Source organism: Gordionus sp. m RMFG-2023, chromosome 3 (assembly GCF_954871325.1).
Source record: "Gordionus sp. m RMFG-2023 chromosome 3, tfGorSpeb1-WG-v2, whole genome shotgun sequence".
In the NCBI taxonomy this organism is placed as follows: domain Eukaryota; kingdom Metazoa; phylum Nematomorpha; class Gordioida; order Chordodea; family Parachordodidae; genus Gordionus; species Gordionus sp. m RMFG-2023.
This window is the reverse complement of record NC_088777.1, coordinates 47,608,130-47,679,968: the sequence shown is the minus strand read 5'-3', so window position 1 is coordinate 47,679,968 and position 71,839 is coordinate 47,608,130. Positions and strand designations below refer to the sequence as shown.

Here is a 71,839-nt window from a genome sequence, read left to right as displayed (position 1 = left end):
TTGGTATGAGACTATTCTTGTTTTAACCCCCTTGCCCCATCAAACCAACCCCTCAACATCATCGTACAGAAGGAACAGCTTAAAACTTCGAAATACACAAAAATTACTAATGACCATCGTTTCATTCCGATCATTTTTACCACACTGGTTACCTTCGGCCAACTTGTCTTAGCTTTTTCAAAAATTTAGGATATCAAATCAGCAATCACTCAGAAGAACCTCAAGAGAGATTTTTTCTTCGACAAAGGCTTGCCATAGCAATCCTTAAAGCCAATTACATTAGCTTCAATGATGGTAGTCTAGCTAGCCAAATAGCTATCCTAGAGCCTTTCTACTTTCTATTTTTTTTCCTCGCTGTATCTCATCCTCGGGTCTTCATTGTATTTTTCTTAAAATTTTTCATACATATTCCTTTTGACCTATTTTAATATAAACTTTATTTATACGTTCATATATTCATTATCTGTTATTATATAATTTTATTTTATTTTTTTAAATGAATAATTTGTACGTATACGATTATAATAAATATATTTTTTAATAATTTTATTTTAAACTAGTAGAAAGCCCGTTAAAAATGACGGTGAATGAGATTTTTATTCATTTTTTACGATAGATGTCATGCCAAGTTCAAGCTCGCAATATTAGGAAGCATCCAAGATCTTATAATTTTAAAAAGGTTTGTCAAGCTCAGCTCAACCCCTAATAATTTGTAAAAGATATTCCCAAGTCATATTTTTAATCTTATGAATGGAATATATGTGTTGTCAATAAAAGTATAATTTTATGTTAAAAATTTTTTTTTATAACTTATTTATTTATTGTTTAGCAAACTTTTATTACAAGAAAAATATTTATTATTTATTTTAAGAATAAAATAATATAATTCAACAACCTTTGTTACCTTCTTATAACAGTTATTAATAAAAAGTAAATAAACATATATATTTAATAATTAAAATTAATATTTTATTTAATCCATTAATAGATCATTTAAATCTTTTAATGGAAATATTTATTTAAAATAAGAAAACATAATTGCAAAAATTTCTATCCGCAAGGTAGCGTTTTAAATGATGTTATAATTTATTATAATAAAATAATATCACGAGCAAATTTTTAAAAAATTAAACATTATATAGTAATTATAATATATATTTTCAAATCAAAATTTTGATATAATTAATAAAAATTTAAATGGTAAAGTAATTTATACTTACACACTAGTAATATAATTAAAATTATAGATAAATATTAAAATACTGGTGGAAAATATATATATTTACTGTCAAATCTACTTAAATACTTAAAAAATATTTACTAAAAATTTTATTTCAGACTATGAAACTAATATTATTTACTAAAAATTTTATTTCGGACTATGAAACTAATATTATTTACATTCGTAAAATTATTAAAATATTGAGAATTTTGTTATTATACTGAATACATATTTTTTTTAAAATATTTGTATTTTCGAATAGTAGGACTCTAATGAAAAATCGATTATAAAAAAATTTATGCATTCAAAAATAAATACATAAAACTAAATTTTAAATTTTTCTATAAAATTCTTGGCTAAAATAAAAATGTGATAATAATTTTCTGACTTAAGTTATTCAATGGTCATCCATATCTTAGTAAACTATCGTTTTAGCAGTTAGACGCATTTCTTCGGTGCTTAAAATAAGTAAGTGACAAATAAAATAAGGAAAAATTATCTGAATATTAGTTATAATAAAATTAGAACCTAATACAGAAAGGAATGGGGTAAAAAAGTTAAGATATAAAATTTTAGGAATAAATAAAAGATATAAAAAGACAAAGTAGTTATTTTTATTACTCTGTTAAGCCAGAATAGATTAGGTGTACGTCATAGTACAAATAAGCCTACAATTTAAGGAAATTAAGGTTAAGGTAAAAATAAAGAAATTATCTTTATTATAATAGTTCACCCAGAACAAAATGTAGGCATACGTCATAGTACAGATAAGCCTACAATAGGAATTAAGGTAAAGGAAGAAAAATAGGATGAATTATTTTATTTGGTTCTGGTTAAATAATTTTTATAAACATGCGTCAGAGCACATATATGCCTACATTACTATAAATGTTCTAGTAAAATAATAGAATAGGTGCACATAGATAAACCTAAATTAAATGGAGATAAATGGAACACGGAAATTCCAATATAAAGGAAATAATAAAGATTTATTAACTAAATTTTAGGAACAACTTGGAAATATGAGAAAAAGTTAAGAGGAATGATAACTTTATAAGGAATGAATTTTCTTATATAAAATTAATAATAAAGTTAAAGAAGAAATAAGAATCAGAATAACGGATTTTGATAGAATTCTGTCAATTAGGGAATAATGGTTTTAATTTGAGAATTAACGTAAAGTGGTTATAGAGGAAGGATACATATGGAAGAATATATACATACCATGGGGTAAATAATTATGTAGTAAAGAAAAGTTAAATATTAAAGTATTGAAATGAAAATAAGGTATAGAAAGGAGGATAATAGTGTTGGGGAATATATTAGAAAGGATTTAAATGTTTGGGACCATAATATCTTGGAATGGTTATTTGGGAAGCCTTTGGAGTAATTATTAGTGTTTTTGTAGGAAGGTATTGAAGAATCAATAGGTATGGCCAGGCATGAGTACTAAGGTAGATGATAGACTTAGGTCAAATAGCCCTAATAGCAAGAAATAGAAGCTATATTTTTTTCTTATTTATTCACATTTTCCGAGTCGATAAAAATTATGAAGACCGAAGTCGACAAAAAGTTACGAAGATATATTAACGAAGTTAAATAATTAATAATTTCTCACTCGTTATGTGAACATTTTGTTATCCATTATAATAATATATTAAACTATAAATAAAATGTTTTTATTTATATAAATCAAATTTATCCAAAATCTAAAAATTATCTAAATAGAATAAAATATAAGGAAAGAAAAGTAGTCCATTAATTTATAATATGTATAGAACGGATATATTATATAGAAAATATAAACTCTCATAATAGAAAATCTTAAAATAATAAATAAATTTCCGTTAGATAGCGTTATAGATTTATATTTAGTTTTTATTTATGAATTAATTATAGGTGCATAATTTGTTGCTATGGATAAATATATTTGGTATAAATTTATATAATCATAAAATAAAATAAAAATTAAAGTTCTCATTATTATTTTTTTAGTTATTGATGCCCATTCTCAATTTAGTCATATTTTTTTAGATTTTTGAGTTTTTAAAAAATATATTATTTATTTAACTCATTTTGTGTAAACTAACTTATATAAACATAAAATGAAAAAAAAATTGAAGTTTACTTCACTATTTTTGGAGTTATCATATGTCAATTCTTAATTATTTTTTTTTTAGATTTTTGGGTCATAAAAAATATATTATTTTTTTGACTTATTTTAATTAAACTAACTAATAAAACATAAAACGAAAAAAATTTGAAGTTTCTAATGGCAAAAAATAATAATAAAATCTTTAAATCAATTAGAAATAGAAATATTCCACAAATCTTATTAAATATAATTTTATAAAGAAAAGAATTAAGATCAATAGAAACTCATTATAAATTTTCATAAAAAGAAACCCGCGTTACTGAATATTCAAAAAAGTAACGGGTTACTCGTACTTAAAAAATTAAATATTTTGATCAGAAAAAAATTTAAATATCGGGTGAATTATTACGGATAGTATATATTCATCTTTATAGTTGTGTTTGAATCTATTAAAAATAAAAGATAATCAAAATATAAAATGCAAGCAATATTTGATCTTATGCCTGCCAGGATTGAATTAACAAGCGACTTACAAAACTTGAAATTATTTAAAGCCATTTTTTAAAGTTTTAATATTATAATAGTTATCATGGGAGTGAGATCTCCCAAATGCATTTTTTCTTTGCCTTCTAAAATGAAAGAGTTGTAGCTATCGGTTTCATAACCTATAAAATCATATATATACATATCATATTTCTTAATTAACACTAACCATATAATATTCATACACGAACGACTTGTCGTTATTTGAAAATCTCTGTAATTCAGATTACCCACTGGGGTAAAAAATATGAAAGATTTTGGAATAAATAATCAATTTAATTAAAAAAATTGGTGAAAAATCGGTCTTTGAGGATGATAGAGGACCTGGACTGGCCAAGAATTCAATATATTGTTTAAAAAATTTCGAATTTTTGGCCCATATATTTACAAAAATAATTAAATTTTAAAGAAAAACAAATTAAAAATCATAATATTTTAGAGTTACATGAGCCTCAATCAAATACTAACGATATGGTAATTCTTCATCGTTACTATAGTGCATAAAGAAATTGTGAAAAAAATAAGAGAAGTATTTATTTGGTTAATATGTCATCATCAGTTAACCAATTACAAGATATTTCTATTGCAGAATAGTAAGGTAAAATATAACTTATTGCATGGCAATAAGATAATATCTCAATCTATATATTCCAATACACCGCGTTGTGTTTACAAAGCACTTATTAATAAAGTAAATCACCAAACACCTAGTAATATCTACCAAGTCGTGATATAATAAGTCCCCGAAATGCAAAACAAATAGCTAATATTCAATATAATTTTTTAAGTAAAAATGAATCAGGATACTTGTCTAATTTTGCTGATCAAACTCTTGATATTTTAAAAAATATGTTTAAATACCCATTGGTACAAAAGGTTGATAACAGCCCCGATAAAGTAATATCTCTTATGATATATACTTTCCTCATGATAGGTAACATTAAATATTTAAGCTCAAATAATAATCCTAGCATTAGATAAAACTTATAATTTAGGAGAATTGTTTGTCACATGCACAGCTTTTAAACACAAATGCATGGAAACTCACCGTTTACACAACACCCAATTTCTTAGGACCTATATTCTACACGGTAATTAGGATTACCAAACATTCAATATTATTATTTTTCCCCACCTTGAATCAATTTTTTTTTTATAAATAGTATGCCTATTTGGAAGTGTTGGGAATGGTATCTGCCTTGAGTAGAAATTTTATAAAACATCTTTTATGTACTAAACATATTAAAGAAAATTTAATACATTTTTTTTAACTAATAAAGAAGGAGTGGAAATAAAAATTAGAAAGATAACATAAGACAATTCTGTTGAAAATATAATGGAAATCTAATTACCTCAACATGTGGTCAATTAGCTATAGTGAAACCTTTAGGATCAATAAAACCTAATCAAGCCAAAAGATCCAAATATATATTTTTAACAGTCAGAGTTGTTAAACGCTATTTTTAAAAGTAGCGCGCTACCGTAATAGCTATTTGTCAAAAAAAGTAGCGCGCTACCGCTTTCGCTATTTGTGAAAAAAAGTAGCGCGCTATTAGCTACTTTTTTTCAAAAGTAGCTTTAGCTACTTTTAAGCTACTTTTTATAAAAAAAAATTTAGAAACAAATGAAATAAATTTTTTTTATTTTTTTTTGCTTATAATGTAAATGTATAATAAATAATATATAAAAATCAACATTTATAAATATAAAAATATAGTTAGTTTAGATTATAAATAAATAAGCAATATAAATAAATATTTATTTTAATTTGTTGCATTTTAATAATAATATCATTTCAATATTATCATCCCCAAGTCTAGAACGACGATCAGAAAGTATAAGCTTTGCTTTACTAAATAATCTCTCGACACTAGCACTTGAGGGCAAGGGGGTATTAAATTTTATATATAAATTTTTAATATATTAAAAATTATCAAAAATATTCATTTCAATATTTTTTGATTGAAAAAAAAGATCAATTGGATTTTCTATTAAATCATCTTTAATTTCAAAAAAATTATTTGAGGATGTCTTCGTGGTAGATACTCGGCAATCTATATTTGTTGGAGTAAGATTATTCAGATTAGCCTTAGCCATTAGCCTATCGCGTTGATGTTTTTATCCATATACTCCTAATATAAGCTATATTTAAAACAACACAGAAAATAACCTGCAAATTCTAATAAATCATTTGATTTAATTTTTTTTCTTATTTGCACATTTTTAACTTCAATTAAATATACTACTCTCCCTTCCCTGTTTAAGCTATTAAAGGGCAAAAATTAATATTATTAATCCCTGGTTATTATGATTAATTCATCAATAAATATTTTATTAATTATTGCAAATATTCATTCTTATATGTGTATGCTATGTTCTTCACAAATAAATAATAAAAACTGTATTTTATAAACTATTCTAATTTAATTGGTAATGATAATTTAAAAGTATCTTGTATTTAAGTTACTCTAATTTAGTAAAAGATACAAGAATCTTTTATCTTGTATCTTTTTGATTATTTGAAAAAGATACTAGTATCGTATCTAAGATTCATTTTTTTAAAAGAATCTGTATCTGTATCTAGATTCTTTTTCTGGAGGACCTACCCAACTCTGTCAATAACCATATCTTATTAAATGTTAGATTAGCTAAATGACACTTTACAATAAAAATTAATGAAATAATCCACCTCTGTTGTATATTTTATTAATTAATTTCACTAATTTTATTTATAATTTGATATAAATTATGATAATCATAATATTACTAAAATATGTGTGTATTTAGTTAATAAAAATTCTGTAAATAATGTGAAATATTAAAATACTAAATATTTTATAGATTAAATAATAACCATTCCATTCTGATAAAAATCATAACTTAAAATAAATATTATAAATAAATTTGTGATATAACCTAAATGCCTTCAGGTAGTTAGACCCATTATCAGTAACCATCTTGCAAACTTTATTATGAATCCTAAAAGACTTGTGGATGTCAATAATTTTATTTGCAAGTACGTCATATGTCTGGCATCCTATAATCCTTTTAAGGGCTAAGGCTACAGATCTTCTTTTTAAAGTCCTAGGGTCTAACCAATGGCCTGTGATTCCCAAATAAGCTCTAAAAATATTTAATCAGATCAATTTATAAATATAAATAAGTTTTTACCTTCTGTTATGTGTCCAACTATCTGCCGTGGTACATACATAAGATATATCTGATAACTCTACTATTAGAGCATCTTTCATCACTTTGAAGTTGTCGGCTATTTTATTCATAAGTGTCTGGCGACATAAAACTGTTGTGCCAGGGGATAAAGTTTTAATCATCAGAGTAAATGATGGATTATCAACCAAAGACACTGGCTGAACTGTGTCAATAATAAAATCAACAATAACTTTATCAGCCAATTTTTGTGAAATATTGGCATGTTTATTATCAGTTAATTTGGTTTGGATAGTATTTGTCTTTTTGAATGAAGATTCTCTTATACCAAAATTTTTTATATGTTTCTCTATTTCCTTATAGCAATTGGCGTGAACAGTCTAATAAAATAAATAATATTATAATGTAAAAATAACAATTTACCTTTAGGTGTTTCTTCAGGTTATAGCTACTCGATTTATTTGATGATATATTTTTTTTACATTTTAAGCACATGAATTTGAATCCAGATTTTGTTTTAATATTTATTTTAAAAAATTTTTTCAAATTTAGGGAATGGAAAAACGTTATTAGAGCTATTAAGTACATTTTCTTCCATTGAATCTTCCATATCTGAATCACTTTCAAGGATTTGGATATCCATGGACGATGCCATTTTAGATTATTAACACAGATTGAAAATATAAATTAAAAATTGAAAACATATTTAAATTTCAAAATTAAATAATAAATTATAAAAATTATAATTAATTATGATATTATATTTAAATTTTCATGTTTATACTTACATTCATTATATTTTTAAAAGTAGCGAAGTAGCGCGCTACTTAGCTACTTTTAAAAAAGTAGCGCGCTAAAAAATTAAATAATTTTAAAAAAGTAGCGGCTATTAGCTATAGCTACCAAAAAAGATAGCGCGCTACTTTAACAACTCTGTTAACAGTTATCGATCCTCCTGGCTTTCACAAATAATAATTCACATTTTTAAGATTAATAATTACAAAAAAGAAACTTCTTATCTTTTTATGAAACTTTATAATGAGTTTTCTTAATTCTTTTTATAAAATCACAATTAATAAGCTTTGTGGAATATTGCTCTAATTGGTTTAAACATTTTAATTATTTATTTTCATATCTTTATTTAACATTTATGACGAACGTCTTTTTATTAATTTATTTTACATGAATAAAAAATTTAATATAATTTTAAAAGTCTAAATAAAATTGACTAGACTGAGAATCGTGGATAGATAATATTTATTTTTATTTTATAGCTTAATTATATTTTAAAAATTTAAATAAAATGTTTTTATTTTATAAATCAAATTTTACGAAATTAAAATTATCCAAATAAATTAAATAGAATATGGAAGAAAAACTAGTCCATATATTTTTCATATGTATAGAACATTTATATTACATAAAAAAATATAACAACCATAATAAGACTTTAAAATTACAAATATATTTCCGTTAGATGGCGTAAATCTAGTTTTCAATTAAAAATGATATGAATTATAGAAGAATAATTCTTTGCTCTGGATTAATTTATTTGGTGAAAACTTATATAATCAAAAAATATAAAAATATGAAGTTTCCGCCATTATAACTGGAGTTATACTGTCCATTCTCAGTTTAGTCATTTTTTTTAGACTTCAAAATATATATTATATTTTTGACTCATTTAAAATAAATGCAATAATTTATAATTGTTATTGAATCGAAAAACTAGTTTACTTCAATTAAAATTTTGGGGCCCTTAAAAAAGGGCCGTTGTCATCTCAGCCTAGCTCTGATGCCTGGATGAAATATCTAATGCCTTTGTTTGATAATTAGGGCCTAACCCACGTATGACTCTTTCAAAGTCTTTTCTATCATTATATGTAAAGGAGTTTTTTTTTCCAATCACATTTTGTTTATACTACATGATTTATATCTTCACAATTATTGTTGTTGTAGGGTGATAAAATTATTTTATTTTATAAAGGTAAATATAATATATTATAATTATCTATTAAATGATATCTAAATATTTCACAAATTTTGTATAATTTTTATTTAAGCAAAATTTATATTATATACATTTTTTTTAAAGATTTCATCGGTTAATGAAAATATTATAGCATCTTTATTGAAAATAATATTTATTATTATGTTTCAAATTTTTATTCCAAACTCCTTCTTTATTAGTTCAAAAATGTATTAAATTTTCTTTAATTTGTTTTGTACATAAAAGATGTGTTGAATTTAAAAAATTTCTACTTAAGGCCGATACCATTCCCAATACTTCCAAAAATTAGGTATGATATTTTTTTAAAATTGATTCAAGGCGGGAAAAAATAATATTGAATGTTTGGTAATCCTAATTACGGTGTTAAAATATGGGTCCTAAGAAAATTGGGTTATCGTTTAATACGTGAGGTAAATGCATTTATTTAAAAACGGTGCATATGATAAACAATTCTCCTAAATTATATGTTTTATTACTTATGTATAATGCTAGGACTATTATTTGAGCATATATATTTGATGTTATCTAAATCATGAGGGGAGTATATAAAATAAGAGATATTACTTTATCGAGGCTGATATCAACCATTTGTATCAATGGGTTATTATACATGTTTTTTAAATATCAAGAACTTGAACAGCAAAATTAGACAAGTATCTTAATTCATTTTTATTTAGAAGATTATATTTAATATTAACTATTAGTTTTACATCTCGAGAGCTTATTACATCACGTGATATTACTAGGTGTTTGGTAGGCATTTTACTTTATTAAGAATTGTTGCGTGAAAATATAGATTGAGATATTATCTTATTGCCATGCGCTATTTTACCATGATACTCACCTATATATTCGGCAATAAAAATATCTTGTAGTTGATTAGCTTATGATGAAATATTAACCAAATATGAAATCCTTCCCTTATATTTTTCACAATTTCTTAACGTACTATGCAACGACGTAAAATATTATGATTTTTAATTTGTTTTTTTTTTAAAAATTAATTATTTTTGTTAATATATGGGCCAAAAAGAAATGCTGTTTAAAATCAAATTTGTAATAAAAAAATTTGTCAATTTATTTGAGTATGATTTATTTTATTATAAAACTTAATTCTCGAATACAAATAGTAGATTTTATTATTCGTACGAATTCAAATAGTAAATTATATGAATAATGCACTATTCGATTCAAATTCGTTTTTGAATAGGCCTAAAAATACCCATTGGTACAAAAGGTTGATAACATCCCCGATAAAGTAATATCTCTTATTATATAACTTCCCTCATGATAGGTAACATTAAATATTTAAGCTCAAATGATAATCCTAGCATTAGATAAAACTTATTATTTAGGAGAATTGTTTTGTCACCTGCACCTTTTTTAAACACAAATGCATGGAAACTCACTGTTTACACACCTAATTTTCTTAGGGCCTATATTTTTACACGGTAATTAGTTACCAAACATTCAATATTATTTTTTCCCACCTTAAATCAATTTTCAAAAAGGATCGTATGCCTAATTTTTGGAAGTGACGAATCGCCCGTTGACACGAATGGAAGTCACAATTTACATTGTCGCTCCTGCAATAGACGATTCATCAGACACAGTCAATGTAATTCAATCATCCAACATGTCTTGAAATCAGCCCAAATCCCATCCATACTAGATTACAGGGTCTTTTTAGATCTGATGGCAAACGACCTGACGTGATCACTCAAATATGAAGGAGAGGTCAATTATTCGTATGAGCTATTCCTGTATTAACCACCTTGCCCCATCAAACCAACCCCTCAACATCATCGTGCAGAAGGAACAGCTTAAAACTTCGAAATAAACTGAAATTACTAATGATTATCGTTTCATTCCGATCATTTCTATCACACTTGCCACCTTCGGCCAACTTGCCTTAGCTTTTTCAAAAATTTAAGATGTCAAATCAGTAATCACTCAGAAGAACCTCGAGAGGGATTTTTTCTTCGACAAAGGCTTGCCATAGCAATCCTTAAAGCCTATTACATTAGCTTCAATGGTAGTCTAACTAGCCAAAGAGCTATCCTAGACCCTTTCTACTTCCTATTTCTTTTCCTCGCTGTATCTCATCCTCGGTCTTCATTGTATTTTTCTTAAAATTTTTCATACATATTCCTTTTGACCTATTTTAATATTAACTTTATTTATACGTTCATATATTCATTATCTGTTATTATATAATTTTATTTTATTTTTTTAAATGAATAATTTGTACGTGTACGATTATAAATAAATATATCTTTTTATAATTTTATTTTAAACTAGTAGAAAGCCCGTCAAAAATGACGGGGAATGAGATTTTTATTCATTTTTTACGATAGATGTCATGCCAAGTTCAAACTCACAATATTAGGAAGCATCCAAGATCTTATAATTTTAAAAAGGTTTGTCAAGCCCAGTTCAACCCTTAATAATTTGTAAAAGATATTCCCAAGTCATATTTTTAATCTTATGAATGGAATACAACATGTGTTGTCAATAAAAGTATAATTTTATTTAAAAAATTTTTTTTTATATGTTAACTTATTTATTTATTGTTTAGCAAACTTTTATTACAAGAAAAATATTTATTATTTATTTTAAGAATAAAATAATATAATTCAACAACCTTTGCTTCTTATAACAGTTATTAATAAAAAGTAAATAAACATATATATTTAATATTTAATAATTTAAATTAATATTTTATTTAATCCATTAATAGATCATTTAAATCTTTTAATGGAAATATTTATTTAAAATAAGGAAACAGGATTGCATAAATTTCAATCCGCAAGGTAGCGTTTTAAATGATGTTATAATTTATTATAATAAAATAATATCACGAGCAAATTTTTAAAAAATTAAACATTATATAGTAATTATAATATATATTTTCAAATCAAAAATCTTAAAATTTTGATATAATTAATAAAAATTTAAATGGTAAAGTAATATATATTTACACATTAGTAATATAATTAAAATTATAGATAAATATTAAAATACTGGTGGAAAATATATATATTTACTGTCAAATCTACTTAAATACTTAAAAAATATTTACTAAAAATTTTATTTCAGACTATGAAACTAATATTATTTACATTCGTAAAATTATTAAAATATTGAGAATTTTGTTATTATACTGAATACATATTTTTTTTAAAATACTTGTATTTTCGAATAGTAGGACTCTAATGAAAAATCGATTATAAAAAAATTTATGCATTCAAAAATAAATACATAAAACTAAATTGTAAATTTTTCTATAAAATTCTTGGCTAAAATAAAAATGTGATAATAATTTTCGGACTTGGGTTATTCAATGGTCATCCATATCTTAGTGAACTTTCGTTTTATCTGTTAGACGCATTTCTTCGGTGCTGAAAATAAGTAAGTGACAAATAAAATAAGGAAAAATTATCTGAATATTAGTAATAATAAAATTAGAACCTAATACAGAAAGGAATGGGGTAAAGAAGTTAAGATATAAAATTTTAGGAATTAATAAAAGATATAAAAAGACAAAGAAGTTATTTTTATTACATCTGTTGAGCCAGAATAGATTAGGTGTACGTCATAGTACAAATAAGCCTACAATTTAAGGAAATTAAGGTTAAGGTATAAATAAAGAAATTATCTTTATTATAATTGTTCATCCAGAACAAAATATTACAGATAAGCCTACAATAGGAATTAAGGTAAAGGAAGAAAAATAGGATTTTATTTGGTTCTGGTTAAATAATTTTTATAAACATGCGTCAGAGCACATATATGCCTACATTACTATAAATGTTCTAGTAAAATAATAGAATAGGTGCACATAGATAAACCTAAATTAAATGGAGATAAATGGAACACGGAAATTCCAATATAAAGGAAATAATAAAGATTTATTAACTAAATTTTAGGAACAACTTGGAAATATGAGAAAAAGTTAAGAGGAATGATAACTTTATTAGGAATGAATTTTCTTATATAAAATTCAATAATAAAGTTAAAGAAGAAATAAGAATCAGAATAACGGATTTTGATAGAATTCTCAAAATTAGGGAATAATGGTTTTAATTTGAGAATTAACGTAAAGTGGTTATAGAGGAAGGATACATATGGAAGGCTAATATATACCATGGGTAAATAATTATGTATTAATGAAAAGTTAAATATTAAAGTATTGAAATGAAAATAAGGTATAGAACGGAGGATAATAGTGTTGGGGAGTATATTAGAAAGGATTTAAATGTTTGGGAAAATAATATCTTGGAATGGTTATTTGGGAAGCCTTTGGAGTAATTATTATTTTTTTTTGTAGGAAGGTATTGAAGAATCAATAGGTATGGCCAGGCATGAGTACTAATGTAGATGATAGACTTAGGTCAAATAACCCTAATGGCAAGAAATAAAAGCTATATTTCTTTCTTTATACACATTTTCCGAGTCGATAAAAATTATGAAGACCGAAGTCGACAAAAAGTTACGAAGATATATTAACGAAGTTAAATAATTCGTTATTTGAACATTTTGTTATGCATTTATATAAAAATATAAATAAAATGTTTTTATTTATATAAATCAAATTTATCCAAAATCTAAAAATTATCTAAATAGAATAAAATAGAATAAGGAAAGAAAAGTAGTCCATTAATTTATAATATGTATAGAACGGATATATTATATAGAAAATATAAACTCTCATAATAGAAAATCTTAAAATAATAAATAAATTTCCGTTAGATAGCGTTATAGATTTATATTTAGTTTTTATTTATGAATTAATTATAGGCGCATAATTTGTTGCTATGGATAAATATATTTGGTATAAATTTATATAATCATAAAATAAAATAAAAATTAAAGTTCTCATTATTATTTTTTTAGTTATTGATGCCCATTCTCAATTTAGTCATATTTTTTTAGATTTTTGAGTTTTTAAAAAATATATTATTTATTTAACTCATTTTGTGTAAACTAACTTATATAAACATAAAATGAAAAAAAAATTGAAGTTTACTTCACTATTTTTGGAGTTATCATATGTCAATTCTTAATTATTTTTTTTTTAGATTTTTGGGTCATAAAAAATATATTATTTTTTTGACTTATTTTAATTAAACTAACTAATAAAACATAAAACGAAAAAAATTTGAAGTTTCTAATGGCAAAAAATAATAATAAAATCTTTAAATCAATTAGAAATAGAAATATTCCACAAATCTTATTAAATATAATTTTATAAAGAAAAGAATTAAGATCAATAGAAACTCATTATAAATTTTCATAAAAAGAAACCCGCGTTACTGAATATTCAAAAAAGTAACGGGTTACTCGTACTTAAAAAATTAAATATTTTGATCAGAAAAAAATTTAAATATCGGGTGAATTATTACGGATAGTATATATTCATCTTTATAATTGTGTTTGAATCTATTAAAAATAAAAGATAATCAAAATATAAAATGCAAGCAATATTTGACTATGCTTGCCAGGATTGAATTAACAAGCGACTTACAAAACTTAAAATTATTTAAAGCCATTTTTTAAAGTTTTAATATTATAATAGTTATCATGGGAGTGAGATCTCCCAAATGCATTTTTTCTTTGCCTTCTAAAATGAAAGAGTTGTAGCTATCGGTTTCATAACCTATAAAATCATATATATACATATCATATTTCTTAATTAACACTAACCATATAATATTCATACACGAACGACTTGTCGTTATTTGAAAATCTCTGTAATTCAGATTACCCACTGGGGTAAAAAATATGAAAGATTTTGGAATAAATAATCAATTTAATTAAAAAAATTGGTGAAAAATCGGTCTTTGAGGATGATAGAGGACCTGGACTGGCCAAGAATTCAATATATTGTTTAAAAAATTTCGAATTTTTGGCCCATATATTTACAAAAATAATTAAATTTTAAAGAAAAACAAATTAAAAATCATAATATTTTAGAGTTACATGAGCCTCAATCAAATACTAACGATATGGTAATTCTTCATCGTTACTATAGTGCATAAAGAAATTGTGAAAAAAATAAGAGAAGTATTTATTTGGATAATATGTCATCATCAGTTAACCAATTACAAGATATTTCTATTGCAGAATAGTAAGGTAAAATATAACTTATTGCATGGCAATAAGATAATATCTCAATCTATATATTCCAATACACCGCGTTGTGTTTACAAAGCACTTATTAATAAAGTAAATCACCAAACACCTAGTAATATCTACCAAGTCGTGATATAATAAGTCCCCGAAATGCAAAACAAATAGCTAATATTCAATATAATTTTTTAAGTAAAGATGAATCAGGATACTTGTCTAATTTTGCTGATCAAGCTCTTGATATTTTAAAAAATATGTATAAATACCCATTGGTACAAAAGGTTGATAACAGCCCCGATAAAGTAATATCTCTTATGATATATACTTCCCTCGTGATAGGTAACATTAAATATTTAAGCTCAAATAATAATCCTAGCATTAGATAAAACTTATAATTTAGGAGAATTGTTTGTCACATGCACAGCTTTTAAACACAAATGCATGGAAACTCACCGTTTACACGGTCACCCAATTTTCTTAGGACCTATATTCTTACACGGTAATTAGGATTACCAAACATTCAATATTATTTTTTTTTCCCACCTTGAATCAATTTTTTTTTAAATCGTATGCCTATTTGGAAGTGTTGGGAATGGTATCTGCCTTGAGTAGAAATTTTATAAAACATCTTTTATGTACTAAACATATTAAAGAAAATTTAATACATTTTTTTTAACTAATAAAGAAGGAGTGGAAATAAAAATTAGAAAGATAACATAAGGCAATTCTGTTAATGGAAATCTAATTACCCTGGTCAATTAGCTATAGTTAGACATGTGCGCCGATAGCATTTTCGGCAGCGGCGTTTCTTTTTTAAAATGATCGGCTGGCGGCGGCAAATCGATTTAGACGCCGCCACAAAAATTGGCGGCGGCGCGGCGGCGTCAAATATTTTTCTAACTTAAATTAAATTTATAAATTCATTGGAAAGACTTTTAAAATAAAATTTATACTTTATTATGTTTATAACTATAATTTAATGATTTCATTAAGTTATAATTATCATGAATAAATATTATTTTATTAAGATTTAAAGGACATAATAATGATCTTTTAGAGTTCAGAGTGAGCCCAATAGAAAATGCACGCTCGCTGGGTGTGCTCGTAGCTGGAACGCACAGGACCTTTCTAGCTAATATTGAAAGTTAAGAAGATCCAATGCTCTTACCTTCCAAAAATCTAAGGCATCTTTTATCTCCAAATTATAAGGCGAAAATAATGAATAACACTCTTTTTCTAAACTAGTTAAATAGTCTTGTTGTTCCAGGTTATTGTTTTGAATAGATGAATGTTTCGTAGCCAATGACTTAAGATAATCGAGTTTTGAAGCAACTTCCGTCGTTTCAGATTCGTTTAATTCGTCCGTGTAAGGTCGTAGAGAGGTATCGTGTTGATATAAAAATTCAACCGGAGTAATATTTTTTTCCTTTAAATATTCATTTACTATGTTTATAGATTGATAACGAGGATCCAAAAGTGCTCCTAACACCTAAGTAAAAAAATAAAAGAAAGAGAAATAATATATAAAAAATAATTTATGTATTTTAAAATACTACCTGAAGATCGATTATTGGAAATCTATGATCAAATTTAGTAAGCATATTTTGTTTAAGGGATGCTATGGGAGGACTATCATATTCTTTTACAATTAAATGATTTTTAATTTCACTACGAAATAATAAGGCTAAATTTATAGTAACTCCTTTTTGTACAGATCATATGATTTTTTATTTTCACTATCATCATCAAACCACAAACGATCTTCATAAAAAGGATCATTATCATCCAAATCTAAAATATCTGATGTATATGATATCGATTCAAAACATTTTAATTTTCAAAATCCGCTGTTTTGAATCTTAAGGCAACTCTAACTGCTCTCACTTTTTTAATGAGAATTTCTATTTTATTAACTTTTTTTTATTCCATCGACTGTCACTAGATTATGTAATCCATGCCCCAAACATAAATGATGGTCATATTCTCCAAGACGAACACTACTTTTCTTTTGGGTCCTGCATCCGTAACCATTTGAATTTTCTTGGACCCTAAATCAAATTCATTTTTAACTTTTTCTATCTCGGAAAGAATAGTTTCAGTGGTATGTTTTTGAGCGACATGATGTGTCGCCAATATATAAAATACAATATTAAAATTATTATCTATTTCGTGAAATGTAAAGGTGATATAATTTTGCTGTCTATATTTGTCGGTCCACATATCAAAAGTTATAGCACAAAATTTAGGACCTATATTAATTTGTTGGCATATGTATGCTTTCATTGATAAATACGTATCATCTAATCCACTCCGGTTAAGTGTAGTTCTATCTGGTAATTCTTTGGTATCTGAAATAATGCCATATTTCTACATAATAAAAAGTTAATGATAAAAATATTATGCCATAAAAAATTCTAAATGTGGAATGTTATAAAATAATTAAATATCTTAACAGTTAAAAATTAAGATTGCCCTATAAAAAATTATAAAGATTTTACAAATAACCTTTAGAAAATCTTGCATTCCAGTATTATTTATAGAAGAGAATGGCATTAAATCCTTGCAACACATGAGAACATAATTCCTTACCAGAATCTATTTTTTATCTTTTATAGGGTCAGTTGTATCTTTTACAATGGGTTTGAAAAATAACTTTAAATTTTGTTTAGATATTTCTTCTTTACATGATAAATCATGTTTGTCAAGTAAATGTTTTATTATATTTGATGTGCTGATATTTTTTGAAAAAGATTTGATTGGATAACTAATTAAAAAATTTACTAATATTTATAAAATAATCAAAAAATTTACTCTGAAAATGAAGAATTATTTTCATCCTCACCATCTTTATCAAGTGCTATTTGCAAGCATATATTACAAAAGACTTTATCTGTAGCAACACTGGTTCTCTTATTATTTGTGTCAGTTTTTAATATTAAGGATCCAAAATGTTTCCATCCAAAAGAAGGCTTTGCTAGGAAGGATATACTATATTTTGTTACAGGATATTGCAATGCTGCATTCATTATAATTGTTTTAGTCCTGGTATTTTTATATATGTTATAATGCCAACAAAATAAAAATCATTAATTAAAATTTCCTATTATGATAAAAAATAAATTTTATATAACGAGTTGTAAATTATTTGAAGCATCAAAAATTAATAGAATAAAATATACGATACGTGATACGTGATAAAAGCGTTTTCGCCCTCTGGTTGTGGATACAACAGAGCTACGCTAGGTTTTCCTCAAAAATCCATCAAACTGGATAGTTAATTAAGGGGAGAAAAAAAATGAGGAGCCCTTCACACGTTTGTGGGCAAGCCGCACGTACTTGTACGCGCAACAGTCCGAGAACTGTTGCTTAAACGTCTATAGGCTAATCAACAAAAAGAAATGGGCAAAACAAAAGCCTATACCCATGAACTGCCAAAATAATTTAATTACTTTAAGGGTGGGTGGTGGCTAATTTTAAGTTTAACATCTAATGTAAGCCTTGATAGTTACTAACAATAATTGAGAATGTGTTCATATCAATTGAGATTAGAATTTATTCATGAAAATAAGGAAAAGCTAAATGGGTTTACCACAAATTGTTTAAAATAGGTGAAGATTCCAGTGAATAGGCAAAAACTAGTCAGTAATCGGTTTATGACTATCCAGCAACGAACACCACACAACAAACGGTTATTTTTTTCCTTTTTCCAGAGAAACAAAATACTCTATGGAGTGATAGATAGATTATATAGCGAAAAAGGTCTTTGATAATGATAAAGATATGAGAGAAAGAGAATTACCTTTTCAAATTAATGTCCTAATCTTATTTTATCTAGCACGTTGGTCACAAACCTGCCCAAAGTGAACGAATATGGATTGTTATAAATCAAATTTATAGCAAATAATATTTATTAATTTTAAAAAATAAAATCGCATTTTTTAATAATTCAAAAAATATTTAATATTTTTCTTCTAATTAAAATTCATAAATTATATATAAAATAAATTAATAATAAAAAATATGTATCACAGGAACAAAGACGGCAAGATACGGTGTTGCGAAGTGTAGAGGCCTCGGAAGCTGAAGAAGTTTATCAGGGAAGGAATGCGCGTGGCCCACCTGGATATCCGTCGGAGCCAGAACAAGACAAGATTAGCGAAACTGAGGCGTTGAGGGAGTTAGCATATAGGGTTTGCTTCCTGAGGAGTTGATAAGACGGCAGGAGGAAAGGGGTATGGTGGACAAAGAGGGGCAAATGATTCGGAGTGGCCTGGGACACTGGATTACTTGGCGAATAATTCAAAGTGGTCGGGAACACTGGAGGACTTTTTGGAATATATTTTGTCTGACACGGAACGGGAGGAGGTGGATTTTTTTTGAAGGGAGGAGCTACTGTAGGCAGTCCATTATTATTGATGTATTAGTTTTTTTGTTATATAAAATAATCGCTTTTTTTGTTTGTTATTTTTATAATTGTTTATTTTTAAATTGGTAATTGTAAAAGGAAAATAATAACTATAATAATAATAATAAATATATATATTTCAATTATAAAATAAACATTGATTATTATAAAAAAGATTTTTCTGTTTTTAAAAAATTAATTAATTTGTTTTAAAAAAGATATTATATATTTTTTTTAAAGTTTGTAAAAATTTTTAAAAATTAAGTTTTTAAAAATTAGTATTTTGTGTAATAATTTTGTATAAAAAGAAAATTAAAAAAAATGTAAAAAGAAAGGATTTGTAAAAAGAGAAAAACAAAACTCTGAACCAAATTTGTAAAAAGAGGAAAATAAAAACTAGGAACCGATCTTATTAAAACTACCGATCCAACACCTCCTTTGTAGCGTTAAATTTGTCACATATAAATAAGTATCCAGTCGACATTTTATCGGTAATTTATTTAAAATAAAAAGAATAACATATTATGATTTCATAAAATTTAACCAGCAAGGTGGCGTTTATTGTTAAATTATCTTATAATTTGAAATAAAATAATATCACGAGCAAATTTTGGGTCTATTTTTAAAAAATTAGACTTTATATAGTAATTATAATTTATATTTTCATATAAAAATTATTAAAACATCGATTACAATAAATAACAACAAAAAAAATTTTCACTTTTCATATAATTAAAATTATGGATAAAAAAAAAGTTATTTGCTGATAAAAAATTAAAATACTGGTAGAAGATATACTAATAAAATACAAAGAGATGCATCCTAAGATACTCACATTATTTACATTCGCAAGATTATTAAAATACTAAAAATTTTGTTATTATTTTCAATATGTATTTTTTTTAACACTCATGACCAGGCTATCACCCAGCACGAGCCCGGCCCTTATAAAATTTGGAAAAATAAATAACAGTCCCTTTTTTTAGTAGGAACTAATGGAAAATCGATTGTAAAAAAATTTATGCATTCAAAAGTGTAATAAAATAGTTGGCATAAATATATTAGTAGAAAACAAAATTGTAAATTTTTCTCCAAATTTCAGACATATATAAAAGTATGATCATTTTCGGACTTGGATTGATAAAGCTATAAGTCATATTTCTTCGATGATTTAAAATAACGAGTAGATGAAGTTTAATTATATATTTTAGGGAGCTTATGAGGCCATCGAATTTTAAGTAATATAACTTGTACATTATTTAAAGAATGGCTCAAAACAATATTTAGATAAAAATACGTCTATAATATTTTCTCTTTCTGAATCAATTTAATTAAAAAATGTTGGCGAAAAATCAGTCTATGAGGATGATTGCGGAGCCTGGACTGGAAAGCCAAGAGGATCGAATCATTCAATATATTGATTAAAAAATTTCTTTTTGGCCCATATATTTACAAAAATAATTAATTTTTTAAAGAAAAACAAATTAAAAATCATAATATTTTACGTCGTTACTATAGTACGTTGAGAAATTGTGAAAAGTATAAGGGAAGGATTTCATATTTGGTTAATATTTTATCATCAGCTAATCAACTACAAGATATTTTAATTGCCAAATATATAGGTGAGTATCATGGTAAAATGGCCCATGGCAATAAGATAATATCTCAATCTATATACTCACGCAACAATTTTTAAAAAAGTAAAATACCTACCAAACACCTAGTAATATCAAGACTTGCTAATTGAAGTTCGTGATGTAATAAGCTCTCGAGATGTAAAACTAATAGTTAATATCTATATTATAATTTTCCGATGTCCTCACTACGTCATCGTGACGTCATGTCATCGTTACGTCATGTCATCGCTACGTCATGTCATCGTTACGTCATGTCATCGCTACGTCATGTCATCATTACGTCATGTCATCGGTACGTATTTATTTATTTATTTTTATTTGTTGATTTTTTTATAAACAGATGTTCATAACAAATTTGAATTCCTGAAATCAGAAGAAGTAATTTATTTGTTGATTTTTTATGATCATATCTATTTTTAGAGGCTATCATTTTCCTTGACTGAAATCGGAGTGCCAGATACCAATTTTTAGAGATTATCATTTTATTTGAATTCCTGAAATCAGAAGAAGTAATTTATTTGTTCATTTTTTATGATCATATCTATTTTTAGAGACTATCATTTTCCTTGAATTCCTGAAATCGGAGTGCCAGTTATTTAAAAAAATTCTCTAAATAAGGGCACTCTTAAACAGACTTAATCAAAGTTTCCTTTTGAAGAAGTAAGATTATTAAATTAAGCTAAATTCTTTTTAAAAAAAGAAAAGATATATACTCAAATAAGAATATTAAATTAAGTTAATTATACTAATTATTTTATCTACTAGGCTTGAGAATTTTTTTTATAAATTATAAGGTCTTGAACGCGTGGAAATTTTTTCCAAATATTATGAGCTTGGACCTGGCTTGAAATTTTTTAATGTTAAATGTTAGTCTTATGTAACCAGTAATATATTTACAAAGAATTTTGGTATTGGGTACAAGCTCATTTAAATATATTTTGACTCAAATAATAGTTTCCACTCTTAGTCCTAATGGGTTGGACTCAATGACATTGCTTGGACTTGACCTAAATGGGGAGGGGGGGGTTTAAAAATTATATAAATTGGATATGATTTTTAAATAAAAAGTAACATCTTTCTTAAAAAAACGAATAAAATTCTCATTCTCTGTCATTTTTGACGATCTACTAGTTAAATATAATCTTCTAAGTAAAAATGAATTAAGATACTTAATCTTGCTGTTCAAGTTCTTGATATTTAAAAAACATGTATAAATACCCATTGGTACAAATGGTTGATATCAGCCTCGATAAAGTAATATCTCTTATTTTATATACTCCCCTCATGATTTAGATAACATCAAATATATATGCTCAAATAATAGTCCTAGCATTATAAGTAATAAAACATATAATTTAGGAAATTGTTTATCATATGCACCGTTTTTAATCACAAATACATTTAAACTCACGTATTACACGATCACCCAATTTTCTTAGGACCTATATTTTAACACCATAATTAGGATTACCAAACATTCAATATTATTATTTTTTCCCGCCTTGAATCAATTTTAAAAAAAAATCATACCTAATTTTTGGAAGTATTGAGAATGGTATCGGCCTTGAGAAATTTTATAAATTCAACACATCTTTTATGTACAAAACAAATTAAAGAAAATTTAAAACATTTTTGAACTAATAAAGAAGGAGTTGGAATAAAAATTAGAAACATAATAATAAATTTTATTTTCAATAAAGATGCTATAATATTTTCATTAACCGATGAAATCTTTAAAAAATATATATAAAATATAAATAATTTTGCTTAAATAAAAATTATACAAAATTTGTGAAATATTTAGATATCATTTAATAGATAAATTTTATAATATGTTTTATTTACCTTTATAAAATAAAATAATTTTATCACTCTAAAACAACAATAATTGTGAAACCATGTATTATAAACAAAATGTGATTAGAAAAAAAACTCCTTTACATATAACGAAAAATAAAATAAATGATATTGTTTTAATACAGAAAAAGACTTTGAAAGAGCCATACGTGGGTTTTGTCCTAATTATCAAACAAAGGCATTCGATATTTCAACCATGCATCAGAGCTGGGCTGAGATGACAGATGCTGAACATAAGGCAATTCTGTTGTAAATACTAAAAGAAAATAAAAATAGTAATAGAAAACTAATTACCTTAACATGTGGTCAGTTGGCTATAGTTAAACTTTTAGGATCAAAAAAACCTAATCAAGTCAAACGAGCCAAAGCGAAAAGAACGAAAACAATAAGGTCCTAGATTTATGTGTTTTTTATTATAAAAATTTGATTTCCAACAATTATTATATCCAATAATTAAGTAACTCCCTTAATTTATCATAAATAATTTATATATTTTTATAACAATTATCGATCCTCCTGGCATTTACAAATAATTACAAGAAAGAAACCTTCTTATCTTGTTAAGACACTTTATAATGAATTTCTATATATCTTAAATTTTTTTTTATAAAATAATTAATAGGATTTGGGGAATATTGCTATTTTTAATTGGTGTAAACATTATATTATTATTTATTATCATATCTTTATTTAACATTTATGAACGAACGTCTTTTTTTAAGACATAAATACCCAACGGTACTTTTAAGGGCCCCAAAATTTTAATTGAAGTAAACTAGTTTTTCGATTCAATGACAATTATAAATTATTGCATTTATTTTAAATGAGTCAAAAATATAATATATTTTTTGAAGTCTAAAAAAAATCACTAAACTGAGAATGGACATCATAACTCCAATTATAATGGTGGAAACTTCAAATTTTTATATTTTTTATTATATAAGTTTGCACCAAATAAATTAATCCAGAGCAAAAAATTATTCTTCTATAATTCATATCATTTTTAAACTAGATATAAATCTATTACGCCATCTAACGGAAATATATTTGTAATTTTAAAGTACTATTATGGTTGTTATATTTTTTTATATAATATAAATGTTCTATACATATGAAAAATATATGGACTAGTTTTTCTTCCATATTCAATTTAATTTATTTGGATAATTTTAATTTCGTAAAATTTGATTTATACAATAAAACATTTTATTTAAATTTTTAAAATTTAATTTATAAGCTACAAAATAAAAATAAATTTTATCTATCCACAATTCTCAGTAATATGGGAAGTCCATATATCACTAGTTAATGCAAATTTATTTTTAACATTTTTAAATTTTTTTATTAGTTGAATTTTGGCAATATTATAAATTTTGTCTAAATTTTTGGATAATGTCTGCCTACACCAAACTTTCAGATTACTATTTGCATAATAGATCATCTTTTTAAAAGATTCATTATCCACTAAACTTAGTGAACTATATGTTTTTATTAAAAAGTTTAATATAAGTTTGTTCATATTTAAATTCTCATGTATTAGAGGCTTTCTAATCCCGGACATCGTATCTTTTGTTGTTATTTGTGATAACTCAGTGAATATAGTTGAGTGCGCGGACTTTAGATGTTTCTTAAGATTAGCTTGACAAAAAATAAAAATATTATTATGTAAATATTTTATTTAATATTTTTGAATTTATGTAGAATGTTTCTTTTATTATTATGTGCAATTTCATACACAAAAATAAGATTTTTATGATAAATACAATAAAATTTAATTTCTGGCTAAATTATTTCTAATAAATGTTAACGATAATACCAAAATATATGTCAAAAATACTACAAATATGATATGCAAAATATTTTTTGATAAGAAAATGTAACAAAATGTTTTATGAGAAAATAAAGGTAATCCAAAAATTAATAAAAAGTAATATACTTTGTGAAGTAGTATGGCTGTATATTGCAGTGCAATAGAGGCACCTCTTCCTTGACTTCTTGGGAGTCAGCGCGAAATTTTATATCTACTGAATTGGATGATGTAGAATCCCCATAAAATGAAACAACTAATTCTTGTCCCACTGAGATATTGAAAATTCATCGCTTGGAATGTTTACAGGTGAAATCGGTGTTGAGGTTGATTGTCCACCATTAAAATAATCAGAATCAGACCAATCCTCATCTTCTAAAATGTTACACATTACTATTATATATGTAAATAAAAGTATTTAACACTCCATTGATATCTACAAAACATAGCAAATTAATAATCAAATAAATTAAACTTTTAGTTTTTAGAACCATCAATGATTTTATTATTTCATATTTTACATCAAGACAAAGACAATAAAAATTATTCTTCAACAAAGACCCTAATCTTTTTTCCCCAAGGAAAAAACAATATCCTTTTAAAATTCCCTTTTGATTGACATTTTGTATATAAAATTATATATATGTATAAATACATATAACGTGAAAGTTAACTGACATTTCATATATAAATTATATATATATGTATAAATATATAACTTAAACGTACAAAATCACAACACGCCCACCCTTCAAAAACCACGTGTTACATTATCCAAAAATATTTTTCAATTTAATTTATAATATTCAATTCATGTTCATATAATCTTTCCCCTTCATTTCAATTCTCATCATTTATTGGATATCATTTTGCCATAATCTTTTCAATCCTTTCATTTAAGTCATAGCTCTTGGTCATCATTACTCTCCACTTCTCCATATTTATCTTCCAACACATCATGTGTTAATAAAACATAATGATAAATATTTCATCAAAAATTAATAGTCAAAATATATACTATCACTAAATATAATTTCTTTTCATATATATAATCAATGCGATATTTTGTCTCAATACAAATTTGAATTTTTCCAAAAAAAAATGTTTAAAGTGTAATCTAACAAAAATATGATTTTAAAGACATAATCATAAATAACTACATAAAATCTCTATAAATATAATTTTGCTACATATATATCACTAATGTAAGACTTTATCTCAATAAAATTTTGATATTTTTTTTTAAACAATAAGATGTAATATCTTTAGATCCATTGACATTGGTAAACATAAAAATACATGATTTGTATGACATAAACATAATACAAATATATTCAAATACAATTTAAAATTTTAATTTATACAAAAAAATATAAAAATATTGTAAAATTTCATAATATTGATAATATCTTCTTTTCTTCCAACATTTAATTACTCTAAATGTTTAATTCCCACTGAATTCTAAATATATTCTCTATATTTTTTTGAAACCATTATAATTAATTACTCACTAATTGCCCTAAATGCTTAATTCACACTGAATTTTCTCTCTATATATATTTTTTTTAAACCATTATAATTAATTACCCAATATACTTAATTAAAATTAAGCATTTAATATATCCATATATTAACTACAATTCATTAATTAATATGCCTCAAATAGATTCCCTATATTTAACAATATTGTTTATTTCACATGTTAATATGCCTCAAATATATTCCCTATATTTAACAATATTTTTTACTTCACATGTTAATATGACTTAAATATATTCCCTATATTTATCAACAAAAATTACATACTTAATATTTAATACATATTAAATTTCCCATTAACATATTATTCCCAAATATTTAACATATTATCCTGTATTCATTAATATTATCCCAATAAATTGTATTAATTAATATTTGAACTAAAAGAATGAACCAACTCATATGCCCATTTTTTTTAAAAAAAAACCAAATTGTATATACATATTTGATATTTTTTAAATTCTTTCAATATATTCATATTACATTCATATTACCATTTAAATTTTTCACAAAAATTTACATGGACTCATTCCCATAAGTAACATTCATATTACCATTTAAATTTTCCACAAAAATTTACATGGACTCATTCCCATAAGTAACATTCATATTACCATTTAAATTTTCCACAAAAATTTACATGGACTCATTCCCATAAGTAACATTCATATTACCATTTAAATTTTCCACAAAAATTTACATGGACTCATTCCCATAAGTACCCCACTCTTCTACCATTATATTTCCATTTAAGAAATTTTAATTAATGAAATTAATATTCATACCTAAATTCATTTCAGAATTTAAAGGTCTCTGAATCTCATTTATTTCTTTATTAAAAATCTCTTCCAACAAGACAATAAAAATATCCCATCTCATACATATAAATATACCTTATTTCTTAATCATAAATATTTCATATATATATTTTTTTTAAAAATATCAAAATATTAACACAATTTTCACCCTCCTTATATATATATTTTGCATTCTAATAAGTTCATAATAATATCATATAAATACTAAAAATATTCAAATTAATTAATATTTTATACTAATATTATTTATTCATATTTAATCAATAAAATATCTCTCATTGCGTTGTGTATTACAATTAAAATAAATTCTTACCAGTATATCCAGAATAGTTGAACATCATCCAATTCCATTTGATTCAAATGATACTTTTACATAACATTTGCCATCAACTTTCGGTGTCTCATCCTGGTTAATACGTGCACCATTATTATATATGTAAATAAAAGTATTTAACACTCCATTGATATCTACAAAACATAGCAAATTAATAATCAAATAAATTAAACTTTTAGTTTTTAGAACCATCAATGATTTTATTATTTCATATTTTACATCAAGACAAAGACAATAAAAATTAATCTTCAACAAAGACCCTAATCTTTTTTCCCTAAGGAAAAAACAATATCCTTTTAAAATTCCCTTTTGATTGACATTTTGTATATAAAATTATATATATGTATAAATACATATAACGTGAAAGTTAACTGACATTTCATATATAAATTATATATATATGTATAAAACTTAAACGAACAAAATCACAACAATTACTTTATTATAAAAAATTTAAGTGATATTTAGTTTTGTAAAAAACGATAAAAGCGTGAAAAATTTTAGAAGAAAACTTTATTATTTAAAATAAATTATTTTTTAAATTCTACTATTTTTATTCTTCTATATATAGTTTTTAAAAATAAAACTTCCGTTAGTTTTTTTGAAGTTAAAATTAATTATTATTGTTTAAATAGAAAAATAATTTTTTTTATTCAATTTACAATTTTTTTAAATATTTTTGAAGTGGGGTTTATTAAGTTATGAATTATGAATATGATGTTTAATGAAATATGTTGACGATTTTATCAAAAATAAAACCCCTTCAGATATAAAAATTTTTATTGCAAAAATAAAATTAAATTTACTATTAAAAACTTAAAAGAAATTGTTGAGAAAATTTTTGTTATTTTTTAAAAACTTCCTGTAATTTAACTTAAATAATTATTTTTCAAAGCGTTCTTCAGACCAAATAACAAAACAAGATCTATATAATTGAGGCAATTACTAGTTTTTTGATTAATATATTTCACAGCCTCTTTAACTCACATACGATATGATATATCGAAAAGGAAATTCGATCTATATCATACATATCTTTGAAGTTTGAAAAACTAATTTAATAGATAATTAGTAATTACTAATTATCTGATTTCATTTTTATATTTTATTTTCTGTTTCAGTTTTAATATGGTTATTATAATTATATTATACATAATAAGAAAAGCGATGACGATGATGATGATATTTACAAATACGAATAAAATTATAATTGAAAACAAATGTGTTTTTGAAATTTTTTTGAAAAACTTCCTTTTCTTCCGAAATCTAAAAAAATGGAAAATTAATTTTCATCAAATTTATAATTATAACTGTTTCCATCGAGAATGTTGACGGAAATATTTTTAAATAGATCTAAATTAATCAATTTTATGTTGAATTTTTTATGTAAAATAAAAATATTTTATTATATTTATAGAAACTAGAGACGCTAAGCCACTCGTTAATATCAATCACATCTTTATTTTAGATTTTAAAATCATGTAGAAATATATAATTTACTTTTTTTATCACATAAGAAAATAGGGGATTTTATTAAAAAAATTAGCTACAGATACTTAATTTTATTATTAAAAACCCGAAAATAAAAATTATATTTTAATTAAATATATTATTAAATATTCATACTCTAGTTGGAAATTAAATAAATCCGGTCAGAAAGTTCGTATCTAATTCTGAACTAATATCAGGATGGTATAGAAATAATCTATAAGCAAACCTACATAATAATTCATTTTAATTATTTCCAAGCCCTAAGTAAGTGGTCCCGATTAAAAATTTTTTAGTCATAAGCTGAGTTGCTTGCAGGATTTTCTTATTTAAGTTCGATATTATTGATAAAAATTTTTAATTAAAATATTTGAAACAACATTATTTATGGGGTTCGAGTTAATGCTGGCTTATTTCTTATATAAATATTGCTAATGTAGATCGCAGTGATTTTATTAGACCCAAACCTCGGGTTTGGGATTTACACAACCAACCAATTAAACAACACTACCCATATCGATATTTTGTGTTAATAAAAATATACCTGACCCCTCAAGACCTATACCCGCCCTGTATGAGTGATCATTATTATTATTATAAAAAAAATATTTTTATTTCCATATCAAAAAATATTATTTTTCACCCCCCCCCCCCCCCACCCCCTCTATCCACCTCCAAAACCAAGTCATAGCCATCAAGATAAAAAATGAATACTTTCAATCTAAAGATATTTAGATTATATTTTACCCATATATCGATATTTTGTTTTGATAAATTATTCCTGACCCCCCAAGACCTAGACCCGCCCTCTTTCAATGATTATTATTATTACAATAAAAAAATATTTAATTATCAACTTGTTTATTAAATCGTTACACGACACGACCCCGGGTCTGAACCCCGGTTCTGGACCCCGAGTCTGAATCCCGGTTCTGGACCCCGGGTCTGAACCCCGGGTCGGCCTGAGCACATAAAAGGGTCGTAAATTTTATGACCAAGCAAATTAACAACACTAGACTCTAGTCATTTTTATTTAGACTTTTAAATTTATATTAAATTTTTTATTCATGTAAAATAAATTAAATAATTTATAATTCTTATCAAATTGGAGTTTACTTTAATTAAAATTCATAGGCCCTTAAAGGTGCCGCTGGGTATTCATTGGTCTTAAAAAAGACCGTCGAATATTTATGTTTTAAAAAAGACGTTCGTCATATATGTTAAATAAAGATATGAAAATAAATAATAATAAAATGTTTAAACCAATTAGTGCAATATTCCACAAGCTTATTAATTGTGATTTTATAAAAAGAATTGAGAAAACTCATTATAAAGTTTCATAAAAAGATAAGAAGTTTCTTTTTTGTAATTATTAATCTTAAAAATGTGAATTATTATTTGTAAAAGCCAGGAGGATCGATAACTGTTAAAAATATATATTTGGATCTTTTGGCTTGATTAGGTTTTATTGATCCTAAAGGTTTCACTAAGCTAGACATGTGCGCCGCCGGTCAAATGCGCCGCGGCCGATGATTTTGACCACGCCGACGCCGCGCGCCAAAAAAGTGTCGGCGCTCGTTCATCTGCTCCGCCCCATCTGACCGCCATGATTGCGGTACTCGGTACTCTCATCATAATTTGCTCCACTGTTCCCAATTCGGTCTCCTCCCTATGTCGCTCCATAGGGCATGAACATCGAATGTGACCCCGTTCTCCGCATCCGTAACACTGGCGATCATCGCTTCTATATTCCGATTGACAACCCCTAAATCTAATATTTCAACCCTTTCCTCCAATGTTGCTACTATTTCCACTCTTCCCATTGCTGCCAACAGGGTCTCATCGAACTGTCTTATTCTTAACCCCTCATTCTCTATCATTTCACCGGGCCAAATACTCTGATATCCATTATATCCAATTACCGAAATGGCTGCTCCCGTATCAAATAACATGGGAACCATTCTCCCTAAATTTATCATCACTCTCGGACAAGGATCTTGTACTAGCCCTCTTGTAGCATATTGACACCTCCCTCTTTATTTGTTTTTCTCTGATAACGCTCCTCCTTTGTCCCTTTCAACCGCCGCACCCCGACCCATCTTGCAAATTTTTCGCCATCATATAGTCACAAATTCTCACAGTCCTCGCTACATGCTCATCCTTTCGGCATTGAAACATTCTATATTTTTCTCCTCCGTTTCTTTAACATTTACTGCACGAACTCCTTCCATTTTCTCCCGCTCAATTGTCCTCACATTTGAAGCATTCGGATCCATCCCACTCTGTGGAAAACTGCTTCTGTTGTTGTAATTGTTCATATTACACTCCACCTTATTATGTCTAAATTGACCAAAACCCGCACGTCTCAATCTCTCTTGCTTACCTATACAATAAGGGGCAATATGTCCAAGCTTACCACAACTAAGAATTTTGTCTCACGGCAATCCCTGAGCATATGAGCTGGTTTACCACAATTATAACAACTCATTACTCCAGGCTCAAAACTTTGTCTTATCTCCAATCTCATTCTTCTAGAATTTTCCCTTGGCTCTCTCTACGGTCTCAAAACTTAACTATTATCGAAATTTTGTTTATCAGAACATATATCACTATCTGTCCACCCTTTGATTAACTCTTGAACCGGTAACCAGGTTACTTTACCCATCATATCCTCTTCTCCATTATGCCCCTCAATGGTCAAATTCTGTCCTTTTATTTTAACGCTGCGACTCCTCCTCATTCTCCTGCTTCAAACTAAACATATCCATATTAATAGTATAACTAGCGCTCCAAAAATATTATACTGTATTTTCCAGTATTTAACAAATTTTAAACTTTTCATCCCGGCGTTATAAAAAATTTATGATTAATTTCAAAATAAAAATCTTGATTATTTGTAATGTCAACAAGTAAGATATTATAAGTAGCATAAACAAGTCAATTATGCGCATATACATGCACACTTTGAGGGTTAATATCTGACAAAATTCGTGTAAATTTCTTGTAACAGTTTTATATCTAACAAAATTTGGGCAGCACTTCCGTGTAATGAGAAAAAATAACACAAATTCGGATAATAATTTTTTTAATTAGATAAAATTTGGGCAGCACTTACGTGTAATGAGTTATTTGGGTGAATTTCGTCTAATAGGTTCATCTATGCGCAGCACTTTCGTGCAACAGGTCGTTAATAAAAATTTGGATAGCAATCTCGTGTTATCGCTTCTTTTATTAAAACTTTCGATCCCCGGGTAACCCAATTTCTCAACCTAACTAAATTTTCAAAAACAATGTCCGCACACACGGGTAAACTAATTTCCTATAAACGTCCGCACACACGGGTAAACTAACGAAAACTTCGTCTTGGTCACCAACTGATAAATTTTACGCTACAAAGGAAGTGTTGGATCGGTAGTTTTAATAAGATCGGTTCCTAGTTTTTATTTTCCTCTTTTTACAAACCTTGGTTCAGAGTTTTTTTGTTTTTCTCTTTTTACAAATCCTTTCTTTTTACCTTTTTTAAAGTTTCTTTTATAATAAAGTAGACGTAGAGAGGATAGATTACCCGCCCGTTATTTTTGAGAAAATATATACGCCCCCTTATAGTTTAGATAAAAATACATTCTCTCCTGAAAAATGAGTTAATAATTATTAGAAATAGAAGTTTTAATAAAAGATTTTGAAAAAAAAGTGGGGATTCAAGATCTCAAATTTTCATGTAAGGATTCCGAATCCACATGATTCCATATCCCAATACGACATATACAAGTATATTGATATATTTGAATCTAAACTTAAAAGAATAAAATTATAAAAATAATATATGGTGAAATAAATTTTTTTTAAAACATCCATCAAATCTTCAAATTAAAAATATTGGGCAGGAAATTAACTTCGCAAATATATTTTTCCTACGTAACTTTTCATCGACTTAAAAACGCGTATAAATAAAAAAAAATATAGCCTATATTTCTTGCTATACAGGCCATTTGGGGTAAGCCTATCATCTCCACCAAAAAAAGCCTATTCGCACCCAACCCAATTTTTAAAATTTCATTATTTTGAGTAATTTTGTCTATATTTTATAAATTATTTTAAAATGACATTAGATTGAGAACCCAAACCTTCAGTATTTTACTGACCTCAAATCAGGTATGTAGGAAAGAAGGGACGAAACGAAGTTATCTAATGAAATTATAGTTCTCAATTATCCAGGAGTCAAATTACAAAATATTTTAAATTTAATAGTTTATATTTTAGCCCCTACTTGAAGGGTTAAAGAGTAAAATATATATTTTGATATATACTTATGAAATAAAATTCAAAAGTTCGAGTTCAGATCTAATTTTTTTAATATATTGTATTTGTATATAATATATCATTTTAAATATAGTGTAGCCGCCAATAGTATGAACATTTGTGAAAAAACGTCAAATGACCTAAAATGGCCACAAATATATTTGAAGCGATTATAAATTTGTATAATTTTGAAACGTTGTAACAGATTTGACAAATAAATTAAAAAATGCTTTTTATTTTAAATTAAATTTAAATGGCTAAATGGTAATTAATATTTATATTAATACAAGAACAGTATATATTAAAAAATAAATAGCAGATAATTTACAATATATTAGCAAACTATTAATACTCTAGATCCATTAATATATAATAGAAAGCACAATTGTATTATAAATATATCTTTGATAAAACATTATTAAAATTTATATCAAATATCTCATAATAAAAATTTTAATGCAATCTCTTTTTTTTGCATAATAATGTATAAATTGAATTAAATTTTTGTTAGAATAGATAATATTATTGTTGTATTTTGATTTTATCAAACTATATTGAACCATTTATTAGAATTTGAATAATAGCTTTGTTTAAAAATGATATAAATAGGAGATAATTTACAATATTTTAGCAAACTCTTAATACTCTAGATCCATTAATATATAATAGACAGCACAATTGTATTATAAATATATCTTTGATATAACATTATTAAAATTTATATCAAATATCTCATAATAAAAATTTTAATATATAAAAATGCAATCTCTTTTTTTGCATGATAATGTATAAATTGAATTAAATTTTTTAGAATAGATAATATTATTGTTGTATTTTGATTTAATCAAACTATATTGAACCATTTGATTATTAGAATTTGAATAATAGCTATGTTAAAAATGATATAAATAGCAGATAATTTACAATATTTTAGCAAACTCTTAATGCTCTAGATCCATTAATATATAATAGACAGCACAATTGTATTATAAATATATCTTTGATAAAACATTATTAAAATTTTTATCAAATATCTCATAATAAAAATTTTAATTAATATATAAAAATGCAATCTCTTTTTTTTGCTTGATAATGTATAAATTGAATTAAATTTTTGTTAAAATAGATAATATTATTGTTGTATTTTGATTTAATCAAACTATATTGAACCATTTGATTATTAGAATTTGAATAATAGCTTTGTTTAAAAATGATATAAACATCTAAAAGATACTATTTACTTGGACTAATGGTCTCCATAAAATATGCACTCTTTGTTTTGCCTAGTTTTCTAAAAAAATTAATTATTATATGCAAATTAAATAATATATACTTTAATTTATAATTTTCTTAGTGTTGATAATTGTTGCGATATATCTTTAACCTCTTTAATTAGTTTTGGGAATCTTCGAGATTTTTTTGGGAATCTTGGCAATACGACAAAACGCCTAATTCATAATCTTCATACGATTTGGTGGGACGATACCGAGTAAAGTAGCAAATAACATATGGCAAAGATATAAAACATTCATTCATCTTCACACGAGTGTAATGAATAAAATTTTAATCAAAGTAATACTAAGAAATTTATCTATGAATAATGAACCACTGATCTTATACAAACCTCGCTCACAGATACAAAGAGTTATACATTATATTTACATATATAAATGAAGTTTTAGAAAACTTCTCCATTCATAGATTGTAAGATTGTACGAACACAAGGTGGCAAGGGAGGAAATGGTGGCTGCTCTTTTATTCATTTATATGGTAATAACAAAGGAGGTACTGGTGGTGGTAATGGCGGGAATGGAGGACATGTGATATTCAAAGGTTTTAAAAAAATCTTTTATACAATGTTTGTTAAGTTAATTTTAAGCAAATCATGATGTGCAATCTTTAAGTCACATGACTACAGTTTATAAGGCTGATGATGGTGAAAAAGGAGGATCAAACAATTGTGATGGAAAAAATGCTGAAGATTTAATAATACAGGTGGTAAATTAGTTATAATTATATAGGACTTTAAACTGAGCTGTTAAATTAGTATTAACAGGTTTAAAATAATTTTTAAAGGTTCAATTTGAACCAATATTATTTTTTTCAACAAAGAAAGATCATTAAAATTTAAAACTGATTTTTTATAAACATTAGAATATTCATATTTTGGAAGAAATGGTTATGTTTAAAAGTAATCATATTAGTTCTTATTTATTATTATTACCTTATAAATTATAAGAAATATATGCATTAATCTATTATCTTGTTTATACATAATAATTTTATATATTATTTTTATATATAAATAAGTAAGTATTAAATTTATTTTGATTAAAGGTTCACATGGGTATCCCTTTAAAATTATAAGATCTTTGGGGCCCTTAATTATTTTTTATAAGGCCTTAAAATATATTTTGTAAAAATAATCTAGTTTGATCCATAATAATTTTTTTATCATGGAAAGCTACATAAATTTGCCTAAAATTATCAACTTTAAAATCATTTTCAAAACTTTACCCTGGCCCATAAAAATACTTTACAGTTTGCACAATTTGTGTAGACCAGCCAAAACATCTTTTTGCCAGTTGGACTTTGTGTTAAATTGATCAGCCTAGCCAACATAGCCATGAATTGGATCAGGTTTGATACTAATAAGACAATCCACTTGAGCCAACTGCATGAGCCATCCCATTTGGTTGACTTGATGCGTTGGATCAATGAGTCAGTATGATGAGCATGCTCATTTGGGTCAGCTTATTTCTATCATCCACTAGAAACATAGTTATTTATATTTATCATAATGTTATTTTATTATTGAATGAATTTTAAAAAATATAGCCATGCCATTATGGCATGCTTTAATCAAAATAAAAAATTTATATATATAAAACGTTTATTTAAAATAAAAAATATAATATTAATAATAATATAAAACTAAATAAATTAAAAAATTTTATCGCTTTATATGCAACATGTTGAATTCAATACATAGCTCTTCATTTAAAGACTTAAACAGGATTTACGGACTTCGTCAAAATACAGATTGATAAAAATAACCCCCATTTACATTCTACTAATTCAATGAGCATCTTGCATCATGCCTATTCCGCTTGTAGAAGCTAGTGTTGTTAAACGGCTCGTTTGCAGGTTTTTAAAAAAGGGCTAACTCAATATTTCATCTGGGAAAATATTTCGCAAGCCTGAAGATTTTACTCATAAAAGGAACAAAGGTCTACTAGATATATATTATAGAAATCTCGAGGCCTAAACAATATTTTTCTAGCTAAAATATCGAGTTAGCCGTTTTAAAAATCGGCTCAAAACAAGCCGTTTAACAACACTAATAGAAGCCTCTGATTTTTTTATTGTCCGTTTTTAGCTTTGAAAAATCATTTTTCATTTTTTTAAGCGTAATTTTTAACAAAATTAAGATGGTAATATTTTATATTCTAGATTTTGCTCAATGAAATTGCAAACATTTTGAAATGGCGTTTTTATTTTTTCGATAGTTTGCACTCAAACATAGAAATTCTTTTATAGAACCAGGGTTTAATTTAACTTAACCAAAGCTATTAAGAATCGCGCGATTTAAACGCGCTATAAAACAATGTCTACAGCTGATCTACTTTTTAAGAGTCTCAAATACATTAGTAAATTGCCGTTTATTTTACTAATTCTGAGCTGTAATTTATATATAGAAAATACCAAAAATCTCATATTTGACGCCACGATAAAAATCGCGCGATTTAAACGCATTAAAAGGACTACGTCCAAAACTGATTTACCATCTCCAGTAAATCATTATTTACAACCCATTTTTTTCAAAATTAAAATTTTAAGAACCGGAAACGCTCTTTTTTAATATAAAAGTCCGACTTTCAAAACTCTGAAATTACTGATCACTTAATTATTATTCAAATTTTTATATAAAAAAAAGGTCCCTTTGGGTACGATATTTTTGAAAACGGGTTTAAATTTTTTAAACTCCAATTCGCTCAAAGTTTCAGAACAGGCACTCTTCAACCAGGACACCAAAATAATCGCCGAATTGAACCAAACAGGTGACATGTTCATAGCGGCTAGAGGAGGGTCGGGAGGTAAGGGTAATTCTTATTTCACCGATTCTGTCAACAAAGCCCCCCTGGTATACGAGAAAGGTGCCAACGGGGAGAAAGAACAGTATTTATTAGAAATGAGGACCATTGCTCATTTTGGATTGGTAATTTAAAAAAAAAAACTATTTATATAACATTACTATAACCACTACTAGTCCGAATAAGCCCGGACCTTCCACCCCCCGGGTCTTTTCGAAGTATAAATATTGTTTTTGAGTTAAGATGCTATTTTTTTTAAAAAAAAAGAAGTTATGGAATGTTTTTTGAAGAGGCTGTCATGTCAAACCTCTAAAAAATATGTCCCACTTTTAGGTTCATAATCATTCTTTTAAAAATTATTAAACTATTTACAGATCGGTTTTCCTAACGTAGGTAAATCAACGCTTTTAAGAGCCGTCTCTAGAGCGAATCCCAAGATAGCGCCATATCCATTTACCACGATAAGACCCCAGTTGGGAATCATGAAGTATAGCGACGGAATACAACTAAAAATGGCTGACTTACCGGGATTGATCCAAGGATCCCACCTTAATAAAGTAACTTGTATTATCTTTATTGAACTATTTATTGATAATGTACCCTGCCAGGTTTCTAACCGAATTCGGAATTATGAATCCGAATTAGTGGCAGAGATTTTTTTTCCACACTGTCCTTGAACTTAAACCAGGAAATATGTTTTTTTTGTTTCTTTCTTTTCCAATTTTAAAAGGTTTTTTTTTCTCAGGGTTTAGGTTACAGATTCTTAAGACACGCTCAACGTTGTATTTTACTGATTTACATGTTGGATTTTTCTACACCTACAAGTGACCACTCGATTCCTCAAAATTCGATATATCCCGACGAAGCCATTAAAAATTTTACAAATCATGATCGTCAAAATCTCGATTTATTTCGAGAAATGTTCCCGAACAACGAAGATATGGACGCCGTATCAAACGCCCCGGTTAACGAACCTCCTTGGGATCAATTCGAATTGCTGCGGAAAGAAATAGATCTTTACTTTTCCGATCCTAACAATAGGCTTTCAACGAATCATACCAATTCCTACTTCAACGACGACGAAAACTTTGGCGACAAATATAGTTCCCGGCTAAATTACGATAAAAACTCTGCTCACGATTTATCTCCTCATCCAAATCATCATTCGAAAGAAGATCTAGTCGACGAAAGCTTGAGCCAACCTAAAAAATTGATTGATGGCAGTTCCGGCAGAACGATAGGACCTAAGAACGAAAATAAAGAACTGACCTTATTGAACACCGACCATTATAAATACATTGTTTTGGGTACGAAATTTGACCTAGGGCCCGTTTGCCTTACAAATTTAGGCATTTTTAGGCATAAGTATCCGGACACACCCATTTTTCCTATTTCAGCCTCTAAGGGTTATAACATCAAAGATCTCATGGTGCAATTAAGGAAGATATATGACTGCGAAGAAGAGAATTTGAGTATAAGCCATATGAATATAATAATCAATTGAACGCGACAACAACAAAATAATCCTATAAAGAGTTTTTTTTAAAGAATATTGCCAAGTGTAAAAGTTTTATACCCTCAACGCAAAGTTAATTTATATAATAAAGGTTTATAGCAATTTCGATGCTTGGCTAGGCCAGAATTTATAATCGGGAACAAAATATGTACTGTTACTATCATATGAATTGACAAAATATTCATTCGGTCATTTTATAATAAAAAATGGCGAATAATGATTTTATTTTAAAAAAAATATTCCCAAAATAAAAACATTCCCATTTTTTTTTAAATGAGATTTTTCAAAGAGTATTATAATTTTATTTAAAAATCTGAATTAACATTGGTATCGAGTAAAAACAAATAATAATTCATAGGCAACTAACCTAGCCACAGTCCAACTGAATAAATTCTTTGGTAAGGATCCAAGTTTCAAAACGATAAGATATAATCGGTTTGCATATGATTCCGTAAATGAGAATTTGAAGTTTGAGTAAGACGATTTTTGATTTTCAAAGAATAAATAGAAAGTTCAAGCCATATTTCCTCCTAGTTTTAATATCATTTTCGGTTTGAACTGATGTAAACAAACTCTTTCACACATTTCAATGGAATGACCCTAATAAAACTAGATTAGATTCGACTGGTCATAATTTTTGTTTTAAGGATACTAATCACAAATACACTTTGCGACGAGGGCATCGATTTAAAATTGGCAGTCCCATAATGCTCCACACCTACATTAACCTTGCAGGATCTTGAATATGATGATGACATCTTCTATAGCAACTATAGTTATTTTTTTGATTTCAAATCCTTGCCCAAAAACTTTTTTGTATTTTGAACATATTTCAAACTAGTTGCCGGAGAATTATTGAAATCGAAGAGATTGATAGATTTACCAAAAGGTTATACAAATCGCAAATAGGAAGTCTCTAAGCAGCTTATGTCCAGCAGGTGCCTTTTGTTGGGCGTCAAATTCGCGTTACTTTCAATCGTGGTCACATCCTCTACATTCGTGGACATAGTTTTAGATGCATAAGGACGTCCAAAAACAATTATGTTTCCAAATTAATAAATCATAATTTCTTTTCTCTGGGAAAATTCCCCATTTAGTTTATATAAATATATGGAAATTCTTTTTTATATTTCATTTATTTTTTTATCCTTCAACTGCCGTTACTACCCTACTTATGTTAAGCAACTGTTTAAATCTAGACACAGTAATTTAATCTAGCTGAATACCGATGCAAGGAAAGTTTTTGGAAAAGTTATGCTATATGGGAAAGTAGTGTTATTAAGCGGTTCGATTTGAGCTTATTTTTTAAAACGGCTAACTCGTTATTTTATCCAGAAAAATATTACGCAAGCCTGAAGATTTTGGTCATAGATGACACAAAGGTTTGGAAATTAAAATTCCGGAACCTATGCGATATTTTTCTGGCTAAAATATTGAGTTAGCCGTTTTTAAAAATCGGCTCAAATCGAGCCGTTTAACAACACTATGTGAGGCTATTGCAAATATTTCGCGATTAATCTGCTTAAAAGGGTTATCTACAAATCAAATACTCTGTATATTAGTTGCAAAATGTGGTCTGGTTTTGGGAAAACAAAATCAAAGATAAGAAATCGAATAAACCATTAATGAGTGGGAAAATTGGCTTCAATCCGTTATTAATATTTACATGATAAAATTTTCCCAGAATCCAATAAAATGGGAACAATCAATCTATTTATAGGGGTGATTTTTAAATCATTTTATTTTATAATATAATTTTATTTATATAAATTAACTTCTATTGGGCCTTATATCGTTATATATATATAAAAAATATTGAATGTTTTACTTTTCCTTATTTTCACGAGAATTTTTCATATATTATGAGAACTTATTTAACATCTCGAGCAATTTATAATATTATTTTTCTAATTTGGCCATAAGGTTAAATAAAGGGAAAAGGATTAAAATATTATTACACATTTTCTATACAAACCTACCTATGTTCAATCCCATCAATGACATAAAACGAGATTAAGAAAAAATTTTACATTTCTATAATAAAAATTCAAGTCTTTAAAATATTTATTTAAAGGTTATTTTTTTAAGCATAAAATAAACCTTCAGATGACAATAAATTTTTTATTAATTTCAAAAGTATGAATAAATTTATAAAAATTAAAATTTCGCTAATTTTGATCATATTGACCTATCTTGCACGGATTGCAACAGTCTTGAGATCCTGTGAAAGTTTTATATTCTATTTTTTGATAAATATTATGGATATAATTGATGAGCAGAGATTCAAACCTGCCTCTATACCACGTTTTTAATGGGTTATGAATGAAAGATATTTCATTAAAGTAACGCGTTTTTGCCACATGATTTTTAAAATGTAACCATTAATAATCCATTTGTTTAAAATATTTATTTACATTAATTGAATAAATAATAACGGTACATAATATAATAAATTTGACGAATGCTATATTTCATTAATATAATAATAAATACGAATTACGATATGTATATATGTTTTTATTAAGGAGGAATACTGTCGTTGAGATTGTTTCTGATGTTGTCATTAATCAATTTTTTGAATGATCCTTAGCCAATTCCGGAAAAACGTCCGATATTATTATGTCAAGTATCACGTAGGATAACTAAATGAATACAAAAATATTGAAACATAATCTATATAATTAAGAATAAAAAACTGAACGTAGATATAAATATCTTATAATAAGTTAAAAAGTTAGGTTTAATGATTGTAAATTTAACTACACTATATGCAAAATAAAATGAGATTAATAAATTATAAATCATCATATTTTGCCCTATTTATGCATATTGTAAGAATAAAAAACGCATATCTTTTAACCCCGCCCCCAATTCATATAAACATTGGCATCGGTGCGAAGCCAGGAATTCTAATAGGAGGGGGAAGAGGGGTAAAATTTTTTTGAATCATTAAAAATATATTTAGATCTAATCAGTATAAAATTATTATAACCAATCACATATTAAAATGACAATTTTGAACACAAATAATAAAATGTCATAATTGTTAAAAAATATATATCTATCACCGCGGTATGTTAAATCACAGTGAAATATAGAAGTAAACATTACATGATAATTTAGTTGAAAAATATCATTCATAAATGAAAAATTTAATCTTTACGATTTGCACCAATTTTCAATAATTTGTTCTGAATGGGGATTAAATTTCGATGTCATTCTTTTGAGATAGATTTTTTATTCACCGTAATGAAGAAAAAATCCTCATGTGTGCTTGTACTAAATGTTGGCAGATACAGAAATTTTAGTATATTTGTGGAAAAAAAACTCCAAAATATATTTTAAAGTAAGCAATGACTTTAATCGCGTTTCTTGAACGATTACCTACTAAAATTAATTTTTCCATACCTAGATTTAAATTTTGAAATTAATAGAACTTTTGGGTCAAAAATGCATTCAAAAGTGGAATAGGAAGGACAGACTACTTTAGAGTAATCCTCAATTGAGTCAATGTTAATATTGACATTTGTTTGGCCAAGTGCAAGTTCTAGGCTTGCGAATCTCAAAATCTTTCGCTTTCACCTAAACAATCATATAAATCTCTTGATATGGTAGATATTATCTATTAGTTTTATAAGTTGTTATATAGTAAAATTCGCGATTCTCATAACTTCGGCCAAATCCATATCATTTTTTTGAAAAATATTGCATTAAAATTGTGGTGTAATTAAATAATTTATTATTTAAATTCCAATGAAAAAAAAATTGGCTGTCATATTGAATCTAATAATGTATTAGCTTAGATGAAGTATCTCATTCCGGCTATTCTAATATTCCTCAAAGGGTACACAAAATAGGCTCTTATAAATCCAAAAAATGCAGTAAAAGCATGAGTCGAAGTTTACATGTTGTTGGGCATGCTTTTTGTAATATCTTTCTTCATGCGACACAGAAAGTTTCAAAATTTTCTATTCGGCAAATTCTGTCTCATTGGATATCTGAACATTTCATACACTATAGCTGGGTGTATTTAAAATAAAAAAATAATTACGACCCAGTCCGTGGCGGGTCTCTGGAATATACGTAAAATTTTTGCGGAGGGAAGAAATATTCCCTCTCTGGCTAGGCGCCTAACTTCAATATTTAACCCTTAAAACCAGGCTCTCTTTATTTAGCCTCACTTTCATACACCAAATTTTGAAAAATATATATGTCGTATTAGGGAAATGGAATCCATGAAATTCTCTGAATCTCATTTTATATCATTTACTGAGGGAGATATTTAAATTTGAAGAATCTAATTTGACCGGAAGTGTATTCAGCATGTGTGAGAGTGTCACAAACCTTTGTGTATATTTTCAAAAGTTATAATCAAAATTGTCTGAATTTCTTGTGTGAATACTATAAACATCATGTAATACATATTCTGGTCAAATCTGATTTTTCGAAGTTAAAAATTGCTTATGAGTAGATGATTATAAATTGAAGGATATCCCAAATAGAAATACATATTTTTAAACTCTAACCTTATACTAAAAAAAAAATGTAGAATGTTTTAAAAAAATAGATTAGTTATTATTATACATGCTTATTTAAAATTGGATGTTGAAAGCATTCGAACAGCAAATCGGTTCCCCCTTCAACATTTTTTTCCGGCATGACCCATTTCAGGAACGACGATTTTTTGTTTAGCAAAGTTTTGGCCGCTATGTATCTTTCTCTCTTTTTTGAATGATCTTTTTCAGCCGATTTTGCTGCTTCCTTTAAGACGGTAGGGAATATGGTTTCTAACATTTTAGATACGATTAAAGGAAAAAGGTTATACGTATAGGGGAATAATTACATGCCGATGTATTATCTGTCATAGCTCAAATTCATGGGCGTAACATATATCCCATGCCCGTGCTGGGAGAGGGAGGGTCATTTTTTTTTACTTATTATAATTTCATAATTTTATATATATTTTTTCGAGCAAGGTGGGGGGGGGGGGGTCACGAGTTGAGACACGGTTATGCTAAAATTGTAAGGTCGTGAGGATATCAATGATTTATTGGAACCTTGAAGTCATATCAAATCGATAATGACACTGAGAAGGTGTTAACCCAAAATAATAAGGACAAGTAGCCTAGCATCCTCTCCACTAACCACCAAATATAAATCAAATGAAAAAAAATAATATTAACTAGAGATCATTTTCAGCAAATCATTAACGAAAGATGGATGAGTCAAAACTTTGGTTTTGTGAGCTATTTTGGTGGCAACAAATGATTCGAATATCGGTTTAATTCCCGTCCTAAAAGCTAGGAGCAACCTTATCAGCCATTCTGGCGCGTGGTATATATTGAAACCTTCGGATTCAAATAAATAAATAAATATTGGTACATTTAAAAAAAAAAATTTTATATCTAAAGTAGGCATCGATCTTACACGAAAGGGTTTTTTAAACCGGTTCAAAATATAGAGATTTCCAGGTCCAAATTAATTTAGGACTGGGTTATGCAGAACTCTGATCCAAAGATTACATTAATCAGTTTGACTACAACTCGCATCCTAAATAAAACATTTTTTTTAAATTAAATTACATAATTTACCTATTAACCCCCCCCCCTCCCCCCAATTAAATTTAATTAATAATGCCATTTTTGGTTTTGTTATATAAAATACAAATTTATTTGATATGGGGCGCGAATTATATACTCTCATGCCCATATTAATTAGAGCCTTTATCGTTAACAAGTATTATATGGCTTGATAACCTAGCATATATGCAAAAAAATGCTTTGCTTAAATTAGATAACTCAATTAATCCTCCTTAATCACGTGAATGCATATTATATCGTTTAGTTGGACTATATTAGTAACTACAATAAAAAAATATTTCAGTGTTTATCTTAATTAATCGAATATAATTATAATGTCCACAAAAAAAAAATTACAGAGATAAATCAAATAATCGTAAAATCCTGATATGGCGTATTGTTTGCGTTTTTTCTTGTGTTGTTGATCCATGGAAAAATATTTGTTTCGTTTATAGCCATTCTCATCTAATTTAGAATCATCGCACATAATTGACGTAGAAAGCCCTTCGAAGTCCCTTTCATACAAAGGGTTATCAAGCTTGATATAATATTTTAAAAAAATTTTAATTATGGTTTTTTTTAAAATTTCATTTACATATACCCGGCGAAGGCAATGCCTTCAATAGTTAACCCCCTTCCCCTCCATTCCCAAATTATTTTTCTACCCCCTAAGGAGCCGACCTCCCTGAGACAAAACCCTTCCCAACATTCATGTAGACACGATCTGCTTGAAGTTTTTTCTTTTCTGCCCAAGTCTGCCCGCGGTAAGGTGACAGTTTTATTTTAGATCCAAATAATATGAAAGTAAACGCCATAAATACATAGAAATAAAATAAAAATAAGTACTAATCGTTGTATGAGAATTAGACTATTCTATATCCACTACTTTTTGTCAAAAATGACTTTTAAAAATAAATAATTATATAAAAAAATTCGAAATATTTATAAAATAACTCAAATTAAATCCGATAAAACAATCCTATCAAAAACGATTAGAAATTTAATTTTAAAATTTGCCCTCCCAGAAAATTATAGAAAATGGAGATAGAATATTTTAATTCTCGGGCCAAGTATTATTATCAATTTATATAGTACCCAATTATTAGAAATCTTATTTTCACACTTTCCATTTTGATTATTGCCATTGTTGAGGTAGTTATAGGCGTCGGGGGAGGAGTAGTAAGTCACTTTGCTCTTATTTTTGGCAGTTTCTGTGGATGATATGAACGACTGAATAAATGGTTCCAAATGCTGCCCTTTCTAAGAATAAATATATTAAAATTTAGAGATTCTAAACAATAATGATGGGTAATAGTGCGCACAAATTGAACGTTTCAACGCAAATTTTCAAAACGCAAACAAAAAAAAAACGTAAACGGAGCTACGTTTAAATTGAACGGTTAATTATTATTTTTTAATATGAAACGTCTAAATTTAACAAATAAAAAAAAACTCTCCAATTTAAACGAAGGCATTTAAAATGTATTATTTGAGTTTTGAAACGCTAAATTTGTGCAGCATTATTTTTTTTATTTAAAAATTTCATTTTTGTTGATGATATTTTCAAATTAGACAAAAAAGGGAAAAGCTACAGGAAAGTAATTTAGGGAAAATATTTTTTTCGTGGACCGGCATTTTGTTGAAGGAAACTAATAACGGTTCGGTCGAACTGCAAGTAAAATTTGTAATCATTATCTTCCAGTTCGACATTACATCCTGGGTTCATTAAAAGTTCGTTTCGTTTTTTTTTGCATAATCAAGGTATAACCAGAAATTTCGGTCCAAAGCCAGGCTTAGACCTAAAAATAAAATATTTTTGTAAAATTTTTATATATATATATTAAAATAGGAAACAATGATAAATTAAAATTTCTGGGATTAGGAAAAATAAAGAAAGACAATTTTGTGATATTTATTTAATCGTTATAAGAAATGTGTTTATTTTTTTCAAAAAATAAAAATTATGGGCCGAGGCCTAAAAAATTGAACAGCTATAGGATAATTTTTATACGTAAAATATCTATACCATAAAAAGTTTAACCGACATAATAATTTATTATCTAATTTTAATAAATTGAAAAAAAAAATTAATTTTGCGGTTACTACTAACTAAAAAATAAGATAAAATCTTAGATAATTCTAACTTTTTTAAAATGTTTTTATCCTGAATTCATAGTTAAATTCGCGGTGAAGTATACAAAATATGGTGTGTTTTTTGTATTCATCGTCACTAATTCGCGCTAAACTGTGAATTTCAGGGGTGACTTGATACAACGGTTCGGCGCGTTTCTTTAGAAATTATTTTCAATGCCAGTTCAATTATAGTTCGATCAAGGAGTAAAAGTATAATGATGAATTATTTTATAAGCGTTATAATGTAATGTAAATTACTTCGGGTAATAAACGTAAAGGTGCTTTGAACATCTTTCCTTATATATAAAAAATAAAATAACCAAAAAATTAATTTGAAAATAAACGCTTTATTTTATAGTTGTAAATACTAAAATTTTAAAAAACCTTTTATAAAACAGCCATAATAAGGATGTTTATTAATAATCACTAAAATTAATTTAGCCGAAATTTTGATAAGAGGAACTAAATCGAAACCGATTTTCTGAAAGAGGTCAACCCCCCCCCCCCCGGTCCAGATTACCCCGGGTTCAATGAGTTGCCCATGAATCGTTCCCTGTCTGTGTCAGTGGTCTCAATTGTTCAACTAAATAATTTTTAATTTATGAAACTTAATTTGGGTTCACAACCCTGGTATGTACTATAACCTCCTATAGTTAGGTAAATGGCTATAAATCGGTTTATTCGGTCTAAACGGGAGTTGAGCTATATCTTCAAAAAAGAAAAAAATTTAGGGTTGACGTTAAAGGTTCAACGTCAAAAACTGGATTTAACCGTTTTTTTTAGCTAAAACTATGATCCAATATATCGTATATTAATTAGAGCAACCTAAGCTGAGGTCCGGCAAAAAGTAATTAGTGTTATCGACGAATTCGTTCGGGGAAGTTAGAAAACTGTGCAGTAGCTCGCTGTTTCGCAGTTCGGATTTATGGCAAAGTTTTTGCAAATAATTTTCGAAGAGGGACTTTTTGGCGTTGACGAAGGCCCAGTCTTTAGCGCTAAACGCCCTTTTAGTAGGCAGCTGAACGTCTTCAAATGAACCTATATCATGTTATATTTATTCGTATTTTTAAAGATATTAGATATCATAATTGGCTAAGCGTAAAATTTAAGTAATTGTGTACGTGAAAACCCCACCCCTTAAGGGTATGTAGAACCTAAAAAAAAAGATAATTATTAAATCACAAAGAATCATTGTTTGGCCGCAAGGTAGGGAAGAAATCAAAAATAAACCCAATTCAATATCATGAAAAGGGGTATGGAAAGCCAGGCTGTAGGCAGGCGTAGCAAAAATGCCAGCTTCTATAACATTTTCTTATTTCTATACTAGATTTAGCCAATAGATGTATTTATAGATACTTTTTAGTTCTACGAAATGAATTTTCATGAATTTCTTCATCAATAACAATTTTTTGCTATGAATCAAAAGTGCCCTTTTAATTATAAAAGAATTTATGATAGATTCTTCAATATCTAACCTACAGATTAAACTTAATCCGAGGTTTCATCTTGTCTAGAAGATATGCTGAAATCATATAAGTTTTACACATGGCACGTGGTAAAGTGAAAAATAAGGCAGGATTACTTCGCAAATTTTATTATCGATTTCAAGGGTGCCAATGGTTAATTCAATTAGGTTACAATATTTTTTTTAAAAAAGACAATGATTTGGCACACTGTGTATAACCTGTTTCCTGTGAACATACCCTAGTTGTGTCAGGAATGACTCATCTTAAGAAAATCCTAATTGCGAACTAAATATAAATTTCGATTAATTTGAATAATTAAAATGAAATAAATCTGATATATATTTTACCCCCGATTATTGGTAGATCGAAAAGAGCATGACTTTCTTTTAAAAAAAACGAAATCTTAAATAGGGCTACTAATAAAAGATAGAAAGCTCGAGGTTTTTATTCATTTTATAGTCTTTAATTTTTCTTTCTTTCTTTCTTTCTTTCTTTCCTACAAACATGAAAAATATAAAGGTGAATATAATTTCCATTCAGAAAAAAAAATAACTTCAAAAATTAAATAGGACTAAACCGTGAAATTCGACCAATTTGCTCTCCAAAACGTAAAATTCCAAGTACCTCCTTTCAACTACCCAACTGTCTAGACTTGGGATCGAATGGTCAGATCCGCAACTACCGTTCTGATTTAAGTCGGTTAAGGTAGAGTCTAAGGGAGCTATAAATACATCGTTCGCGGTGTGTTCGTTATTCGCTATTTTTTGAATGTGTATGATGAAGCTTGATAATAATAATAATAAATGAAAATCAATAAATATAAAACGCCGATTACGGCGGATTTATATCTCGAGCCCTGTAAATTATTTATTTTGGACGCCATTGAAGGATTTAGAGACAAAAAACTAGTTACAAAAATAATAAATAATACTGGAAATTTTGTCTTCCAATATTATCAACACGTGACTCGATTTTGGGGATAGTAACGGTGAGAAGCGACAGATCCTTTTGGTGGGCGTTTATATCGTTTGCTAGGTCGCTGCCGACGGATCCGATTTCGTCTTCCATCTTTAAAAACAAACCATACGTTATGATTTTGTGTTTTTTTTAAAAAATGATGTTTTTAAAATCAGAGTTTAGAACAAGAACTTTTTTTTTAAAAAAGTGTTCCGCTTTCGATTCTTTAATGCACGGTTCCGAGGGTTCCAGATGTTTTTTGTTTCCGGTTTCAAACTGTTGTTAAAGTAAAAAAATATATATATTAATGAACGAACATAATGAATCTTAAACAGTTGTGTAAAATATAAATTCATAGTTTGAAAGCCTCCTCAAAATACAGGAATTTTGATCAAAGACTTAAGAGGTAATAAGTAAATAAAAAGGTTAGGTCTATTTTATAGCAAGTCCTCCATTTTAATAATATCGGATAATCGTATTTTTTTATTTTTCTTTCTAAAATACACGGGTAAAAAAAAATTTCAAATTTAACTTAAGCTGGAGAATAAGGGAGTAAGAAATAAAAATCAATTTGATATAAATCGAGCGATTTTTTTTTCATCGATATAAAAATTCAGATTTTTAAATATTCAAAAAAATTTTTTATTAAATTCTCACGGGTGATTCTAAAGAATATTTCTATATTCGCCAGGAAACAAAAATCTGACGTTCAAAATTTTTTATCAATTCATGGCTCCACACAGCCTATGTTCCATCGTTTATTTCTTATTATTCATTTATTTACATTTTTTTTGTTTTGTTTTAAAATTATATCTAATTTTAATTTAAAATTATTATGGCATTGGGGCACATCTATAATTTACTACTAATTTAAATAGGTGTTGTTAAAAAGCCCGGTTTGGGTCGATTTTTTAAAAACAGTCTGATTAAGATTTAAGTTAAAATATTATTATGTAAGCATCGAGATTAGGCGAATGAATGGCCAAGCATTTTTTCCAGCTGTAAGCAAAATCTATAAGCTCACATAATGTTAATTTTGGCTATATAATATATTGTAGGGAGACAGGAGGTAAGTATTTTATTTTCGAATAATTTAAAAATTAATCAACTTTGAGATTTGAAATTTAAGCCAAATATGTATTTTAATAAGATGCTTAAGTGGGTCTAAAAAATTTTCGACAACATTGCTTACAAAAAACTTTAAACGCAAATTTAATTTTAACATACACAAACTAAGAAATTTTACATTTTCACTAATAACTTTTTCATATAAAAGTTGTTCAGAATTAATATTAATTCTAAATGATAAAAAAATCTCCATTTTATTATATATAAAAATATTGAAAATCATTATGTTAATTTAATATTCTAAATTTAATTTTTAAATGATCCTAAGGACCCGGAGAAGGTATTAGCGAGATTATAATAAAAAGAAGACATTATTCTTTTCAAAAAAAAAAAAAAATTAATCATAAAACTTTATAAAATAAATTAAATATAACTATATAAAATATTTAAAAACATATTTATGGGATAAAAACGAAAATAAAAATTTACCGACGAATCAGTAATACTGTTAGGATCCTGGTTTGAATTTTCGGTTGGTGACGATATAAGATTTCCTTCTAAAAAATTTAATAATTACAAATAAAATGTAAATTTTTTAGTAAAATTATAATGATAGCAGGCTTGGACCAGCCCTGAGATCGGGTATACGAGCCGGCCCTCATTTTAACTTTTTAAAATATACCCGGGCCGGGTCTAAAATATATATATTTTTTTTTAAAATACAAGAATATTTTAAATCACCATTATTAGCTATGAAATCTGTGCCGGGTCTGAAAAAAAATAAAACTAGGGCTGGGCCGTGCAAATGGTACCTCTCCAGGTCTCCGATAATAATAATACATGACGCACTGCTTGTCATTTTTAAATAGCGAATCTGGGGTTTCTAGCCAAATTTATAAAGCTTAAATCATTTTGAAAGATCTCATTTTACAAAAATCGTATCCCAGCGTGGATAAGAGGTAATCTACACTGGAAATTTCAGACACCTTTATAAGCAAACCCCTGAAAATATTTTCGATAACATATGGATGATAAATAAAACCCCTCTATGACATAATATAACAAATAAAAAGTTTATTAAGTTTACACGTTATATAACAAAAACATAACTCTTTTTAAAAAAAAAAATTGGACCTGTAGAACCTTTGAAGACCCCCTTTATCTTGTGTCCTAATTTCGATACAGCAGCAAGCATTTCTGTACTTTTCCTGTTAGGTCTGTTAAAGAGATAAATACAAGGTCAATCAATAATTAAATTAAATTTCTTTACGAATAATTAAATTAGAGATAATCATATTTGTATAATGCTTTCCCAATTTCCTCTTTTTCGATATAGGTTTTTTTATATTTCAATTCGGGTATGCTCAGAAACATAAATTTTTATATAGTTTTTTTTATACTAATTTTATTTACCGTTGTTTCAGATTTATGTGAAGTTTTGGTTAAATATTTACAACTTTAATAAGTGTAAAAGTTATTCACCCCCCAAAAAAATGTGTTTATATAAGAAGTAAATTTTTATAAAAACTTGAGACTATCTTTTCCTAGAGTGAACATATTTCTGCCTCCTAAAATCCAATTGATGTACTGTAAAAAAAAATATATTAGTAATCTTATAAGATTTATTTGATAAAACTTAAAAAACTATTTAAATAATCTAAAATTATACGTATAAATTTAAATAATCCATAAAATTGGGGTTAACATTTAGATAATTATTGTGAAATAATTCTAATCCTCATGAAAATAGTAAGAAAGTATTTTTAACATGTTTAAACTCTAGGTCTATTGGAAAGACATTTTAAAAATTTATATGTGGTGTCCATTTAAATGATGCATATGATATAGTTGTGTCGCTACCGTTAAACAAAATATTCACGCCAAAAGCTATCGAAACATCTAGGTATATTTGTAAAATTTAAAAAGATAACTTAAATGGCGTTCAACGCTTAACCGATTATATTCGGCACGAGTCTAAAGCTCGGGCCGAATTAACCGATACTAACCCCTTATCCGCTTATAGCGTTTAACGTAGTAAACCTAAAAATTTTGGAAAATATGGGGATAGGCCATTTAACAAAAAAAAATTATAAACTGGGCCGCTTTGGCAAAAGAGAGGAATGAATGTATTTTCCAGCAAAAAAACGACATGTTCTCTAGACGTGTAAAGAGGAGACGTATTGCGCAATTTTAAGACGTTTTCTGGTTTGTCTTCCGAGACTTTTTTTTAAAAAATATTATCAAAAAAATAATAAATTTCTATTTTAAAATAAAGATAAAATAGATGGGGAAAAGAGGTTGAATTTTTTTTCCCTTTTTGTTAAATTCCCGTTAGGATCAATAATTTTCTGAAATCAGAAAGCAACATAGAGATCTGGGTTGAGGTTAATATAATATTTAAAATATAGGCTCTTTCTTTCTTTCTTTCTCACTTTAAGTCAAATTAGATATACCATCATCCCACCTCAAAACTAATCAGAAAATTGAGTGACAATAAAATGGTGGCCATTTAGCAAAATGTTTTTTAACTAATGATACATTTTTCAAATGATTAATATATTTTATAACGAAAACAATCGAGGGAGGAAAAAAATGAATACCATATTTTTAGAGATATGCATAAAAAAATGGAAATGATTAAAATAAACTGTATTTCATTTGAGCTATGGTGTTTGCGTCGAAGTCTATTCTATCCGAAGATGACTGATCGAAAAAGTTCTTGTACATCTGCTGGCATTGCCTGTTCAGTATGTCGATTTGTGGCAACTTGAGATCGGGATTGAGAATGAGCTTCATGAAATCCTCTTGGTTTGCATAAAATATAACATAATCTAAGAAAGTTATAAACCATCTTTTTCTCTTTCGATTTAAAAACGTGGAAACTTCGAGCTAGCTACTAGTGCTGTTAAAAAGCCCGATTCGGGTCTATTGTAAAAATAATAACCAGATTAAGATTACAACTAGTGTTGTTAAACCATCTAACTTTATCTAAAAAAAAATAGTCTCTCATTAAGTTGAGGCTAAACTTAGACGTTTAAGTCAATTTTTTAGAGGATAATCTTGACCACGCCATATTGGAGTTTGGTCAAAGTTAGGTAATTTAACATCACTAATTACAACAAGTAAGCCTAAAGATTTTGCTCATAGCTGGCAGAAATGCTTGGACATCTATGTGGCAAATCTTGATGATTATATAATAAAGATTTATCTTAAATCTGGGCTTTTTAACAACGTTACTAGCAGAGTTGTTAAAAGATACTTTTAAAATGGATCTAGATACAGATACATCGTCTAAAATAATATATAGATACTGATATTTTAATCAAAAATCTATCTAGATACAGATACAGATACCACATTTTTATATCTATCTAGATCCTTTAACAACTCTGGTTACTAGCTACCTCGTTTCATGTAAATCACTAAAACCATCCGTTAATAAGTCAAATGTAAAAATCTTGCCAATATATTTTATCTAAAACCTATACACATAATCTCTATATATTATTGAATGTCGACATGGTGTTGTTCATTTACAGGCCGCATTCACAGTGGAATCCGATTCAACGCGATTTAACAGCTGATCGATTTTTAAAATCTGTTCATGTGATTGGCTTTTCTTTATCAACATTACTTTTATCTTTCAAAATATTCTCCATAACAATCAAAGAAAAATAATAAAATCGATCTCATAAACAGATTTTTAAAATCGGTCAGCTGTAAAACTTGTGGATCAAATTTCACTTCGAATTTCATATTGAATGCGTCGCGAACAGCTGATCGAGTTTATAGATTTCATTTAAAAAAAAATAATGCCTCAGATTATTTATTTAAAAATTAATGAATGTATCATGAGTGGAAGCAAAGAACAACGGAAAGGTAGTAAATAAATTTTTTAAAAAATGAATCCTCATTAAAAGATTATAAACTAGATCAGCTGTTAAATAGTTTTCGCTTTGGCGTAGACTATGAATTTAAGTACTAATTTATTATGGTATGAGCGATGGACGCGATGCGTAGGTATCGCTAAACGATATCGCCACTGCAATATTTAATTCGTAATTTAAGAATCGTGATAATGTCGCGCTTACTGTAAACGAGGCCTAATCATTAGAGTAAATCCCTGTCATATATTGCGTGTGAAATAGCAAAATTTTGGACAATCGATTCAAACATGAAATATATATAGTTTAAGCTTAGCCACAAAAGGCTACTTTTAATTTACAGCTGTTTCTAAATGTTTTATACTCTGGTTGGTAACGGGGAGAGGACGTGGGTGGGGGAGGGGGGGGGGGGTCAGGACAGATTTTAACATGGCTAAATGATAAAAGTTAGAAAAAGTCAACGATTTGAGGTGATTAAAAAAAAGATATAAATAATAAATAGTATATTACCCAAGGACATGTAAAATTGGATTAAATTCAGAACGCCTTCCGATTTCATAAAATTCATGAAGAGAAAAAGTAAATCCTGGTTGTGAACTATTTCTTTCAGAGATATGCCGATGGTCTAATTTTTTTTTTAAAAAATAAGAGTTAAATATTAAAAAAAAATTATAGTTTTAATTAGAGATCTGCAAATGATCTATTTTTTTAATTGTTTCGGTTAGGGCTGAATCGGGCCTATTATTTCTTAAAAAATTAAGAGGTGGGTTAAAATTTTTAAAAATGATATCATTACATTCTGTCAAATAAATTGGTATCTTTTTAAAATTCTTACAAGAAACAAGGAGCTATTTTTACAATAAAAAAATAGGTTAAATTTTTTCTTTATTTAAAAAATTTAGGTGTGGGCTTTAAAAAGTAGGCCGAGGGCAGATCAGCAATGTTAATATTTTTGATTTTGTATAAAGTAACATAATAAAGTAAATCATAGGATTAGGAATATATGGTTTGGGAAGGAAGGTGGTGATTTACAGTTCTTTTTTTTCAAATCTTATTTTTAGATATGCCACATGTTAACCGTTTAAGTAAATGTTTATAATAAAAATTAATATTTTCAAATATAGTTACGAATAAGATTATTTGATCCTCATAAAAAAAAAGAATACTTGCCGATTTTTGAATAGGATACTTAGAGCAGAGGCCTTGAAGTAAAATGATCCTTGGTTCGTGGTCGGCGTCATATTTGCTCAACTTAACCCCAACAACAAAAAATTTAAAAAAAAATTAAAAATAATAATATTATTATGATAATTTATTTTTAATATCTCAAATCAAATTGGGTCGATTTAAAAAAAAAAATTTACATTTTCTTCGGATAGTACGATAATCAAATAATTGAAGAAATCCTAAATATAAATATATTTTAAGATTAGTTTTTTTTTTAAAATATATATATATATATTACTTATCATGTTATCAATGTAAGTTATAATTAATTGTTTTGTTTTAAGTGTAAAGTTCAACAAATCAAGAAAAAATACCATGGGCGATTTTAAACTTATGAAAATTCCATGGTGCAAATAAAGTAATCAGATATAATTTATTTAATCCCCCCACCCTTATTTCAAATATTAATAATTATTTGTATTATTTGATATAAAATAATATATATTAACTGGATCAGTTATAATATCCATGCAAGGTAATATGACCCTGTAAGCTATCAATTCTTGTAGTAGAGACGTTAGTATCCTAAATTGGGATGATATAAATAAATATGTATAATAAGGTAAAGAAAAAGGATATTTCTTTTAAGAGTTTGGTAAAGAAATTTTTCAACAAATGCAAAAAGAATTCAGAAATTCAAAGATCAAAATGTATCCAGAAAAGAGAAAAAAATAAGTGAATGTTAGAAAGAAAAAAAATCAATTATAACTATTTAGTTTTATAAGCATACAATATTTACTGTTAAATTTATACAAAACATTGAGCAAAGCTAGTTTATTTATTCTTTTATAATGGTTCTAAGCAGCATCTTGATTATACAATCATCTATTTTATAGTTGATACCAAAATATATATCTCATTCATTATAAATATATTTATTTATATACTAACGTTGATTTCAAAGCATTACGAGGGAATATTAGGGGAACTATCTCAGAAGAAAGGTATCTCAGATATTCAATTTCTTTTTTCCTGCTTTGTGTAGTAACGTGAAGGTGAGAGATGGATTTTTCGATTATAGCAATCTCCAGTTCTTTGTTTTTGACGTTTGCTAAGACTTTATGAATCATAAAATCAAATCATTTAATGAGTAAATATGATATGTAATACTTTGTTATGGAATACAATATGAGACTTAAGGGAATTTTAGTGATTTATTTCATGTCTTTATTCTAAGTAATCGGTTTATGGGGGTAATCTCACATTAAATAATTAATAAAAAAATATAGTCAATATATTATATTATTAAATATTAAAACTTTCATTTTTGCAAATTTGGTACAGATCAATATGGCTAATTAAGGCTTTAATTAATTTGTCTTTTAGTAGCTTATCATGACTTGTGATCTGATAATTTATTTCAAAATTAATAAGGTATTAAAATGCTTTATAATTATGATAAATTACATTTTGAAATCTGTATATAATCAATGATATAGCCATTTTAAATGAGTGACAAATTTCAGAAATTAAAAATGACTCATCAGTTATTTTTCTATAAAAATAAAATAATGAATATGAAATAAATTATTTATGCTAACCTGTACCATGGTATTATATAATTATTTAACACACATTCCCAAAACTAATGCATAAATAAGATATAATTAGTAATCATATAATTTGCAAAATATAGATGGTTATCAAACAAGGTAAAATGCAGAATATTTTTAAACAAAGATTTGTCAAATTTTATAATAGACAATTAATTAAATAAGATACATACTGAATTAACTTCTTTACCTTTTCAATTGTTGCATCTATGTCTTTTGTAACATTAATATCAATATAAGGGTGATAATATATGCAATAATTTTTATCTGACAAATCATTTGCTTTTTTAAATTGTTGAACAGTTTCATTCTAAAATTGTATAAAATTGGCTATAATATATAAATCATACTTTATAAAAATAGTCATTGAATAATTTCATGATATATTCTTGATACCTGGTATGGTAACAAAAATAAAAATAGGAATATTTGTATTTTATACTTTAATATTGTGTGTATTAGAAGCATTCCAAATAATAATGACCATGTTGATAATATATAATGATATACACTTTTTTTTTTTAAAAAACATAAATTTTTGTAAAATTATATTTACTAATGAAGAATATGATATTGAATAAGAATAATACAAAAAAGAAAACCTAGTATTAAGATAAAAAAAATATATTTTTCAATCTTCCCAATAAAAGTATTGAGAGAAAATATTTTAAAATTCATAATTTGCGAAGAGCAAAATGAATTAGAAAAATCATATGTTGATAAATGACAGATTACTTATATCATCGTGTTATTTTCAAAAGTCCTATTTAAATTAAAAGCTGTTTTTAAAAATTACAATTAATCTAAGGAATTTTACCCAATATAAATCGATTCAAATTTTATTTTTTATTATTTGATAAAAAATAATTAACTATATTTAAATACTGCGGCATTAATGAAAGTTTTTAAACTATATTAGTTTTAATTATTTATCTTATACAAAAGCAAAAATTTGATTAGAATTTATTTATTTGAAGATATTAGCTAAAATAATTTACTGCAAGTCTAAAAAATTTGCTCATGGATTGTATTAAGGTTTGGACCTATTTTTGCTAAATCTTGGCTTTTTAAATTTTTATAAACCCTACTCTAATATTGTCTTCTCTAATGTTTTGTAACACGCTAGTTTTACCTATTTTCATCTAACTATATATTAAAAATTCGGGAAATTCTATTATGAGCCATTTAAACATATGTGGGCTAATTGCAAGTACTTTATACTAACAGTCCGAAGAACCTAGCTAAATGTCTGTAGCCTAATTTGAAAGAAATTTGGGAAGCCACATCCCACACCCATGAACTGCAGATATATTTATACTGGATGGTGGGGGGGGGGGGGAGGTAAATTAAATAAAACAGCTGATGCTGATTAGATTTATTTGAAAATTCATCTTTCCTATATGCTAAAAGTCGTAAAACATGTGGGTAATCTTTTGAGTATCAAGATTACGAATCGAATATATCTATATGATAAACTTTCTTATAAATCTCAAAAAGTTGCTCCAGATAACAAATCTATTAATTTTTTTTATTATACATTATCAATTGCTATAGGATTCTTAGGATTAAGTTATGCTGCTGTTCCCTTATACAAAAGATTCTGTCAAGTAAAATATGTGGTAAGTTTCGCTTGATTGCCTTATAAAATAGATAACAGGATTAGGAGGAAATGCTGCTTTATTGGATCTTAAAACTAATTTGGTGGATTCTATGAAAAAAATTAAAAATAGACCTATTCGTGTATGTTTCAATGCTGATACAAATTCATTAAATGATTGGAACTTTGAACCACTTCAAAAAAGCTTGGATGTTATTATTTGTTTTTTAAATTAATACTAATATGCATTATAGGTTATACCAGGAGAAACTGCATTAGCATTTTATTCTGCTGAAAATACTCATGAAACCCCTATTGTTGGAATTGCAACTTACACCATATTACCATATAGTGCTGCCCAATATTTTCACAAAATTCAATGTTTTTGTTTTGAAGAACAATTATTAAATCCACATGAAAAAGTGTGTTAGCTTTTAAAGTGAAAAAAATAAGTTATTTCTGAAAAATTATTAATAGTTTAATCTATTGATCTTTCTCTCCATTGTCCCTTTTATCAATATTCAAAGGTTACATTTTTCTCATTCAATTTTTTAAATTTTGCCACACTTTAAATTGCTTAAATTAATGAAAATTCTTTGCTTTTCTAACCACATTGAGTGACATAACAGTATTTTGCTCTTACTATAAATAAGGCCTAGTCTTATAAGTTTAAATTAAATTTACCAAATCAAATATTATATTACATATGAAATTTTATAATCATTTTCCTTTATTTTATGATATTGATAAATATCTTTAATATTTTAGTCCATAAATTTATGAAAACATAAATCTATTTAAGTTTTTTAATAAATGAATTGGCTAATAATATGTTAAATTACAGTGGCAAATCCAGGGACAAGATTATAACCACTCCCATTGGGAAAAGTGTGTTTTTTTACTTTTCAACTTTGAGTAAATATTAAGACAAGATTTTTGTAATTTGTTTAAAAAAATAAAAACTATTTTCTCAATTTTTTTTCAATAAATACATTTTATGTATGTTTGCTTCCTTCCCACAGTTTTTTTTACCCAATTAAATAATTACTATCCATTAACACAGTAAATTTTTACGGCATACTATATTTAATTTGTCTTTTAATACATTTCTACAGCTATTCAGACAATTTTTTACTCACCATTTTTATAAAAAAAAATTTACTACCCAACATTTTATATACATTTGTCAACTCATTAAAAAAAAAATTTTAAAAAACTTTTCACTTTCTGTATTAAAATTTTTTCCACAATTATTCAATCCATTACATCTTTTCTTTTTAAATTTCCCAAAAATTTTAGAATAAATAAACGACACATTTTTCCAACTCAAAACCAATGCATTTTAACATTCTCTATCACCTTGGATTTATAATTTTAACCCATCTAATGTTTGGCACACTCAAACCCTTTTTTGTTAACTGCACTGCCATTCACCTTAAACCAGGATGAATGAAGTTATGCACTCCGAATTACCTCAACCCCAAGGGTCAGCTTTTTACCCCTGGAAAGCGAAACGCGATTAGACCTGTACAACTGAATTAGCCCATATGTCAGATACCAATCGTTACAGTAGTTGGGGATCCTACAAAGTCGACAGTTCTACAGACTGCATAAAAAACGAGAACTTGTTGATATACGACGGTTTGAAAGGTTGACATCACAGATGTAGAGATGGAGGATTTATTAAGGGGCAACTGATTCATCTCTGATTATTGAGTTTTAATTGGAATTGACATGATAATACTTATTTGCGATTAGTCATTCCTTGGAAACAACAAGTGATATTGAATTCGATAATATCTCTCTCGTCACGAACCAGAAATTCTTGGGAAAAAAATGATTGATATTCTGAAATAATTTCCTTATGAATTTATTTTCTTCTCTTCCAAATAATCTCTGATGATATAGTGGCTAGTGCATAGCGAGTTTTTTTTTTAAAAAAAAGTCAAAGCAATTCGATTCTTTGTAACAGCCATTGTCTTTTAAACACACTGCCCAATAGTGCCTGTCAATCTTTTCAGTCTCAAACTACAAAAAAGGGGATAAAAAAATGACGATATTTCATATTTTTTAAAAAATTTTTTTATATGTTTTGTTTTTAAATTAAATAATAAAGTTATTTCGCGAATAATAATAATAATATTACAATAATCATTAATCGCCAATTAATGTAATATTAAAGGGAGTAATTAAATAAAAAGAATATTGAAAGAGAGAGAGAGAAAAAAAAATTATCTATTCAACTAATCGCAAAATAAATATAAAAGAATTTAGCATTTCTATACGTTGCCCGTCGTCCCAATTAAAACAGAATATTCGATTGAAGAATCAGTCGCCCCTCAATTAATCTTCCCATCTCCTCATCAAAAAATGTATCCTTTTCCCACCACCATATATATTTAATCAGGTACGTCTTCTAAACTGACATCTGGGGCTGTCGACCTCGACTCTATAGCATCACCTCCTACCGTAACGAGAGGTGTCTGATATACCGGCTAATTTGATCTTACAAGTTCTGACCGCGTTCTCCAGTCTTCTAGCGAGCGTTCTAGCCTCCCGTTGTTTCTTTGACCTACGGGGACATCGGTCCTATAAGTGATCCCGTGATTGATACAATTAGCAGGTTCTCACAGGTTTCAACCCTCTCCTACTGGGGTTAAATGGCTGTGCCTTGGGTTGAGGTAATTCGAGAAACATATCTTCATTCCTAGTTTAATATACACTAAATCGGATTATATTTAACATATACATCACATTTTATTTGACAGTTTTATAGTATCTCCCGAAAACCTATCCTTCATAAATATCTCATTTAATATTTATTTCTTTAAACTAAGGACACAATCCCGAGTTATATTTCTTTGCATTTTCCGTAAAATTTGCATCTTTCCAAAATTGGCAACCAACCAAATTTTATTTCTCTCCTCCTTGTGGTTATAATAACTCAAAAATATATCCTTTCTTCTCCCTCTTCACTCTTTATGCCTTTCTCTAAATTATTTAATTCTACCCCATTATGATATTACACCACTTTCTGTTGTATGACTTAAATTCTACATCAAACTCTTATTTCCCCCTTTGTTTTTGTTTTGTTTTGAATTTTCCACTTTTGATAACCTACTGATTCGCGGTGACATTATGCTTCGGATAATTTTTTCACCACCTTTTTCTAGTTTTTATTTTACAATACACATTTTTTTTAAAAATATCCATATAAGTACTTCCCTATTATATTCACACAACACTCATTTTTTTTATCATCTCCTTCATACTTTAGCCTTTTATTTTTGTTTTGGTATGGGATCTCACTGGCCGATCTTAATCTCCCTGGTTCCATCCTTTTTCGTAACTGATCTCGATTCCTAACTTCCTCTCCCTCATCCGCTTCACCCAACTCAATTTGAGTCCCACATTTTTCATCATTCTATTCTCACTTTCTAGTTCTTCCAAATATCCTATACCACGTTGTTTGTCTCCCACCTCAAACTCAGATGTTTTTCTTCCTCCACCTCTGTCCCCTTATTTGGCGCGTCTTAATAAATTTAACAAAAATGGAGTTCGACCCAATAAACTTCCCTCTGAGAACTATCCCTCACCCATTTCTGCCATTATTATAATAAGTGATAGCCACCCAAATTTCTCTTATCCCATACTTCGATTTCCGCAACCAATTCTTGACAATCGCCACCATTCTCTCTGCCTGCCCATTTGAACTGGGGTGTTACAATGGCGTCAAAATGTGGTGCCCCTATACAGAATTTTTTAAAACTCTCGCTAATAATGGCTGGACCTCCATCCGAAATTATTACCTTTCCTCGTATTTCAACATTTCAATCGCCTTTTCCTGCTGATCTTTTCAACACTACCCTTTCTTTAATAATTTATGTGGCGGCAGTAATAATTATTCACCATTACTAATCCTAAAATGACCTGCACATCAACTTTATTCTTTGGTCTCAACATACTGGTTTATCCCACCACATTATCACCTATGCCGCTTTTAATACACTCTTTTCCACATTCGCCCACACCTTTTCTCTGATTACTGTTCATTTTGTTCGGGATTCACCCCAGGCACCAACACATCGCCCATATAATAAAATACTCCTTTTAGTCCCCAAAAAACGGATTTCATTATCAGCGTTGAAAAATTCTTGGCGACACGCTAAGTTTAAATTGTAATCTACAAAATATACCGACGCAAACTGCTCAAATTTCGCCACCACCCTCTTAAACTAGTTAATATCGCTCTACGTTTATTTTTATTTAAACTCACTTCTTAGTAGCACTGGCAATTAACACTATGACTTTTTTTTTAGTTTAGGCATATATAATATAATATATTTGTCGTGATTGATGGAGTCAATCACGAGGAAGAAGACGAAAGCCAAAAATAAAAAATATATATTTGTTTTCTTGGTTTCGTCGACTCATTATGATTATATTTTTTTTTTCGTTTTTAGTAAAAATGTTATGGCCTTATTTGGCAATGTTTATTTTTTTGTTGTAAAAATTGAATTTATTTATAAAAAGATTTTTTTTAGGGCTTCCCTATAAAAAGGGAAGCCAAAAATCGGATTATTAAATAATTATTTTTTTAGTTTATAATTTTCATTTTTAGATTTTATTTTAAAAAATTATTTTTTAGAAATTATATTATAAAACTGAATAAAGTTTGAATAAAAATTGTTGTTTACTATTTCTGAAGAGGTATAAAAGGATTTTCTAAGTTATTCGAAATAAAAGCGGCACAACGCTAGTTGGTGCCGTGACCAGGATAACTATTAGCGTTGTGCCGCTTTTATTTCGAATAATTTAGAAAATCCTTTTATACCTCTTCAGAAATAGTAAACAACAATTTTTATTCAAACTTTATTCAGTTTTATAATATAATTTCTAAAATATAATTTTTTAAAATAAAATCGAAAAATGAAAATTATAAACTAAAAAAATAATTATTTAATGATTTCAATCCGATTTTTGGCTTCCCTTTTTTATGGGGAAGCCCTAAAAAAATCTTTTTATAAATAGATTCAATTTTTACAACAAAAAAATAAACATTGCCAAATAAGGCCATAACATTTTTACTATTATCGAAAAAAAAAATTTAATCATAATGAGTCGATGAAACCAAGAAAACAAATATATTTTTTTTATTTTTGGCTTTCGTCTTCTTCCTCGTGATTGACTCCATCAATCACGACACCTCCCCCCTTTATTTAACTTTGACGGATCCAACAACTGCTTGTACTCCTCCTTACCCACTCGCACTACCAACGTGTCTTGCGCCCCCTGGTTGATATCTTTCCAGCGTCTCTCGCCCCGATGGTACTGTACGACTACTTGAAGCGACTGGCGGCGGCTCCAATTCCTCTCTGTACGGTCTTATCATTACCTCAGATCGCTCTCTCGGACACCACCGGCAGATGTATCCCGCCTCTCCGCAGCCATAACATATAATTTATTCTCTTTCCTCGCTCACGGATTCCCTGGAACGTTCCATCGGTCTTCTTATCCCTTCGATTGCTCCCTGGTTTTCTTGCGCCAGAGCCCTCCACTCGCTGGCGAGCGGTTCCACGTCAGCGCTGATAATTGTGTTGCGCATCAAATGTGTCCCCAGGTCTACGTATCTCAAAAAAAATAACATTTATCTCCTTCCCTTTTTTTTTTTTCGGCTTTCGTCTTCTTCCTCGTGATTGACTCCATCAATCACGACAAGACCGATGGAACGTTCCAGGGAATCCGTGCGCGAGGAAAGAGATAGAATTATATGTTATGGCTGCGGAGAGGCGGGACACATCCGCCGGTGGTGTCCGAGAGAGCGATCTGAAGTGATGGTAAGACCGTACAGAGAGGAATTGGAGCCGCCGCCAGTCGCTTCAAGTAGTCGTGCAGTACCATCGGGGCGAAAGACGCGGGAAAGATATCAACCAGTGGCGCAAGACACGTTGGTAGTGCGAGTGGGTAAGGAGGAGTACAAGCAGTTGTTGGATCCGTCAAAGTTAAATAAAGGAGGGAGGTGTCGTGATTGATGGAGTCAATCACGAGGAAGAAGACGAAAGCCAAAAATAAAAAAAATAAATTTGTTTTCTTGGTTTCGTCGACTCATTATGATTATATTTTTTTTTTCGTTAATAGTAAAAATGTTATGGCCTTATTTGGCAATGTTTATTTTTTTGTTGTAAAAATTGAATCTATTTATAAAAAGATTTTTTTTAGGGCTTCCCTATAAAAAAGGGAACAAAAATCGGATTGAAATCATTAAATAATTATTTTTTTAGTTTATAATTTAGATTTTATTTTAAAAAATTATATTTTAGAAATTATATTATAAAACTGAATAAAGTTTGAATAAAAATTGTTGTTTACTATTTCTGAAGAGGTATAAAAGGATTTTCTAAGTTATTCGAAATAAAAGCGGCACAACGCTAATAATATTATTTATTTTGATGATCTTGTTGTCCTATATTTTGTAATGTTTTTTTTAACATGGAGAATGATTTTAAAATTATTGTTAAGGATAATAGTGGATACATTTTTGCAGAGTTGTTAAAAGATACTTTTTAAATGGATCTAGATATAGATACATCGTCTAAAATAATATCTAGATACAGATATTTTAATCAAAAATCTATCTAGATACAGATACCACATTTTTATATTTAGATACAGGATATAGATACTTGTATCTAGATCCTTTAACAACTATACATTTTTGAATAACTTTAAATTAGACAAACATTCTCAAGTTTTTGAAAGTTTATGGGATAAAAAATAAATAAACCAGTTTCTCAAATCGCAATCGCTTCCATATTTTTTTTTAGCACTCCCGAGCAAACGACGTAGTATCGTTTTTATAGTCGTAAAATATTTATAGATCTCTATTCAGTGTTAATCGTATTTCTTAGAGCAATTTCTCGCGATCATTTAAACTTCTCTTTTTTTTTCGAAGTCCTGGAATAATAATTAATCACGTGATATTATTCTAATCCTATATAATTCATATAGTATATACTATATTTAATACTTCCTCTCCTTTCGATGTATACAGGTCGATCTTCCCGTATTTTTCTACGTGCACCCAGACTACGTGCTCGATCCCACTCTGGAAAATGTCGATAACATCGTTTTATCCTATACTTTCTTTCAATCTAAAGACGATATCGACGATATACTTCAACAAAATTGAACCATTTTTATTTTAAAGAAAATATAAATAAATTATATATGAAACAAGAATGTAAAAAAATCGCTAATAAATGTATATTTTCTATTTTGATCGTCAGATTCAAAAGCAATGGCTCCGTCAGCTAGTTACACGCCATTTTGTGTTTCATGTAAATAATTTATGCTAAAATTTTATTGGAACTTTTTTTATAAATAATTGATTTTCATTTATGTATATAAATTCTTATATGGGTAACACAAATAACGTGTCACCCTCTTATTTATCCTCAACGAACGACGCTTTAGTGGCATTTTAGCGAATTAATCGTCAATAGGGACGAGTATTATAAATATGTCATTGCTGTACACACATTACGTCGCTTGAGTTTTGGACAGGCTTGTCAGAAATTTAAAATTATTTAGTTGTGTAATTTGAGACCACAGACCAAACAGAGACCGATTTATCGGCAACCCATCGAACCTGGAGTAATATGGGACTCAGAGGAGTTATGACCTCCTTTACCTGTTATTAACATTTTCTGCTAAATCGATTTTAACATTCCTGAATCCAAATTCGGGTTAACCCTGGTTTTAAAATATAAGATGTCTGACATTTTTATACGTTCATAGAAACATTGCATTCCTTGCTTAAAAAATTCTTAAATAAAATTTATATAATTCTTTATGCTACGTTAAAAAAAAATTTTTTTTAATAGTGTGAATAATAAATGTTTAAAATAATATGTTTTTGTGGACCCGGTTAATAGAAGCATAAATACCCAGTCTATAGAGCGCCTTTGGCGTGACCTCATATCAAAATATTTTTTATCTGGGAGGCCCCAGTTTATGGAAGATATATTTATTTAAAGAATAGAAAATATAAATCTATTGAATATCTTTATAAATGTTTTAGAAGATATTATTCAAGTATTTCCCTATTATAAATATATAGCAATATAAGTTTTGATATACATTTTTATATTTTAAATTTTAATATGTAATTATAAATTTATAAGTAATGATATAATGGACCATTGAAAAAAAAGCGTGAGTTAAAATTTTAAATTCATAAAGCGGAAAAGGTAATTAAATTACAAATCTGCACGGCATCTTTATAATCCATAAAGATTTTTTTATCCAATTTGCCCTTCCCTTTATATAAATCATATCCTGTCCATCTCATTTTTATTATATATGGCTCACTCACAAACCGTAATCTTACCAATATAAAATTACTTATTATTTTATTAGATAAAAGAGAAAGAAAACTTTTTAATAAAAAATTTCTTCTATTTTTTAAATATAATAATTAATTTAAAATATATAATAATTGCAATTATTTTGCTGAAAATTATTGAAAATATCATATGGACTCATGAAATTTTGATGCGCAGAAATTGATTAATGAAAGAGGAAGACCAAGTTCACAAAATTTTAGAAAGAAATCAATACTTGCAATTGGTACTTTTCTTAAATATAAGTGGTTTACTGGATGTGACTTTTTTAATTCTCTATTCCTAAGGAAATATACATTTGGAATGATAAAGGATTTTCGGATATGAATAATTTTTTGAAGGCAGTGAAACGTCACTAAATTATCCGCTCATTTGCAGTAGATGATTCAATTAAAAGCACTTGGCGGAATAGTTGAGAGTATGATAGATACGTTGCAAAGAATTTGAATCGAAATTTTACTCAAAAATAAAAAAGAATTGTTTATCTATAAATTTTAATTATTTTTGTATGGTTTGATTAATAAAAATGCAAAATGTTCTTCAATTACTTCTCTTCTAGTAGTAAACTTTACACTTCGTCGCTGCAATATAGAATGATAAAATCAACTTTACATTGCGAAAAAGAAATATTTGATTGTTTCAACATTTATATTTTCTTTCAGTGGTGGAGCCCTATTCTTTACTTATATCTTGCGGCTGCGACTGGGTGTTGTTCATAGCCCCATCTTGCTGGTATAAAAATATCGGTCCGGTCAAGCCACAGGTAGTTTCAATATGACAGAGGAGTGGCAGCCGTTTGCTTGTATCGTTCGGGGGGTAGGCATGGGAAGAGAGAGGAAATATATTTTGTTTGGAAAGTGGTGATTCTAGGCATGTTGTATTCAATTATTTTTTGTCGTGAAGATGATGCTAAAGGTAAATTTTATAAGGGGGAAAAACTATGAGCATCCTTTAAAAAGGGAACAAAAGTAACACATATTTATATTTAAATGGGAGATCTGCTGACCCATCTAGAACTCCAACCACAATGCCCCCAGCCTAGGGTACTAGAGTTGAATTTTAAAATAATTATTTAAAATCCTAAGTCGATAAGATTTTTTTTTTAAAACAAATAATGGATATTTTAAACTTCCTTATAAAACTATTGATATAGTACAATCTAAATAACCAAATTTTAAAAATCCCTGTCCATCTGGGCCTCTTTTTATTAACAAGGCCTGGTTAGAAAATAAAAATATTTACAAATTCTGGCCAAATCGGGCTGGTAAATGGGTACTTTTACAGATTTTTATATGGTTTATTTGATAAATGAATGCATATTATATACTTAAAGTAAAAGTTTTCCATTAAAATATTATCTAACATATTATGCACTATCATTATATCTTATATTAATATAAATAAAGAGAGAGAGATTGAAAAGATTAAAATAAAGCCTATGGTTCACGGTGAAAATAATTATTTTGAACTCACTTTTTTATGTTATCAAAAAAAGAAGGTTAAATACGTTTAAAACAAATGGTGTATCATATTTTATTATAGATTAAAATATTTAGTATTAGAAGTATGGGCATTCATATTATATTTGAATGATTAATATTTCTTAAATGTTTCTAATTTTAAACTCAATTATCTCAGAAGAAATGGTGTATATATTTGGGGGGGTGGGGGGGGGGATATATCACCATATAGTATTGGACTGAAATTCCCATAATTTTGGGTCTAATAAATTTTGCAGAACATTGTTTTTAAAAATTGGTGTCTAAAAGGCTTGCTATCCAAAAATAAGCTTCCCTAGAGTGAGTGAATGTTCTAAAGGTGCGCTAGATTCAAGTGAGACATTATATTTAATAAACAGTAATTTTAAATTTGTCAAACCATATAAAGATAATGAAGGAATGTAATATATATATATATATCATATTTTTAAAAGTATCTAATTACTTTTGTAGTTGCATTCCACAATATATAGTAAATACAAATTTTTTTGTAACCAGTTACTTTAACAACACTACTAACAATCAACCGTCAATTCTATAGGCTTTTATTGAAACCGAAATTTTGAAGTAAGATGGTTTTGGACACAATTATGATTTAAATCTATCAATTATTTTTGCCATTTCTACATTTAATTTTGTTCCTGTGAGTGTGTTGCATAATGTTATATTGTTTATTGAACATATCCAACTAAATGAAAATGTAGATTAATGTATTTTATATTTAATTTTAAATCACAAAAAAGAAACTAAGTAAGTTTACATATTTTTATCATTGGTTATTTTTCATTTTCAAATTGACATTCAAGACAGATACCAAATTTTGAAATCTTACCATTAGCGAATATCTAAATTCCAAGTATGGATCCTTACTTCATTATTTTTTAATTTTGACAATATTAAAGGTTTGTCAACAAGTATGTTACGCTTTTATTTACGCGTAACGGATCTCTAGAGTTACCATATTGTCCACTTCCCACACAATATTCTCGCAAATTATCACTGACATCAAATCGTAAAATCAAACCTAAATAATTGAAAGAATCATAAATCACCGATCTAAAATAGTCATGCCTGTAGTTATATTTATACATTAAAGTAGTACCAAATAGTATGATAAAACTGAATGGGGTTTAAGGTAGCCCTAAAAAATACCATCTAATTAAGTATGTATGAAGGATCATATGCGTTCTCTAGTTTTTTAATCTACTGTTTTTCGTCAGTATCTTTCCTCGGGGATTAAACAGACTATTCAAAACGGAACAATACTTTGAGGGCAAAGGTGTCGATACTTACTTCAATATTTATTTTCTTCCAATTTGAACCCTAATAACTTAACACTACTGTATGGCTCTTTAATATATAGAAAGAAACTCCCATCACTCACGTAAATGCTACTCCATGTAAAAAGATATATCATTTATTTATCTTCCCTAAACTCATAATAGTTATCATTCACAGCCATTCCCATTCATTTATTACTAGAACTAGTTTAATAGCCCATATCATATTTTTTTCGCACTTCAAATCCTGAGATTATATTTTCTTATCCTCTCAGCTTTACGTAAAATTTTATTCTAACTAATAAATCATCATCTATCTTCTTCATTCTCAATCGAAGTAATCGTTCCAAAATATTTCGTCTTCTTTTCTTTATAGCATTAGCAATGATATCCAATTTGCATAATCACACTTTTATAATTTATTATAAAATTCAATTTTTTCTAAGGCTATAAACAAATCATTTTTTTTCAAGCTTCTCTTTTAGCTATAGAAACTGTTGGTAGAGGAAATTAATCTATGGGCAATTTTTACAGTGACGGCTATTTTTTTTTTAAAAAAAATTTTTTAAAAAAAATCATAAATTATTATATATTGCGCTTTTAAGTTGTTAAATTTTTTACTTTAAAAAATTTTGGTTTTGGTTCTGATGTATAAAGTTCTGATTTATGATATCTATCATTGTTAGGTTTACAATTCTCAAAACCTAAATGTTTAATTTCCTTAGACCTAGTCATTATCTTTGTTTTTTTTCCTATGAATGTCTTTTGTCTTTATTTTTGTTAAAATTATTATGATATTATATCATAAAAAGTTTTTCATCAATTCAATTCTCCTATAAAACAAAATTAATATTATTGGGTTATAAAAAAAAATAATGTCAAAGTGTTATAAATATTTTTTTTTTATATTTCGATGTGCTATATAACTTATTTTAATTTTTCTTAAATAATAATAAAAAAAATTATAACATAACATTTATGTAGGATAATGGTTTATCATTGTGATATTTAAAGGAAATTCGTTAAAAGAAATGATACAAATTTATTGAACATTATTTACTAGGTGTAATAAGTTCATATTATAAGGGATTTGAAAGTGGAGCTTTTTATTAAATCTAAAAAAGGTCAAAAATAATTAAATTTTAAAAATTTTAATTCAATAAAAATAATAAATTATTATCAATTAATTTTTTTTTAAAATCAAAACCGCAAATTAAACAATGTGAATAAAAAATAACTTTATATAAAAAAATATTGAATGTAATCGATAATTTGTTATATATTTGCTATATAAAAGTGTGTTAAATTTTTATTTTATTATTATTATTTAAAATTTGTTCTAATATCTTTTTACATTTCAAATCAGTTAATTTTAAATATATTTTTGGATATAAAAATGCGATCAGTGGGTTGCTATCTCACACGTATCTTTAGATAATGACACAAAAACGACAGGTCTGACCCAGGGCGATGTTCAGAATCGCCGATTAGATGGGGAAATGGCCTAGCCGGGTAAACCCAGAAAAGTGCCACTAAATGACGGAAAAAAAAATATATAAAGAATCCTATCCCATGGATTTTTATCTCTAATCCTAAGGCTCGTCAAAATGGTTGGTTTCGGATTAATATCGGTTCTACATGGAATAGGAACAAAATAAAAAAAAATTGTTAGTAAAGTATACTTTTCTCAAAAATACATATTAGTATCGGGCAGGGACGAGAACCCGAACCCTCAATATTTCGCAGAACCGGACCCAAACTCTTTTTTAAAATTTAGGGTTCAAGTTTTTTTTTCTTCTTAATTTTAAAAAATTTATATTTTTTTAAATTTAAACTTTCATTTTATTTATTTTAAAATATATGTTAAAAATAATATAATTAATTATAAAAAACATTACGATTTTTATTTATAATATTCCTATTTAAAAAAAGAGTTCTTATTCAAAACAATTGTTTGTTTTTTATTCAAAAAAATATTAATTTAAAAAAAAAAACATTTTTGGGATCATTTTTTCATGTAATTATTTTTGTTATATTTAATAATTTTTTAAATTGCACTATAGTATTAAATATAATATATTATAATAATTATGATGATAATTATTTTCATGGCGATACTAATTAAAATAAATTTTTTTTAAAAACAATGATGTTTCTATTATTTTAACTAATTTTAATAATTCATTATTTTTCTGGTATCCGAACTCTTAACCTGAACCGGGTTCAAAG

The 71,839-nt window shown here is 27.2% G+C and overlaps 3 protein-coding genes across 5 annotated transcripts; 2 read left to right on the top strand and 1 right to left on the bottom strand.

Moving 5' to 3' along the window:
• The first annotated feature begins 34,824 nt into the window (after positions 1 to 34,824).
• LOC135926426 (GTPase Obg-like) lies at positions 34,825 to 39,015 on the top strand. Of its 3 annotated transcripts, none has more exons than XM_065462301.1 (6): positions 34,825 to 34,903; positions 35,057 to 35,188; positions 35,235 to 35,350; positions 37,293 to 37,574; positions 37,824 to 38,006; positions 38,195 to 39,015. In XM_065462301.1, the coding sequence occupies exons 3-6, from the start codon at positions 35,264 to 35,266 to the stop codon at positions 38,951 to 38,953; spliced, it is 1,311 nt and encodes a 436-aa protein (XP_065318373.1). In that variant the 5' UTR covers positions 34,825 to 34,903; positions 35,057 to 35,188; positions 35,235 to 35,263; the 3' UTR covers positions 38,954 to 39,015. The 3 variants fall into 3 exon arrangements, with proteins under 3 accessions (XP_065318373.1, XP_065318372.1, XP_065318371.1); XM_065462300.1 differs by having other exon boundaries at positions 34,887 to 34,999; positions 35,038 to 35,188; positions 35,224 to 35,350; XM_065462299.1 differs by having other exon boundaries at positions 34,893 to 34,999; positions 35,038 to 35,188.
• A 2,400-nt stretch (positions 39,016 to 41,415) lies between these two features.
• LOC135927064 (sorting nexin-14-like) lies at positions 41,416 to 56,722 on the bottom strand. The gene is made up of 21 exons (XM_065463001.1): positions 56,687 to 56,722; positions 56,539 to 56,626; positions 56,171 to 56,336; positions 55,729 to 55,804; positions 55,417 to 55,458; positions 55,223 to 55,303; positions 54,563 to 54,677; positions 52,817 to 52,972; positions 52,264 to 52,388; positions 51,697 to 51,755; positions 51,303 to 51,385; positions 50,658 to 50,725; positions 49,075 to 49,211; positions 48,721 to 48,926; positions 47,503 to 47,715; positions 46,936 to 46,973; positions 45,640 to 45,804; positions 44,902 to 45,082; positions 44,149 to 44,313; positions 43,550 to 43,752; positions 41,416 to 41,607 (listed from the first exon to the last, which is right to left on the bottom strand). The coding sequence occupies exons 1-21, from the start codon at positions 56,720 to 56,722 to the stop codon at positions 41,533 to 41,535; spliced, it is 2,478 nt and encodes an 825-aa protein (XP_065319073.1). The 3' UTR covers positions 41,416 to 41,532.
• A 1,510-nt stretch (positions 56,723 to 58,232) lies between these two features.
• LOC135927063 (cytochrome c oxidase assembly protein COX11, mitochondrial-like) lies at positions 58,233 to 65,676 on the top strand. The gene is made up of 4 exons (XM_065462999.1): positions 58,233 to 58,439; positions 58,483 to 58,641; positions 58,684 to 58,851; positions 65,481 to 65,676. The coding sequence occupies exons 1-4, from the start codon at positions 58,233 to 58,235 to the stop codon at positions 65,616 to 65,618; spliced, it is 672 nt and encodes a 223-aa protein (XP_065319071.1). The 3' UTR covers positions 65,619 to 65,676.
• Positions 65,677 to 71,839: the final 6,163 nt, after the last annotated feature.

What these genes read in the sequence shown, in the direction of transcription:
- LOC135927064 (XM_065463001.1), bottom strand. Translation starts at nt 56,722, where the DNA reads ATGGCTATATCATTGATTATATACAGATTTCAAAAT. An exon ending in CAAATTGGTCGAATTTCACG is followed by an intron (nt 47,716 to 48,720) that starts GTTTAGTCCTAT and finishes AACATGATATAG; the next exon opens with GTTCATTTGAAGACGTTCAG. An exon ending in CTTTACGTTTATTACCCGAA is followed by an intron (nt 45,805 to 46,935) that starts GTAATTTACATT and finishes ATTTATTCTTAG; the next exon opens with AAAGGGCAGCATTTGGAACC.
- LOC135926426 (XM_065462299.1), top strand. Translation starts at nt 34,907, where the DNA reads ATGAATAAAATTTTAATCAAAGTAATACTAAGAAATTTATCTATGAAT. An exon ending in CTCGCTCACAGATACAAAGA is followed by an intron (nt 35,000 to 35,037) that starts GTTATACATTAT and finishes ATGAAGTTTTAG; the next exon opens with AAAACTTCTCCATTCATAGA. An exon ending in AAGGATCCCACCTTAATAAA is followed by an intron (nt 38,007 to 38,194) that starts GTAACTTGTATT and finishes TTTTTTTCTCAG; the next exon opens with GGTTTAGGTTACAGATTCTT.
- LOC135927063 (XM_065462999.1), top strand. Translation starts at nt 58,233, where the DNA reads ATGCTAAAAGTCGTAAAACATGTGGGTAATCTTTTGAGTATCAAGATT. An exon ending in TATACAAAAGATTCTGTCAA is followed by an intron (nt 58,440 to 58,482) that starts GTAAAATATGTG and finishes CTTATAAAATAG; the next exon opens with ATAACAGGATTAGGAGGAAA. An exon ending in TATTAAATCCACATGAAAAA is followed by an intron (nt 58,852 to 65,480) that starts GTGTGTTAGCTT and finishes CGATGTATACAG; the next exon opens with GTCGATCTTCCCGTATTTTT.